Source organism: Akebia trifoliata, chromosome 12, assembly GCF_017979445.1.
Source record: "Akebia trifoliata isolate Shusen 1 chromosome 12, ASM1797944v1, whole genome shotgun sequence".
NCBI classification, from domain to species: domain Eukaryota; kingdom Viridiplantae; phylum Streptophyta; class Magnoliopsida; order Ranunculales; family Lardizabalaceae; genus Akebia; species Akebia trifoliata.
In genome coordinates this window covers 26152055-26221679 of record NC_141386.1, presented here as the reverse complement: position 1 = coordinate 26221679, position 69625 = coordinate 26152055, and the positions used below count along the sequence as shown (strand labels likewise).

At 33.3% G+C, this 69625-nt stretch overlaps 2 protein-coding genes across 2 annotated transcripts; one reads left to right on the top strand and one right to left on the bottom strand.

Moving 5' to 3' along the window:
* Nucleotides 1-22404: 22404 nt before the first annotated feature.
* LOC147389172 (U-box domain-containing protein 45-like) lies at nucleotides 22405-26438 on the top strand. Its single transcript, XM_086419586.1, has 3 exons — nucleotides 22405-23248; nucleotides 23396-24367; nucleotides 25887-26438. The coding sequence occupies exons 1-2, from the start codon at nucleotides 22704-22706 to the stop codon at nucleotides 24318-24320; spliced, it is 1470 nt and encodes a 489-aa protein (XP_086275712.1). The 5' UTR covers nucleotides 22405-22703; the 3' UTR covers nucleotides 24321-24367; nucleotides 25887-26438.
* Nucleotides 26439-31039: 4601 nt separating this feature from the next.
* LOC147389171 (stromal cell-derived factor 2-like protein) lies at nucleotides 31040-38419 on the bottom strand. Its single transcript, XM_086418355.1, has 6 exons — nucleotides 38065-38419; nucleotides 37843-37983; nucleotides 37581-37721; nucleotides 31853-31902; nucleotides 31624-31753; nucleotides 31040-31518 (listed from the first exon to the last, which is right to left on the bottom strand). Exons 1-6 carry the CDS (start codon nucleotides 38167-38169, stop codon nucleotides 31435-31437), a joined length of 651 nt encoding a protein of 216 aa, XP_086274481.1. The 5' UTR covers nucleotides 38170-38419; the 3' UTR covers nucleotides 31040-31434.
* Nucleotides 38420-69625: the final 31206 nt, after the last annotated feature.

The following is a 69625-nucleotide window of genomic DNA, read 5'->3' as shown; positions in this document are numbered from 1 at the left end:
TAAATCAAACACCACTTAATCACAACCACCAATTAATTACCCCCTTTAAACAATCTCATCCTCTCAACCACTCTCATCAATTCCCCTCACCAAACACTCAACCTAAATGGGTTGGGTTGGATCCAACCCATTTGGGTTGTAAACAACCCATTTAACCCCCCCTTCCCTAAATACCCTCCAACCTCCATCAAATTACACCCACCCTTCTCTTAAACCCCATACCATTCTATCACTTCTCAATCTTTCACTCAACTCTACCCCTCAAAATAACCTACAACCTCTATAAAAACCCCATCACTCTCAACTCTCAAGCACTAATGAAAAATCCCACATTCAACCCTCCAAAAGATAAAAAAGAAATCACTCTCTCAACCTTTCCCTCCTAACCCTCAACTACCTCTACTCTTTACTCATCTCAACTCTCAACCTTATCTCAAACAAGTCAAGCAAAGAAAAAGAAGTCAAGGAAGGGTCAAGGTGGGTTGACAAAAGGAACACCCCCTCAACTCCCCTCTTCTACTCTTCCTTTTCCCACACATTTGCACACACCACCATGGGTTAAATCACCAAAGGGCCCCTTCTATATAAGGGTGCCCTTAATGATTGAATCCAACATTGAAAGTCCCTCATATTTGAGGGCACATATCAATTTTCTTTCTTTTTCATTTTCGTTTTCTTTTATTTTCAAAAAACCGAATCCGAGGTTACCACCTATGGTGGATGGAGTAGGGTGCCTAACACCTTCCCTACTCCATAAATGGACCCCCTTACCTTTGAATCAAGGTTAGACCATGCACCTTATCCTACGAGAGTCATCAACAAAAAATGTCAAAATGACATGTTTTTCAAAAATACAAATTCGGGTGACCATTCACACCCATTTCCGAAAATGAATGGTGGCGACTCCAAAACACCCCAAAGTGGAGGGATGTTTTCAAAACATTGAAAATCCCGTGTCCACATATATCAATGTTGAATGAGACCAAGATGACTCGAGCGAGTCATCTTAGTCTCAAACGGGATTTAGAACCATGCTATGGTGAGGAGATCATCCTCATAAAAAATCAACCAAATTTGAAACTTCTAAGTTCTAACCTCATCAAAAGTGATTTTACAAAATAACAATAAAAAATTTAACGGTCTACAATTCTAAACTACTTTTGATAGGGTTAGAAGTTTTAGGTTGAGTTGATTTTTTTTAGGATGGTATCCTCACAAAAAATCAGCCTATTCTGAAACTTCTAACCAATATAAGACAAACATTGTCTGCCATATATATATGGTAGCCGAACGCTACCATATAATAATAATAATAAAACATAATTGTAAGGCCCATTTTGTTATAATTGTATGGGGGATAAATGTTTCATCCGCAACAATTTTGTGTGGGATAAACATCCCATCGAGCTACAAGTTTTGTGAAGTCCACTTTATTATCTTTCTTCATCATTACTTTAACTCTATTATATTTTATGTATTATCTCCTTAACCTCAAAAAAAAAAAAAAAACATTAAACATACCTTTCCAACTTTTTTTTTCAATTTTACTTCCTTAACCCCAAAGAGGATGCTTGTGCTGTATTCATGGGCAAACTCTAGTTTATAATAAAACACAATGGTAGGACCAACACTTGCAACAATTGTGTAGGGGATAAACCTCTCATTTGTTATGATTTTGTATGAGACAAACATCCAACCAACTATAATTTTATGGATCCACTTTATTTTCTTTACTCTTTATTCCCTCTAACTTTACTATATTTTCTTTTTTACCCCTTTATCCCTTTAACCCATATTTTTTTTTATAATAATACCCCTCAATTTTTTTTATACTTTCGCCCCCTTAACCCCAAAGAGATTACATGTGTCGTAAGCAAGTATGAACTCTAGTATATATATATGGTTAGGTGGGTTAGATCGTCAACCAACAAAAAATCTATGTTTTTTGTCCTATATGGATTAAAAGTTTCAAAATGGGTCGATTTTTTGTGAGGATGATCTTCTCACCATAGAGATCCTCCTTACAAAAAATAAACCCAAACTTCTAATCCCATCAAAAGCAATTTATAAAAAAAATAAACTATAAACAATTTTTCCACTTGTAAATTAGGGTTAGAAGTTTCAGAATGGCGAAGAGATCATCCTCACCAACAATTAGTCCATTACGAAATTTCTAACCCATATAGGACAAAATGTATGGGGTTTTTAGTTGTTTATTGATCCTACCTAGGGGTGGATTTACAGTGGGGGCATTTGCCCCCACAAGAATTTTCAAAGTCTATGGATCAATGAGCTATTACGACAAATTTTAATGGAGGATAAAAAATTCTGCCACCATTGCCCCCACAATTTTTTTTCACCTTTAAGTGTTCCCACAAATTTTTTTCTATTGTTGGGTGCCCCCACATGGGCAAAATCCTGGCTCCGCCCCAGATCAAACCCCTATATAAAAGTTTTGGAATGGGCTGATTTTTTGTGAGTATGATTTTTATGGTGAGGGGATCATCCTTAAAAAAAAAATCAACCCATTCTAAAATTCCTATCCCTAGTATAGAAGTTGAAGAATCATGAGCCATGAAAATTTTCCATTAGTTTTTATCCACTTTTCATGGGGTTAGAAGTTTCGGAATAGACTAATTTTTTGTGAGGTTGATCTCCTTGCCATAAAGATCCTTACAAGAAATCAGCCCATTCTGAATTTTTTTTCATGTAGGACAAAATTTGTCTATTGAATGCTGTCCATAAAGTCCACCCATGCCTACGACACATGCATCCTCTCTCGGAAGGGGGTAAAAGTGAACAAAATAAATTTGGAGGGGTATTATCATAAAAATTTGAAATTGAAGGAGTAAAAAAGAAAATATAGTAAAGTTAGGGGATGTGAAGATTAAATGAAATAAAGTTGATCCCAATAAACTATACCTTGATGGAGGGGGTATTATTAAAAAATAAGATTAAAAGGGTAAGAGATGAAAAATAATAAAGTGGATTAAAAGGGTAAAAAAGAAAATATACTAAAGTTAGAGGGGATATCCTCTTTCAGGTTAATGTGGTAAAATTGGAAAGAAATAGAGTTGAGGGATATCATTAAAAAAATTCGGGGCCTGTTTGGATTGACTTCTCTAAGTATTCCTAACTCTTGCGCGGAGTCAAAAGTACTAGACCTTCGTTTAATTATCTAGTGTTTCAAAAATTTACTTTTTTTAAGAGTCATTTGAAGAAACACCAGGTAGTTTTGGAAAATAGTATTGGGGGGAGCACTTGTAGGCCGTCAAAGTAGTGGCTTTGGAACAAGTATGCCCTTTGCCAATTTCAAAATTTACCTCTTATGTTCCCATTAAATTCCATTACTCCTAGATGGGATATCATGGTCGTTATCATCATAGTCAACTAATCTGTTAGATCCTTGTCTACGAAACAAAGATGGACATAGAATGATCAATTGCAGCCCTCATCTTCATCTCATTGTGTTGCATAGAACGATCAATTTCCACTTTGTTACATCATCCGATCGAAGGTGAGTTTTTTTTTAAATGGCTGGACTAATCTCCTTGTATTGCATAGAACAATTAGTTGCAACCATCATTCTCATCTCCTATATCCACACATGCCCTAAGCTTGAGCTTTGAGAGCTTACCCAAGACAACAAGTATGAGATGAAATGTTAGGATAATTTATTCAACTGGAACATTTCATTCATGAATTATAACCACTGGATTTGAGATTTATTTATCAAGATTTTGATAAAGATATCTTTGTCATAATCCTACTTTTGAAGTGAAGAGTTAGAACCTTCTAGAAAGCTTCATGAGGATGTTTTATTTATTAAAATAAGATAAGATTCTTTATTAATTAATCTAGTTCTAATAGCCAATAATTTATACTTATCTCCCACTAATTTCAAGAATTTCAGATTTAAAACTATCAAGACAATCCAAATGGGTATTGATTAATAGATCCAATCATGATCAAGAGATATTTTCATAATTAGTTGACTTTTAATGTTAAAAACAATAATTGGTACATATAAGGGAATTCTGATCATTTTACCAGAATCCAGAACAGTCTTCAAACATATTTTTTTTGTCAAAAGTACTTCTAACATTACTTCTCAAAACTTGCATCTAAATGCACAACACTTGTCCAACTAATTCAGACAATACTCCAAACATTACTTCTAAAAATACTTAGTTCTAAGTACTTTGGACTCCTGTATCCACACAGACCATGGAATACGTGAAAATTTTGAGTTCTATTCGATTTTGGATTGCAAAAATCCAGTTTACAATTCAACCAAAAATTCAATAAATGGAAAATATGCAGCATATGCTTCATGCGTGTATCATCCGTCTCATTTCAAAATTTTGAAAACACAAAATTCAGCTATATGATAGTTATGTTAATAGTGAAGGTGATGATGAAATTGGTGATGTTAATGGTGATGGTGGTGATAATGAGGACATTGAGGTGATTGTTCCATTGATTTTTAAAAGAAGACCAAAATCAAGGGACAAATCATCAATTTGAAAAATTAAGGTGTAATCTCAAATAAATGTAGAGGGTTGTGTCATTGTTTTTTTAAAGATAAAATGGACATTTGCCACATAAAAATGTGGATTCCTCAAAATTTTGAAGTATGGCCGTTTCAAAGTCAATTTGTATTATATGTCACATCTTACAAGTTTACACTTTGCAACATACTACTTGTTATGGTAGCATTTTTTTTTTCCATTGAGTTTTATAAAAATTCGTAAAATCCGTGTTTTAGTATTTTCAAACTTAAAAATTCGTGAATTATTCAAAAAAGTTCAATAATCCAGAGAATAACACTTTCATTGAAAAAAAAAATGTAAAATTCGTAAAATTTTCAAGAATTAAGCAGGAGATTGCTAATCAGGTACATACCTTCCTTTTATTGGTGAATATTTGAGATGTCCCTTAATCCGACTATTCCCATGGACATGTGAGTCACCTCTTTCAATACGTGCCAAGCGTACTAGCCTCTTAAAGCACTAAGGGGATGGTCAACGATGAGTTTTAAATCCAAGACCCTTCCAAGGGGGCACCAAGTGTACTGTCTTCTTAAACCCTTCCAAGTGTTTTGAGTCACCCCTTATCTTCATAATTAAATTAGAGGATTTTTCTTCTTGAAACTAACCAGTTATCTTCAAAATTTTGGGTAAAATATTTTACCCTACTCTTTAATCTTAAGATTTTATCTATTTCAGCCTTTGATTGTCAAGAATAAGATAAAATGTTTGAAACATAATATTTTTACTAGAGAAATCAAGGAATATTATTATTATTATTATTATTATTTTGTTGTTGTAATGAAATGAATTGAAACTAGAGGGAAAGTGATGAATTGAAGATGGGATTCCTTTAACCAAAAATAATTTATAATATAGGTTGAAGATGACTAGTTTCGATTTAAAAAAAAAAGTCTTCTGTTTAAGGTCAATGAATGAGGGTGTTTAGGTTATTTTTTGATAGTTTATTCGAGAAGACTTGGTCCAAGGGGTATGTCATTAGTTTTGAAAACATGGGTATCACAAATATTCAACAAACGGTGAAGGGGTTATGCCTAAATTGGACTAAAAAAAATATACATTTGGAGTTGTAATTTATTTTCTCTTCTACATCGTGATGTGCTTGTGCACGTGCTCCGATCGATACCTCTCACTCTTACCAATCTTCTTTATGTGAAGATGATAACATTTTATATACTTTCTCCCACTTCGAACGTAAATAATTAATAATATAATAATTTGGAGTAGGGTGTTTTACCAAAATGGGAAAGTATTTTGCAAAAATTACTGAATCAGCCATCTTCAATATTTATTAGAAGGTCATGTTATATTCAAGGTTTTAAAAATTGGACCGGTCGTTGATCCAAATGATTGATTGGGTCGGTCCAAACCAGTTTAATCAACGGGTCAAGCTTGATGGACCCAAACTTGAAATATTAACTTAAGCACATATTTTTTATTTCTTGTGGAAATCAACTTCAATTTCGAAAGCGTAAGGTGGCTCTATTTGCACACACCAAATTAGCTAACTGTACCCACTTGCTTGTGACACCCACCTTAACTTTAAACCATCTACTTGCACACACGTAAATGTATTTTAATCTAAAATGCTAATTTCACTCACCTATAGGAACCTAAACAATTTTTTTTTCTTTTTCTTTTTCTTCTTCCTCTCTCTCTTTCCTTCTTCTCCTTCTTCTCCTTCTTCTTTCATCTGGACATGTTTCAATAAAACCCGAAGGGGTTGGCCTAGTGGCAATTTGAGTCTTGATAAGCTCCTCAGGAAGACTAGGTCAAGTGTTTGAAACCCCACGAAATTATTAATTTCTTGGGGTCACCATCCAAGGTCCAATTGACCCTCGACTCAACTTGTTGTATGTATGACTTTTCGAGGGGGTGGTGCGTGTGACCACAGGATTAGTCCTACCTAAAGGAAGAGGATACCCACGATATATATAAAAAAGGTTTCAATAAGCGGTTTCAACTTTGATTTTACTTGTTTTTCTTACTCTAGCACTTCCAACCGAGTCAAAGCCGTTCACATGAGAAAGTTCTGTTAGGCAGGTACCTACTAAATTGATTTTATAATGTGTACCTATTGAATTTGCTAAAATAATTTTGGTCACAACCTCAATAAAATCTGTCAAAAATTTTTCAGGCTCTTCGATTCAAAATAGTTATTTTGATATTTTAAAACTCCATGCATGGTTTCAAAACTCAGTTTGACGTCTCGTCTCATCCATGAGTTGTCTCAGACAAGAAAACTCGTCTCGGATGAGACAAATCATTTAACTCCATTTATAATAATTGATTATATATATATATATATAAATATGATAGATTATAAGATTTTTAGTCATAAAATCATGTTTTATTTATATAATAAATATTTAAGTTTTTTAAAATAAATTAATTATTTTAATAAAAATTTACTAAATCCCAATTGACTTGGCCGAGTTTTATTGACTCTGTCGAGACCTTCAAAATATCGTTCGAAACATCTTGTTTATCTCGCAACATGATATGAATGTTGAGGCACATCGTATATTTGTAACATTGTTGAATGAAACCAAGATAATTTGAGTGAGTCATCTTGATTTCGAAGGAGATTTAAAACCATGCCTCCACATCAACAATGTATGAAACTATGTCAATTTTAATGTCAATCCAGGATGACTTGTTATTATTATTTTTAAATGCCCCCCTCCACCATCTGCACCCCTCTTTTTTTCTACGGGGCATTTATTATCAATTAAACTTGGTATGAAAATCTCCATTTTACTATACTCCACACTACTTCTTGACAAAATTGACCCAAAATAGCAGATCTCACCCACAATCACCAAAGATGTTCAGTTGCATTTCTTATAAAAGCGAATTGAAGATAAATGAATATATAAAAACACTTCATTTGAAGGCAAAACTGCTCAAAATGAATCCGAGGATAACCAAGGGCTAGGTTAAGCTAAACATTCAATGTGCTAATTGGTATGAAAATGGTGTGAAATAAATAATTTAACGGTAAGCTGGGCCGTGGTAAACTCGTTAGGAAGGGTAGGTCAAGTGTTCAATACTCCCACGAAACAATGAATTCTAGGGTCTAGTTGACCATTGACTCAACTAGTTGTATGTTGGACTTTCTGAAGGGATGATGCGTGTGACCATGGGATTAATCTTACCCGAAGGATGAGGATACCGATGATAAGTGAAGGAAAAAAAAAAAATCCAATCTAGAAACAATGTCTTGTAATCTTGTTCCCTTGATCAATATGATTATTACGATTTTGTAGTGATAGTCTGATAGATAACAATTGTTGATACATCATTTTACTACTTATAATGACATTCTCTAGTAGAAAAACAATTTACTTAATAACCGAACATGTGTCATATTGAGATTAACATGATAATAGTGATAAATTAAGAGAATCAAAATCCATTGGTGGAAACCGATGTGGATAATGGTTTCAAGAAGATGTGACAATCATCCAAATTGAAATTTCGATTGGATCCTACCAATCCGCAGGTGGTGAGAAGCCCATTGGGAGGGCATCCCTTGTCCTACATGTGAACATGAACAAATAAAACTTCCTTTAAATAATCTACATAAATCATAAATAAATATGATATTTTCATGATTTGATTTATTACTAGTATTGTTAAATAATTAATATGGTATTATCTTTAAATTAAGCCTCAGATTATCTTTGGTAGTTATCCTATTGATAAGAAGTTCAAGATGTCAGGAAATAAGACTTTGATCAAAATCGCTTATGAGAGAAATCTTGAGATCAACAACGCATTTGTTTAACTAGGAGTTGGGTTGGGGGGCTTGGGGCAGATATTAGCTTTTGATAAAATTTTAGTAGAAATTTTATTTAATTTTTATATGTTTACTATTAAAAATCAAAGTATTATACATTTTATTTCCACTAATTGTATGATTGTACTCGTAACAGTTTTAAGTACTTGATTTTTTTTTTTTATGTAACAGAATAAAACTTACAAACTGAATTAATAAACTTAAGCGAGCCAATAAATGCCTTCTTGTCACAACATGTTATCAAGCCACTAATGTAAAAAGGACTCTTAAGAAACATAAATTGAACGATCATGATACAACATAGTTTTTAAATATATAATATATATTTCTAAGATAAATCTCAACCATTGTATTTTATGTGTATCCAATCAGGATTTCGTAGAATCCGTCATTTCAGGATCATAACCACCCAACCCAAATTTAATCCATTGATTCTAGACAGTATCACCAGTGTCCCCTAGACACTATTCTTTTAATTTTCTATTAAAAATGTTTGAAAATGAAACCAAACATTGGGAGAGACAATATGTTATTGCTGAAATCTAAGAAAGATCTTGAAGGGAATCTAAATAAAATCTTACCATAAATGTTGGGTGTTTTTCTAATGAGAAAGAATGCTCCCTGATCCGTTTTTTCCCCCAAAGTTAAAGATCAATGGCTTCAACTGCACACGTGGCATCGTGTTCCTCAAGTCAACTGCAAAGTTTAAATGGTCCAATTTATCTAATATTTAATTAAATAACCCGATTAATTGACCCTTTTAAATAGAGTATGGTCTACATATCTCATCTTCAACCAAACGTTATATCTCAATCATGATTTTATTAGACAAATATACTACTGACCATGAACAAACATGCATCGTTTCAAAGATGGGAGAAGTGTATCTCAAGATAAGATGGTATATTGTATATGATTCTTCGAAGTCAACCTATCGAGATGATTTATCATCCTATGTGGGATAAAATTTCATTCGTCAATGATATGTCCTCTCGAACAAGACAATGGTTCTCAAACATAATTAATTGATTTTTGAAAATAAATAATCATGACTTCTTACAATTTTGTTGAGTGTTTTGTTATCCGCCTTTGTTCCTGGTGTCACATGCTCACATATCGTGCTCCCTACTTCAGTCTGTGACTCTCTTATATTTATAATTGTGCCTTCCGCATCAGATCGGTCTTTTAGGGTAAATGATTTGTCAACATGGCATCAGAGCATTGAGTTTGTATATGTCATGGGTTCAAGTCTCCTCGAGGAAAATTTTTACCACTATGGGTGAGTGAGAGATTTATGTTATCCACTTCCACTCTCAGGTGTCACATGCTCATGTATCGTGTGCCTCAATTCGACCTATGACCCTCTTATATTCATAATTATGCATTCTCCATAAAATCAACCTTTGGTGTAAATGGTTAGTCAATAAATATTAAGTCAAGAGTAAAGATAGGAAATCATCAAATTAGGATTTAAGGAAGATAATTCTTTAATCACAAAAGGAGAATTATTAGTTAGATCATGTTTGAATGACACAATGTAACTTGAGCAATAATTTAATTTAAGCATCCGATTCTATTTGGTAATGTTGCAAAAGGATATGATTTGACCCAAACTCCAATCTATTATAATCTAGTAATTTTGGGTTTGAGTCGAGGATTTGGACTCAAATAAGGACTTGATTCGATGAGGTATTGATCCGATACTTATCAAATTTATTTTGGTGCAATCTTGTCCTGATCCGATAGGGACTCCAATTCAATGAAATGTAAGAAAACATATAAATTATATTATATATTTGATTTAAAGAGAAATACATACTCTAAAATCTTAAAGAGACTTTAACATCCTCCTCCACATTTATTTTTCATTAGTACCCCTAATCATTTTGTCATTTAGTGAAAAAGACTTAGATAAATTAATCTTTTATATAATAAATATTTTTCTTTTACATAATAAATGTTTAAGAAACATTATAATATTTGAATTTAAATGTTTTGTTTGTAATAAATGCATAACAACCAATGTCAACAAGCATTTATTATGTAAAATACCAACATACCCTTGTTTTGTCATTAAAAGAAAAAATGAATAAGAGTTTTATTGAAAATTAAATGTGACGGAGAACACTAACATCCTTGTGAGGTGTTGATTGTTAGCCTTTCCCTTATTTAAGCAATGAAGTTGTTTATCTATCATATATCAAAATGAGATTTGGATTGATCTATATCTAATTTGATTGTTATTAGATTAAGTTTGGATCCTAATATTTAGATTTGATAAAAGTTAGATCCGACGCATAAATTTTGCATCCAATCCAATAAGAATTGAATTGGATCCAAAATTTGACAACTTTACTTATTGTATGACCACATCGATGATGACGAAGACACCAATCATTGGGCATAAATCAATAATGATCTCGATGTATTTTTGATCACAGGAAAATACTCCATAACGATCACTTGTTTGAGGGAATTCTACTTTGATAATTTTAGAGAGCTATTATCGCCAAATGAACTTTTGTTAATGCCACACCAATTCTTACCTAAATCACCAAAGAATTGCACACAATTTGGTGTGGCATTAACAAAAAGTTAGTGTGACAATAGCAACTCTTTAATTATAATTTATTATGGAATCTTGTCTCATTCTTATCAATATGGTTGATTCAACGGCCAATAGGAGTGGTCCATCCATAAAATCAGATGCTCCACACATATATTCTTACAAAATTATCCTACTTCAATTGCAACAGTGGTATTTATGTAATTAACAAACAAATAGTATCTAGTTATTGAATGCACGATAACTGTTTCTAGGTCAGCCTTTTCGCATAAGATCCTTCCTTAAAGTCAGAGATGCTCAAGGGACACCGTACACACATCACATGTGCATTTCCTGAGAGAATTTCTAGCCATATTTGGTTGCAGTTACCAAATGGAGATATTAAGCTATCAATCACCAACAAACTGCCATGTGTCTTCTTCAGAATGAAAATTGTTTATCAAAAGAAGCGGAAACCGTGAGTATACGGGTGTCATGGTTACCATTTACCCGGAACCGAACCGAACCCAAAACCCCGGTTCCGGTTTCTCTTTTATAGAAATCGATTAAAATCGGGTCTAATATGGAATTGAATCGATAGGAATCAGAATCATTAGGTTCTACGCGATGGGTACCCAGGTGTATCCGGAACCGATTTATTTTATTATTATACATGATTCAAGATAATCCTATATTTTAAAACTAACACAAATGATATAAAATTCTTTAAATTTCATATAAACTAAATATTTGAACTTAAGATCAGTCATTTCTTTTTTAATTTATTATTTGTAAAGAAAATGTATTTTAATATTTGAAAATTAAAGTCATTAAATCATCATTTTAGTAGAACAAATTATTATTAAGTTGACATTTTATAAATAATATGTTAATTTTTAGAAGATTTATTATTATTATTATAATAATTTTGAAGTAATTTTTCTCATTCGATTCTTGAGAACCAGAACTGACGGGTACCTGTGATTTTTGATGATTTCGGTTTCGATTCCATTTATTTTAAAATCGAAATTGGAACCAATAAAATATAAAGGTTGTGGTTCCTATATTCATAGGAACTGACCCATTGACACCCCTAAGTGTGAGAAATCATATTTGGACATGGTTTTAAAACTTGTTTTGACATTTAGTCTCGTCCATGAACCAACGAGATCAAGTCATCTCGGACGAGACACTCGATATATTTGAGTCGTCTCGGATGAAATTAAAAAAAAAAAAGGCCTTAGCATTAAAACAAATCATGTTTTTGAGACGACTTATCAATTTGTCTCGTTGGTGGACAATATCGTGACAATTCAGTTGAGTAGTCTTGGTCTAAGGAGACTTAAAACCGTGTGTGTAGATGAAATTGTTAAGAACATTGATTATTGAATGAAAGCGTAACATTTTACTATTGATTTGATAACCTCTTCAATTTATGATGATTAGGAGAATTCGATTGACTATTGACCTGTTGACCATTGACTCGTTCGTTAATTTTTTTTCAACCCATCAATCAAATCAAATCAAAACTAGACTAGGGCCTAACCATGGCCATTCGAACTCAATAAACTAATATATTTTAAATTCATATAGTATATATATAGGTAGGTGTATTATTTATAGCCAAACATACTCAGAATGTATTACAAATGATAAGTTTACTTTCATTTTTAACCGTTTTTCAATTATGGTAGATATGATAGCGATAAGGTATATATGTAATTATGTATTATAATGTTTATGAGATACACTATATCAATGCTATGGTATATCTCACCACATATCTTGCAAATCTTAGATTTGCATCAATTAAGAATATTATATTTGATTGATTGATTATTTTTCCATATCCATGAATATTTTGAATCAATATAAATATAATGAGATATGTAATCATCATTCAAAAATTCTTAATGAAATCATATTTCTACATAGCATCAGAACTCAAGCTTCATTGAGCTGATCAATCTTGGTGCGTCGTGTTTCGACGATGGTTCCATCGTTGAACCTAAATCATTTTATTCCATTTATTAGTATTTAAAAAAAAATTTCCAATAAAAACTCCACATTTCTCTAAGTTTCTACAAACCTCCCCATCGTATAAGTTAATGTTTTACGATCTCGATTTTTAATTTATTTAAAATATCTTTGATGAGAGTTCTTGTATTTAAACTGCACAATCCTTATTTGTATGCTTATGGGAGAGATCATGAAAGACCTGATCTAATGGGTCATTGATTATAACAGATTAAAAAAATGAGCAGGATACAACAATGATTAACTACACAGACAGGCGGTGACCACCATCAAACATGATCAGATGTTTGCAGTTATCCATCATCAAGTTCTTCATAAGGTTAATGACTAATATTTTATGTAATCCCTTGCATAGTTTTTCTCTAAAGGACCATGTAATTGCGGGAGGGTGATAGAGATAAGGTGTATGCATTATAGGCACATATATTACAAATCTTAAATTTGCATCAATTAGGAATATTATATTAGATTGATTGATTATTTTTTCATATCCATGAATATTTTGAAATTATATAAACCGAACGAGATATGTAATCACCATCCAAGAATTCTCAATAAAATCATATTTTTACAAGATATTGGATAGCTATTTTGATGGAAAATAGTATCATGTGTCTTCCATTGATTTCCAACTTGAAAATCATCTCTTACTTGATCAAGGCCAACTAGGGCCAAGCTAGGGCATAGCCAACTAAGGCTCGATAAGAGTATAAGGTTAGTCTAAGGTAGAACTCACATCTTTAGATAAGGGTGTTAATAGTTTGGTTCCAATCCAGGTGCTAACGCGTCTAGAACTGAAGAACTTATGGCGTAACATGAAAAGAAAACTTGCAAAAAGTAATTTTATTAATTAGAATATGTTATTTGCATTTTAGTTATAGTCCTATTTATAGGAAAGACTTCTATTCTTATTAAAACGTGAAAATAGTGAAAAATAGAAAAAAGTGCTAAAAATAGCTAAAACAAACTAAGCTTTAAAATAGATAGAATTAAACCCTAAAAGTGTGGCGGAATTGACGGTACACAATTTTAACTTCCATAACTAAACCTATTACTAAAACAAAAACTTTCCTAAAAAAAGACAAAATTGTTGAAAAAGTAGTTTAGACAGAAATTTGGCCTAATAATTAAAGTTAAAGGTGAAATCATTGATCTTGAAGGATATTGACGTTTCCATTCAAGAATGGATCTCCTCAAATGCTTCTAGCTCTATGGCCCGTCCTGTTTCGTGGGCTAGGATCTCTACTAGTGCATTCAGGCCTTCCACTTAGACTTTTGGCGAGCCAAGTGTTTTATGAAGGCTTTTGCCACTTGTCCTATACTTTGCAAATATCAATCATTATTATCAATCTCAATTTCTCATGTCTCTTGCATATGTTAAATATTAATTTATCCCAAATCAACTCGGTCGCCTCAACCAAACCTTTGAAAATTTTGGGTAAGATAATGAACCATGAGATGGGAGATTCATAGTGATTGCCTTGCTTAGTCGCCTTTGACAGTGAGATGAATCATTTAAGTTGTATTTATCTTCAAATGAGTTTTAAAACCATATGATATAAAATGCATGGTTTTAATTCTGAATCATTGTCCTAAAGACAATGTTAATCTCTAATTTTCTATTAGACAATGTTGTCAAGCACTATCGATCATCTAGTAAGATTTAATGATCCACTCCACATAATCAACATTGTCGACAAGTATTCTAACTAACTCAGGAGTGGTTATATATTAGAAATATGTGAAAGAAGAAAAAATTAGCATAAGAGAGAGGAAGAGATATTGCATGTTTCCATTGGTTAACACCTATTTAATTTGATAGTAGACATATGGAGACAATAGAAACAACCTTATTAACTTTATAATTGTTGGAAAATTAAAAATTCTTTACATATTCATTTTGTGCTTCTTTTCATTTAAAAAAGCTAATTCCATTGAATGTGGTTCTTTTGAACCTATGAAATGTATACCATTTTATACTTGACGAGGTCGGTTACTTCATACATAATTTTTGAAAATATGACATTTTTTGGTGATCTGGTTGAGTAATTATAAGTTTCCAACAAGCAATCCATGCCTATTTAGTTTGGAAAGTAGCCATGATTAATATATACAATTGTTAATTATTGAAAATACTTCAATGATTTTTGAAAGATTATTTAATGATTTTAAATAATTTCATCAATATATTAGACTACTTTCTATAAAAAAAAAATTGCATGTAAAAATATTTCTCAAATATTAACTAATGGGTAGCGATCCATGGCCAACAGTTTGGCAAACATTTTGGCAAACACATTTTTCAAAACATGGGTTAGAGGTCTTGGAATGGGCTGATTTTTGGTGAGGATGATCTCTACGGTGAGGAGATCATCCTCACCAAAAATCAGCTCATTCCAAAACTTCTAACCTCATCAAAAATGGTTTACAAAAAATGGACGGTTCACGATTTTTCAACTTGTAAAATGGGGCTAGAAGTTTTGGAATGAGCTGATTTTTGGTGAGGATGATCTCCTTACCGTAGAGATCATCCTCACCAAAAATCAGCCCATTCCAAGACCTCTAACCCATGTTTTGAAAAAGTGTTTGCCAAAATGTTTGCCAAACTGTTGGCCACGGATAGGGACCCTTAACTAATTGCTTAGGAGATGTAATGATTTTATAAAAGCTATGGTTTAGATAGTAGGAAAAAACTTTCAATAGCCTATATATATATATATATATATATATATATATATATATATATAATTTTTTTAAGGGAAATGTTCAGCACCCTAAGTTTTACCACACACTTTAACAAACGTTTTTTGTCCTACATGGGTTAGAAGTTTTGGAATGAGCTGATTTTTGGTGAGGATGATCTCTATGATTAGAAGATCATCCTCCCCAAAAATCAGCCCATTCCGAAATGTTTAGCCCCATGTTTACACGTTGAAAAATCGTGGACCGTCCATTTTTTGTAAATCAATTTTGATGGAGTTAGAAGTTTTGGAATGAGCTGATTTTTGGTGAGGATGATCTCCTCACCATAGAGATCATCCTCACCAAAAATCAGCTCATTCCGAAACTTCTAACCCATGTAAGACAAAACGCGTTTGTTAAAGTGTGTGGTAAAACTAAGGGTGGCGAACGGGACCCTTTTTTTAATGCAAGAAAGTGTTTTAACTTATTAAAATGTGTATAGCTAAAGTGAAACTATTATTCTCATTTACATGTAGAATATAGTTCTTTTTATTGTCGGTCTCTAAAATACTTTCCTAATGTAACAAAAAGTTGTTAATCCTTAGTACATTAAAACTAATAAAGCTTATTCGACGAATGAGTGATTCTAGGTGAGACTCCTACGTGTCAATTTCCTTGACTTCAGAATATGACTCAGTTAGAGTGACACATGACAATGTTAGATCACTCAACTAAATACGTCTGAGTGATCCCTATAATTAGGGAAAGATACAAAAGTGATAGGGAATTACGTGTGAATCTTGATAAAAGAATTCTTTGGATGATCGAGATTTTAATTATGATTAAGAAAGAATTATAATTCAACACAGAATTATGACAATAAAGATAGAAATATCCAAATTCTCTAAAGATAAGGATCTATTGCAAGACTTTCAGAATTTTTTTTTACCAAAAGAGAGAAAAATTCTCGATATCTATAGGAAAGAGGGACACTATACAGGTAAAAGAATTTTCGATTTATTATCTAACTCATCCTTTGATTATTCTTACTAACTTGATTATCGAAGGGTCTTGATCTAGAAAATTTTCTTAGATTTAAGACTTTTTGCAAGGATCAGAGGAGTATCATGATTCAAGTTTAAAGGTGAGGTAATATTTTTTTTTTACCTACAATACTTATACTCCACATTGTTGTTTATTGTATACTGATGACTAATGAGTATATTTTAATGAAATTTAAGCATTTATATATTGTTTTGATGGAAGTTTTTGTAATATTTTTATTATTTCATACTATTTTCATCACTTCCAAAAAGAAAATTGTTTCTACTTTGATCAAAATATTTCCATTTTCAGATTGATGAAAATAGAAATCGAAATCAAAATTTTTTAACACCTTGTTTGAAAGCATATTAATAGAGAAGAAGATCATTAGAAAGATGCAAAGTAGTTTATTTCATAAAGTCAATGGTGATAATAACATAAACTTAGGTTCAATTCTCTTCGTCATTGAGTTAATAATCTCATTAAAAACAAGTTTACCCATAAATAAAAAAAAAAAAAAGCGAAGAACATTGTTATTCCTCTTTTGAAGATGTTTTTGATTGTTAGGATCGGCATTGCCTTGTTATCTCCAAAAATTTATTGATCTTCATGATCTCTATTTTCCTTTGAGATGTATTTGGTTGCTCAGTTCACCGTTGCTAGTATCTTTATGGGTTCTTATGTTAGGCAAATATTACATACACCTTATGTTAGACCCATGTAACGTGTGACCTCATTGACCTTGGTCAAATTGACCTCCACAGTTTTATTTTCAAATCGCACAAAGATTCTATGATATTTAGGAATATCAATATTAATAGAAATCCAATATAATTAGAACTTTATATTATTTAAAGATTAGTAGGAGACCTTGATAAATAGAAAATCTATAAAAAAAAAAAAAAAAATGATTCTAGGCCCTCGACCTTCATCTATAAGAGGGGATTGGCTAATTCATATTGAGGATGTTGAACACATAACGATTTGTGGAGAAACAACAAAATCAAGAGAAGTGATATCCATCAATTACTAATCCAGCCGATTGACATAGAGAGAAGGGGGAAGGTGAGTCTAGCAATAAATGATCAAATTCGATTGGGTTTTGAAGGCTACAAAGAACACGGATTGAAGTACGCACTTCCAACGCATTGAATTAAAAATTAAATTGCGATGGCACAAGATAAGTAATCATACCTTGTTTTAATTTAGCATAAATATATATGTTTGAGATATGTGTTGATTAGTTTCTATTGGGAGAGTGAAAGTCATGTTGAATATTTGAATATGTAAATTTTATAACACCCTATTCTCAAAGGTATGCTTGATCATATGGGTCCATTGGTTGTTCTCCCATTTCTTGTGAGCATAATCATTGAAACGACAAGGTCATCATCACTCTCCTTAGAAAAAACATGTTCTTCATGTTTCATTTAAGGTTGGGATCAAGGGTTATTGTCCAATGAATTAATGTAGATGGTGCCATATGAACTACCACGTAGGCCATTGGAGATAGACATGGAGTGAAGGATTTTTGGTCAGCGGGAGTTAAATGCATGCGCCGATCGATCATCTTGATTTCCATCTATGCCTAGGTTGGGCTCATCAATATGAATGATGGTGTTGGTTAATAATCTCCATAATAAAGTTGTTATTAGAAGATAAATTATGTTTAACCTATTCAACGTCATTTTCACTCCAATGTTTTCAATGTATTGTCTTCATGTGACATGTGTTCACTCCAGATTTTAGTGAATTTTTTAGATATCCCACTGTTTACACTTTCTTGACATGCCCCTTGACCTTAGTCTTCACTTATCAACCAAATAAAAAAAATACTTTGAAACCTTTGATTTTTCTTCTCAAAACCAATCATCTGCAACCTCTTTTCGATATGATGAGATGATGATAGTAATGAGATCTGATGATAACAACGATGATAGTGATGAGCATGATTATGGTGATGAGGGCATTGGAGTCATTTTTCATTATTATGTAGGAAAACACCGAAGTCAAGAGGCATGTCATCACTTTGAAGTATAGTGACAAAAATCTGTGATTAAATTACGATTTTAATAGTTAACGATTAATCACCATTTTTTCAAAAAAACATAGTTAAATTGTGATTCAATCGACGATTTTTTGAAAAAAATCACAGATTATTTTTTATTTTTTTAGTATTTTTAAGTATAATATTTATTTTTTAATATATCCTATGTCTTCCTAACTTATTCCAAAGTTTTCTTTGGCCAAATTATTTTCAACCCCGGATTTCGTTATGGTTTGAAGAAAATAAGGAGGTATCTCAAATATTTTAAAAAAAAGTTGTAGGGCATATCGTTATTTTAAAAGTAAAAAAAAACCCCACTTGCACAGAAAGGAGGGTTTCTTCAAAATTTTCAAGTGGACTACTAGCTTCAAAGTGGAACTTCTCCGAGTATTGGAGTTAGGCTAGTCTTACTAACTTTTGAATCTTACTAAGGGTCGTTAAGCTCACCTTGTAGCATCCAAAAACACAATCCTACACCATAGTGATGTATAGGACATAATTTTAAGAACTTAAAAAAAAAAAAAAAAGGTATGGTTATTTTTTGTTGTTGAATTTTAATTTTAAATTTGGGAGTTCAGTTGTCATCTATTTTGAAAATCTTTGATCTATATATATATATATATATATATATATATATATAGGGTCAGGTTCGAGGGACATATGAGAAAACAATGTAACATTTATAAATTGTCAAAATATGGGTTAGAAATTTCAGATTGAGCTGATTTTTTTTGAGGATGATCTCTATGATGGGAAGATCGTCTGAAAAAAAATTAGTCCAATATGAAACTTCTAACCCCATTAAAAGTGATTTAGAATGTGGACCGTCGAATTTTTGCCAATTTTTATCAATAATTTGTAAATAACTTTTGATGGATTTAGAAGTTTCTGATTGAGCTGATTTTTTGTGAGGATGATCTTCTCATCATAGTGACCATCCTGCAAAAAATCAGCTCAATCCAAAACCTTTAACCCATATTTTGGAAAACCATTGTTTTTTCATATGTTTTTACATATGGCCCTTGAGCTGCCCCCCTATATATATATTGTTTTTTATATGAGTTGTTCCATGAATTTTAGAGGGCTTTGTTGTTGAATTGTCAATTTGGTCGTCCATTTGAGCTCAATGACCCTTGGTGAGATAAGTGTTTTCAACTTCCAAATGCATGACCTTCAGCTTGAAAATTTCAAAGGTATCTCTAACATAGATCAAGACTTTGGGGGGTGGGGGGTGGGATACATTATAGCTTCCATTGGTTACATGGCCCTTCCCTTTGAAAAACATAGGGATATCACCAATATTAATCAAAATAGAGGGGTTAAATATTGAATTTTTATTTTAAAAATTCGTAAGGGGCTATATTAATCACTCTTCCTTATGTAGCTTAATTTTAGATATATAAATAATTATTACTTTTATTTTTATTTTTTCATTAGACAAGCAATTAGAGGTCAATAATTAATTAGTAGGTGAGGCATGCAGTTAACCATTGTAATGGAGATCGAGTTGCTGTTTCCAAGTCTTCTCAAGAACTATTGCAAGGAATTGACGGTCCGATGACTAGGGCAAGGACAAAGAGGATGGAAGAGGCATTGCAAGGCTTGATTGTGGAAGTCCAATACAAAGAGGTCATTCTAGAAGATTCTAAGGCTAACTTCGGAGATATCAAAGTTTCATTAAGGATGGTCAACTATATTTTTTATGCAAGAGATCAATTTGGAAGATCAATTTGAATGCAGGGGTTAATTGGAAATTTTTATGTTCTAATTGTCCTTAGTTTTGAATTCTTTATTTCCTAAGGACTAATTAGACTTTCTTTATTTTTCCAAGGACTAATTAGAATTAATCTTGATCTAATTTGTCTATAAAAGGGCACCTCATTTTGTAATTGAGACACAATTTACAATTTACATTTTATGAGCAATTCTTTGAAGTTTATTCAAGAAGTTTCTTAAGCCTTCATGTGTTCTTTATGAGTTTTTGTATGAGTTCTTGCTTGAGTTCTTAAAAAAGTGTATAAATCTTCGACTTATCAAAGGAGTGATCATCCTTTGTGGCGTCTCAAGGTTGGAGTTTTAAGGACATAGCTTCCTTAAGGTTCTAATCCGATCAACATTTTTTGTTCCCAAGTGATCTAACACGTTTTGAAGACATAGAATTCAAGAGATCTTCAAGAGGGTTCATATCATTCAAGAGGGATCTTATCACATTGCCTATTCAAAACCCCAAATCCATAAATTAACCATTATTATTCAAATTCCAAAACCCATTTACTACTTGATGATGGATAAAAAAATAAGCTCTTAAAGAGCAATATAATGCTTTCTATCACTCCCATCTTAGCATAGTCTTACTCTGAAATACCTGGCTGGGTAGAAATGGGAAGGTCTTTTCCAACATTAACCCATATTGTGAGCAAATTATTCTCTTGACCATGGTCTTGGTAAACCAGCTCGCACAATCGAGTTTAAATGAGAGGTGCATCGTCACACCTCTTCCTCAAACTCTAAATGATGTTACAAACCCGACCAGATCTTGAAAACAAATTAAGATTGTTCTCAGCAAAGGAAGATGCTAATCATGTGAGAATTTGAGTAGTCATTTTCTTGCTAGTCAATACATAGATCTTTAGTCTCGAGAAAAAAAAAGGTATTCACTAACTCGTTTTAATGGTAAAGACTTTAGCAATTGAAGGAATGATTTTTCATTCAATTGGTATGGTTTGGTTGAATGTGATTTTCCAAAGTAACTCATTCATTAAGGCTCTGAATCTACTCATGAAGAATGAATCAAGGGAAAAAATACATGATCTCAACCATATAAACACAAAATTCAAGAGTTGATATTTATCCCTCGAGATAAGTATCTTTGGGATGTGTGTCACGAGGATTTATGTAATTCTCAACCATTAGATTTCATGTTTACACTGCAAAGATCATGTATTTTCTCATAAGTCAATAGATCCCAACCCATTTATTAACGCCATTCAAAATCTAGGGAAATCAATGTACTTATCATAGAATATAGAGTAGTGATTTTTTGACTAAAAAATTATCACTCGGTTTGTACACACGACTCACATGGCAAGGGCATAGAATCATAAAACTTTTTTTTTGGGATACACAAGAAAAACGATTAATGATTCTATGCCCTTACCACATCAGCTGAGTACAAATTGAGTGAAAACTTTCTAGTCAAAAATTTATTAGCTTAAAATGTACTCTCATTATTGAGCTTACGGATATTAACATCCAATTTATTAGGAGAAATCTACATTATCTGACTCATCTTTTGGTTTCTTGCAATCTCATCTCTAACTCTAAGCCCTATCTCTGTGCTTTCCAAAAAAAAAAAAATAATAATAATAATAATTGAATAAATACTTGCATACTAGATTCTATTGTCACACCAACTTTTACAGGTCCAAACATATGTGCTAATTCTCGGTTAATATCATTATGAATTGGGATGCTCTTAGTAAAAGTTGGTGTAGCGATAGAATATCTTCTATACTTATTAGGTGCAGTAAATTATTGCCATTCAGCTACCATAATGATAAATTTCCACGTGTATACCCATGTCTGAGATTCACTCGATTATTATTCGATGGTCACGATTGAATAGTTTCTAATATACAAAAATTGTTATAGTGACACTTAAAAGACAGGCATGGGGAATCGAATCTAGAGTTAATTTTATGAGCTGGAGTGCAGAAAGTCGTAACAAAGAGGGACATTAGTACACGAACACCCTCTCAAGGCTCAAGGAGACGGACGTCCTCCTTCGAATGGTATTTTCAAAAGAGAGAGAAAATAATGGCTTCTTCAGGAAGCTTTTTTTCTGCAACTCTCTCTCTCTGATCAATAGCCGTACTTTTTAGAATTTATTGATCTAAAACCCTAATAAACAACGAACCAATCCAAATCTCTCTCTCTCTATACACAATGTGGTTCGTCCGTCATCTCCGATTGCTTTTCGTCTGAAATTTGTCAAAAATGACGAAATATCACCGGAATGACGTCGGATCTCTGGTTCTAGATCGTCACAATGGTGCGAATTTCCGGCTATGGTCTGCATTTTCCGGCGCAGGTTTCCGCCGGAAACTTCTAGACACGATGCTTTGTGGTGTTTCCCGTCATCGCCATGAAGAAGAATCCAATGTTGGATCTCCAGAGCAAAAACCGCAAGAAAGATCAGAATCGAAGAAAAATGGAGGATCAGAGAAGTTATCTGACCTTTTGAACTACTCTGAAGCGTCGGATTTGGGCGCCGACGAAGTGGAGAGCGAAACTAGGAAGAAACTTGAAGTATTTGAAGAGCTTCAAGGAGTGGTAAAGAGATTGCAGTTCGAGGAAGGATCGAAGAAGATCGAAGCTGCATTGGATGTTAGAAGGCTTGCGAAGGAAGATTCAGAGGCGAGAGAGACTCTCGCTTTGCTTGGAGCGATTCCTCCTCTTGTTGGAATGCTTGATTCGATCGATCTTGATTTCCATATCGCTTCTCTCTACGCTCTTCTCAATTTAGGGATCGGAAACGCCATGTAAAGTTTATTTGATTCTATCCATTTTTGTTTTGGTTTTTTTTTTTTTCGGTTCTTAATTTCTTCAAACAGTTTCAAGTTCCATCATTTTAGCGTAAATTTCTACAAAATGTCCGTTTTTTTACCAGATTTTCATCAATTTTGCAGGAACAAAGCTGCCATTGTGAAAGCAGGAGCGATTCACAAGATGTTGAAGCTAATTGAGTCTCCAAATTCTTCGGTTTCCGAAGCAATAATTGCAAATTTCCTTGGCTTAAGTGCTCTAGATGCGAATAAACCGATAATCGGAACCTCTGGTGCGATTCCTTTCTTGGTAAAAACTCTTCAAAACGTAGACAAGAGGAGTAGTAGCCAAGCAAAACAAGACTCTCTAAGAGCGATTTTCAATCTCTCCATATCCCCCTCAAACATTCCCCAAATTCTAGAAACCGATCTCATACCCTACCTTATAAACTCACTTGGTGACATGGAAGTAAGTGAAAGAATCCTTTCGATTCTCAGCAATGTTGTTTCAACTCCAGAAGGGAGGAAATCGATTAGTAAGTCGACCGATTCGTTCCCAATTTTGATCGATGTGTTGAATTGGACCGACTCGCCGAGTTGCCAAGAGAAATCAACCTACATTCTAATGGTAATGGCTCATAAGGCTTATGGAGATAAACAAGCTATGATAGAAGCAGGAATTGTGTCGTCTTTGCTGGAATTAACACTCTTGGGTAGCACATTGGCACAGAAAAGGGCTTCAAGGATCTTGGAAAGCTTTAGAGTGGATAAAGGAAAGCAGGTTTCAGAAAACTATGGTGGAGGAGGTTTGGGTGGAACTGTTTCTGCCCCAATTTGTGGATCTTCGCCGTCTTTAATTGGTCAGAACAGTGATCTAAAACAGGGTTTGGAGGAAGAAGAAGAGATGATGAGTGAAGAGAGGAAGGCAGTGAAACAATTGGTACAACAGAGCTTGCAGAGCAATATGAGAAGGATTGTTAAGAGAGCAAATTTGCCTCAAGATTTTGTTCCATCGGATCATTTCAAGTCACTCACTACCACTTCAACTTCTAAGAGCTTACCATTCTGAGACAATGGAGGAGTTTATGGAGATCTGGAGAATGAAATATATCCAAAGTAAATCTTTCTTCTTCTCTAGCTTCATGTTCTTGATTTTTTATTTTGTTTATTTTTGGCTGATTAATTATTTTAGCAAAATAACTGTTCTTATGCATGTTTTAAAAACTCGTTTTGACGGCTCATCCCATCTGTGAACGAGACTGAGTCGTTTCAGATGAGTCTTCCAATACGTTTGGGGATGTCTCGCTCAACAATAAGAAAAATGAACGTAGGTTTTAAATCTCATCCGATACATTGACTTGTCTATCCGTCTCACTGGTGGACGATACCGAGACATATGGGACGAGTAGTCTTGGTCTCAAATGAGATTTAAAACCATGTTCTTATGTTGTTAATTATTATTGAGTTATTTAGAAGTTGGGTGATTTAGATATATCTCTTCATGTTTTGGTGAATATTTGAGAAACCTCTTATGCTTTCAAATTGATGACATGCTCCTTGACCTGCCTTTTCTCATAGAAGTGTAAAAAATATTTGAATGCCCCCAACTATGACCTTTTACTCAAAAGAACTACCTCAAGCTCTTAAATCTTTATGTTAAATTATATTTAATCTGTTCAACCTCATCTTCAATCCATTCCAACCTCTGAGAACTTGTTTTTAAAAAAGCCCTTGATTTTTTTTCACCCAAAATTTTAATGGCTTGTACTTCACCCAAAATCCTATCTTGCTACGGAGGTTCAACATGGTAAATGAGGAGAGAAAAAACTTATCCAAGAGGTTGAAGGTATACATGAGAGCATTTTGGGTTATTTTATATTAGTCTATTACAGAAGACTGAGATCAAGGGAGGCATGTAATTCATTGGAATATCTCAAATATTCACCAAAAGTGATACATCTAAATGATCACCTTAAACGTTTGTAATTTGGTTTATTATTCCGGTTGTTGTTTACGTGTGCCCTAACACGATAACAAAATCCCATTATTAGTAGAAAAAAAAAAAAAAAATACTGGGTCCATTTCAGGGATTTTGATTCAGTTTGGCTCTCTGTTGGAATTAGAGCTGCAAAAGTTTCAGTCAAGAATAACTGAAAAGAAAACAAAAACTCTTCCAACAAACGCTTAATATTCGCAGGGCATGGTGTGTAAATTTAGAAAATCGTATATAGTTTCTTTTCTCCTGGAATTGCACAACCCAACTTAATGGATGGGTCATTTTCAAATCCACATTCTTGTCCAGCTTACACAGAAAATATAAATTTTTTATGTTGGGATGGGTGTTGGTCATTTTCTTGGGCGTATAGATGGGAACTTCTCATTGCTTTTTCAACTAAGAATCTTTTAGATCGTTGGTTTCCGTTTCAGGGTCTGAGGGTTCCATGTGGAATATTTGGATTTTCCAAGTTGGGTTGAATTAATTTAAGTAAATACATAGAGTGTGATATTGGGCTTTTAACCTTCTTTTTCTTTGATTAGTTTAAAAAATTAGTAATAAATACTTTCTTTTATTAATACTTTGACCTTGATTACTTCTAAACATTTGTATTTTTTTTTTAATCTTTAATTGTTACAGAGAAGGAAGGACAGCTAATCCAAGTGAGAGAAGAGAAACCATGTGCAATCCACCCCCAGGTATATATATAATGTGTGGTGCTTATCAGCGATGATGATCATATCTAGAAATTTAAATGCATAGTGCTTGTTGCATTTATCCCCTTTTGTAAAGTATATAAATATTATGTGGTAAACTTAGTTACTCATGAATGATTTTGTTTAGCTCTAATCCTGTATTATATCTGAAGATGCCAACTTAGCTGATTTGGTTAGGTTTGTCTTGTGTTGTTAATATGACAACCTAGGTTCGAAACCTGCCTTCACCTTCTAATTTCCAATCACTAATCTGCTTGTCTGGCAAAATCTGAAGATGTTTTAGAAGATTTATTTAGAAAATTGTTGTTAGAAATCTCAACTGTATATAAAATCCATCTCACCTGATTTTATCCCATCCGAATATTAAACCAGTCTCATAGATTCTACTTTCTTAAAATTTGATATGGTGTATCTCATTATATTATGGGTATTTTAGACATTTCATCAAAATCTTTTTGAGGACAATATTTTATAAAGTGCATCTCAAACAAATTATATATATCAAGGGACATTTTTTTTTTTAACTGATTAAATAGGTAGTTTGGTAGAAATAAAACTACAGTAATAGTTAATGTCTTTTGGCATCCAGCCAAAACAGAGGAAATTGACCATTGAGGCAGGGATACCAAGAGCGTGACGCTAGTGCTTGACATTAAATGATTGTGCAAAATGCACATAACACCATTGAGAGAGAAATTTTTGCACACATAAAAGTCAAATCTATGATTTCTCATTATCCTGACCTGACATTGTAAGACGCAGAGTGTACCGTGAGCTTTTCCAACGTTGGTATTTTTGTAAATTTGGGATGACCTTAGTACATATATGTGTTGTCCTGCTATTTATCTATACGATTCTTTGAAATTTCGAATTGATTTTTTTTATTTTTTTTAATACAAAAATATTTAATGGTATTCTCTAGTGTTATTAGATTTTTTTTTTTAGACTAATGATAAAAGGACGTGATAAAATGTGCGATTTATGTGGTTGATGTGGCAAGTTCATGAAATCTTAGACCCTTTTCATTGTGTATTCTGAAGAAAAAGATCTATGATTTTGATCACTTGCAACATTAGCCAGGTATGTTTTAGGATGCCCCTTTATCAAGACTTTTTTTATGCCTTGCAAACCCTAATTCTTTGTTGGACCTTTGTCTAACAATTAGCTCAATCAATGGAACGGGATTGACAAACAAGGTAGTTCACATGTGCAAAATCTAGCGAGACAAATGAGATGACTCGGATGAGATTTTTAAAATCTCGGACGAGTTATTAAAATTCTTCTGAGTCAATTGGAATTTTGTATTTTTTAATTAAAATAATATTTCTTTAATTTAAATACTTATTATTTAAATAAAATATGATTAAACATCTTCTAATCTATTTTATTTTATGAAAAATAATAAGTATTTTAATATAAATAAATATATGAATAAATAATTATAAAACGAGTTAAATGATTTATCTCATCTGATATGAGTTGACTTATCTATGACAACTCAGTCTCATCATGAACGAGATGAGATGTCAAACCAAGTTTTAAAACCATGAGTAAACTAGATTAGATCATTTTTTTTCATGATTAGCTCTTAACAAGTGGTTTGATTTTTTTTTTTTTTTACACATTAATCTAAGGGTAAATTACACTTTGACATTCTGTAGTTTGCCATAATTTCATTTTGACTTCATAACATTATGATAGTGCACTTACCTCACCTCCCCTTTTATGAATGATGTTAAAATTCAGTTGTTATTTTACTATTTTATCCTTTTATATTTTATTTAAAATATAGATTTTAAAATAATAATTAAAATGCTTCGGTCTAAGCATTCATTGAACCCATTTTTTCATAGGTATATTTTTGTTTATTAAAAAAAAAAGATTAACAGTTTAGAATAGGTAAAATGGTCTTTATAAAAAGAATTTAACGGTTAGGTTGACAACAATTTGATGGAAGGGAGGTAAATGTAATTATCAAAACATGAGAGGTCAAAATGGAATTATGTTAAATTATTAGGGGTCAAAAGTGTAATTTACCCTTAATCTAATGTCAATACATCGGTGGGGCTGAGAGAGTTGTTCTAATTCCAAGATAAAAGAGTTATCTTCCCATATATCACCTCATTGTAAAATCACACGATAAATGGAGATATTATTATTATTATTAGAGTATGTGATAATATGACTACCCCACGTGGCACACTCGATCGACTCTTCTGACATGACAAGTTTGGGAATACTACATCTGTATGTATTGGGATACACATTTTTATGAGGGAGTGGAATTTTGTATCCTGAGGTGTGCAGATCTACAATTCCCGAACTTGTCACTCTAATTTTGAAAAGACAGAGTGGTAAGTCTAATTTTCTACAAAACCCGGGGGATGCTCCAGATTACTGGAGTGAGGGCCCTTTTACAGTGACGATGCGTTGTTAAGTATTTTCCTCTCCACGAATGACTTACAAAATAAAATAAAAGACCTTTTGTCGTGAGGTCGTTAAGAGCTCCCCCATTACGTTGTTATGGGTAAAGTTCAACACTGCAGGCCCAAGGTACAGCTACAATGTTTGTTCTGTCAACAAGAGCCTCACACTATGTTTTGTCATATGCCATGCCGGTGGTACATATATGTCATTTAGTTTGTCGTCCCAATTATTGGGGTTTATAACATAACACATAGGGTTTGTTGGGGAGCCAATACCTTTGTCCTATACGGGTTAGAAGTTTTTTGAGAGGATGATCTCTTTGGTAAGGAGATCATCCTCACAAAAAATCAGCCAAATCTGAAGTTTCTAATTCCATCAAAAGTGATTTATAGTTATTGATCGTTAATTTTTTACCATTAATTTGTAAACCACTTTTGATGGGGTTAGAAATTTCAGATTGGGCTGAGGAGATCATCCTCATAAAAATTAGTACAATCTGAAAATTTTAAGCTATGCAGGGCAAATTTTGACTCTCTAATGCTACCCTAACATATATGTTTTGAGTCATATAAATAGGACTGGCAACGGGTTGGATAATATCCGCTTACCAACTCATCTGATCTTTAGTTGTTCGGGTACACGCATAGTTATTTTTTTCAAATCTTTTTTGGGGTTCAGATACGGATGACCTTTTTGTTCGTCCGAGTACTAATTTATCTGAGTTTAAAACAATACATTCAAAATGTGGTATATAAACTAAAATTAGGTTCCTTCATGCCACAATGACGTATACATATCCAACTCGATTATCTGTTTGAAATTGGTGTATGAGTCAGATATAGATACAAATATATACTTCACCTGACCTACATCCATGGGTTGACAACCCTACATATAGAGCTGGTGGGGGAAGAGCTGATTGCAAATTAATTTCTATAAAAAAATTTAGGAAGTAATGGTGGATGGAAAATAGGTTAAAAAGATCTACAACGCATGCGCATGTGTTACGATTCCAAAGAGACATAGGCTCAACTTTCAGCACTACTAACATTTAAGTATTTTTGGTGTATATTGGTTGGGTTCTTATCATTTGATATTATAGTTAACACCATGTTTTGAGTTCAAACCTTAGAAGGAATGACTTTGGGAAAAAGCTATTTTGAGTCCCAAAAAAGAAGGGTGTTAGAGTGAAAAGCCATTGCAAAATGAGCATCGGAAAATTAGTGGAAATGGCAACTTGGGAAAGATACTAGAGTTGTTATGAAATTGGAGAATGCTTCTTCAATATGAATAGGAAGAGAATAGCAAAGAAAAAAATCAAAAGAATATCTCTAATCTTCTTTACAATGAGAATCAAAGGAGAACAATACAAGAAAACTCAAGATTTTAATTCCAAACCCAAGTCTTGAAACCCTTTAAACCCAAATCCAACGGTTGAGATAAGAGACAAAATAAATAACAAGAGTGAAAGTCATGGTAGAGTGAATTGGGGCAACCTGGGACTAAAGAGTGGTGATTTATTATAACAACAAAGAGAAATGGGTTGTGTTCATAAGCACATGGACTCACAAACCAGTAAAGTTATTTACTTGTAGTTGTTGGGTGGTTTTGCCTAGTTTCCATCTTCCGATATCCTTGGCTTAGGCCTTAGGAGCCATACAAGGACAAGGGTACTAGATTTTGATAAGAACTGATTTACTATCTGATCTATGGGATTCTTGGAGGTGGGGTAAAAAGAAAATTGGTCCCACATTTACATGAATAAGATATAGTTTTGCTATTAATGAATTCATGGTCAACCATTAATTATTCTCATTTATTCATGGCACTGGCAACATGTTACTGTCTTATATGAGAATTAAATAGGATACCATTCTTACCCAATAGAAAGAAAGATATTAAAAAGAAAGAAATGATTTGTACTTGTATTAGCTAGGGGTTTCAATGGGCTGGGCCTAAAAATGGAAAGATCGACCAATCTTATTAAATTATATGGATGAACCATTGGGAAATTATAAAATTGCATAACCAATTCTGATTGCGATCCACCTCTGGCTCTGACTGCATTTGGGTTCATGTTCTGGAGGCTGATATTTATAGTAAAAAGGAGAACTCAATTACAAAGAGAGCTGCTGTTGGCCGCGCCCCACCCCCCTCAACCAACTTCCACTTATTACACTCCAATTTCTTAAATTATTTCATCCCCTAATTAAAGATTATAACACATTGAAACAACTTCAACAGTTGCTTACAATTGAGATTAGGCACATATAATATCCTAGAAACCTAACTTTTACTTGTTCTCCACCATTAACTTATCTTTTATTTTATTTTAATTGGGTGTAATAAGTAAAAAAGTTGGGGTGCCAATAGCAGCTCTCATAAATTTAGAGCAACACATTGGCCATCTCCTTCCACTCGTATATAGCATCAACAAGAATACAAGATATCTTTCTAAAGATTTCAGAGTTATGCTAATGACATGACCAAAAGGATGTAAATGGTTTGTATTCATTGGCTCTCTTTCAAAGGGTTTCAGAGCTTCAAAATACCCAGCCACTGCAGAATTGAATTGTGCGTTTCTTGTGAGGTATCCTCCCCATCTATCAAGCTTGACAAGAAAAATCACCAACTTGTCATGATAGCTACTTTCTTCTTTTTTTTTTTTTTAAAGAAACGGAAATTTGTATTGAAAATTTAGAAGTAAAAGTCTTTGAGTGGTCACGGCATGATGACCATCCAATACAAATAAAAACTTAACAATCACGGCTCATGATTTCTGAGGGAGAGCTTTCCCGATTATCCGAAAGGAACATTTAGCCCTGCTTAAAGAAGTTCCAGTGACTTTTGGAATCCAAATAATCACCAGACTCCCTTCAAATCCGTTATGTGGTAAAACAAAAAAATTGGAGCAAAAGTTAGTCCCCTTAGAGAGAAAAACTGGGGTTCAATTCAAGGATCCACAAATCATGGGTAAATGACTTCAAGTAAGGATTCTTCTTTTAGCTGTGATCACAAGAATTAGCCACCTGACTCTTTTAATTCTATTTGCTTTCTGTAATTGGTAGGTAGACACCCTCTGCAGCTGACCAGACATTATCAGGCCGTTTGTCTCGGACACCACAAACCTGTACAAACCCACCAACAATCTTCAACACAGAACATGGAAAAGTTGATTCTGATAAAGCTCTATCTCTCTATATGTAACAAATTTCACATTTTCTTTTCATTACCTCTTGGTGACCTCCAGGTAGCCGGGTGTATTTCTTGTCATGACTATGCAAGTAACCACCGGTGTCCACGTGTTGAAGTCTGATCCTTTGGTCTTGCTTCCAGGTTTTTCCATTCCCCTCAATCTCAAGCCTAAGGAAACAGCCACAGCATGGAACATTAGCTATCCAAATAAATAGACCAAGGCAGATATAAGATTTTACTTTTAAGTGAAATGGTTGTAGGCCTCACCTCCAGTAATCACCAGTATCAGACTCACCTTCCATTCCAAAGCAGCTCACCTGCACAAGGCTTACTGTTAAGTTACATAACCAAACAAGCAATATTGTAAAGTCCAACATTCACGCCTTCGCATTTAAAGTATGATAACCAAAAATACCTTCATTCTTAATTTATAACACGTGGCAAGGCATTATCTAGCATGCCCAGGCACTCTATTATTTTCATTATTGACGCCTAATTAAAAAGATTTGGGTTTGTCTATCTATTTATTTTTTATAGGTAAAAAATGAGAAGCAAACCCAGGCATTCAATACCCCCTTGAACCCAACTTCATATGCTAACCACTAATAACCCTATACCTAGCCAGAAGGAAAAAAAAAAAAAAAAAAAGAAGATATCCATGCATGATAACATTTTTTCACATATAATTATATATTTTATGATGTTAAAAAATGTTTAACCATCAACGTATCTTTCGAGCACAACAAGACTTGAAAAAAAACCATAATATCAAGACTATCATCAAATCTCACATATACATCATCTACCAAACAAATTACAAAGAACCATAAGCTTATAAAATTAACTATAGGCTGCTAAAAAAATAGGTAAAAAAAAACCATGTCCAAAACGTGAAATCACATTTTTTGTTGTTTTTTTTTAATTGTTAAGAGTTATAGAACACATTTTAAATGACTTTATCAGAAAAATAGAGTTTCTTGTGACTATGGCTTTGCTCAAATGGATTAGAATTCAGGGAAACACAGCTGAAGTAAAAAGGTAGATAATCACACCTGAGTACACTAGAAACAGAACTCTGACTACCAATAAAGAATAAGTGAAGGGGAGAATGGTCCAATCAGGTGGGTCTATGGGGAAGCCGAACAGAAATGAAGCTTGACCAGGTTCAGCAGCTTTCATTGCATAACGTTCGAAGACTCAGCGAGGATACAGAAGATTTACCAAATCCATTTACAAGTCTGTCAACTTGTCGCCAATCATAAAAGGTACAGTTTGTTAAATCATTAAGATATAGATGCACAACTTAGGGTTAGCATCACCCTAAATATGGTCCTAATGCCCTTCTCTGGGCATCAAAATTGCATTAAGGAGATCCCCAGGGAAGGACCATAATGCCATTGAGCCTATTTGTGACTGGGCCTCTCACCCTGTTCCAAAATGAATTCGGGTTTGAACATCAACCTCATAAAAAGCCACGTAATTGGGGTGGGAGAGGCTAGCAAGATTAGGTCCTTTTCCTTATGTCATACCTCAGGCTTCTTCTTGGGTAAAACGAAGGAAGTGTGGGTTCCGGTGCTCAAAAGGTTCACCAAGTGATTGGTTCATGTCGAAAAGAACATGTTTGTCTAAATATGGAAAACTCTGTTTGGTCAAAAGTACGTTATCTGATTTGCCGGAGTACTTTCAATCCATATTTACTATTTTGATGGCAATAGGAAATGGACTTGAGAAGCTAGTTAGAGATTTTATTTTTTTGATAGGTAAATGCAACTTATATTAATTGTGGTCGAGAAGACTAATGAAAAGAATACTAAAATGAAAAAGCGGACCAACCCAAACGACTAGGACAATCTACATACGCAACTCCTTTAAACTCCGCAAAAATTTTATACTAAGAAAAGAGAAAACCTTTAATAGAAACAAAAATGTCCTCTTAAGGATACTTTTAACCTGTAAAGAATTTGGTGATTTCTTTCTTTCCACACCCCCAGGTAGTAGTGAGAAATCCAATAAATATTATTTGGTGTGGGTGGGGCAAGATTTTCCCTCCTAAAAATAGACGGAATTTGAGTTGTACACAGTTCAAAGATATAAGTTGGGCTGTCCTTGGTAAATGGCTAGAGCGATTTGGGGAGAAAAGATGAGCATTGTGGAGACGGTCAATTGAAGGTAAATATACGACTTTGAACCGAGGTTGGAGTTCCAATCATCCATCAACCTCTCAATGAACAAGAGCATAGCAAGGTATATCCAACAACAAAAGACAGTTCATCGGAGGCCCCATTATTTTTAGGACGACATTTGGTGCCATGATAATGCTGCTTATTGCATAGAATTTCCCTTCATTAATTTGATGAATGAGATATAAAGGCGTTGGTTAGTGAGTGTACAATCTCAGATGGCAGGGGGTGTCATGGGACTTCGGAATTGGAACCAAAAAAATAAAAAATTAAACAATAGGGAAATGGAGTAAATCGCTTCTCTTTTTGAGACATTGGGAAAAGTGAAAGTCAACTCATGGATAAAGGATAGATTTTTTTTTCCTTGGACAAGTTGAAGGATAGAATATTTTGGAAGTGGTCCTCGCTTTAGATAGAGTCAGCCATTGTGGGTCATCTAATCCACAGTCACTTGGAGGTTAATACCTTTCCAACCAATAAAGTTTGGATCTCTGCCATGACATCAACGCTTACCTTTTTTCATTAGAACAACCATGTTAAGCAACATACTTGTATGGACTACTTGAGAAATACAAATAAGAAAATTGCCAATTGGTGCTCTTTTTGTAAAGAAACCATGAAGTCAGTACGTCACTAATTTACTATAACATCTCCAGAAGGGTGCGGGAATATTTCTTTGTTTCCTTTGGCATCTGATGGACCTTAAACAGAATTCTTTTTGGGATATTGATTGGTGGTAATAGAATGCTTCCATCTCTACCAGTCTTTTTTATTATTATTATTTTTGATAGGCAAACAGAAATTTATTAGAAGAAGGAAAGAATTTACGAAAGGAAGGATGAGCTATCCAACCCAAGGAAAGAAAAAAGAAAAAACTGCCCACTCGCAGAAAAACACAACCCTACAGAATTTATCGATGGAGGATGATTCCTAAAACGATTTTCTGGAGTTTCTGGAAGGAGCATGACAGCCACATGTTTTCAAGGAATGGGAGAAATAGGTAATTCTATTATCTTTAAAATGAAGGGCCTTCCTTTTTTGCATGGTCCATTATCAGTAAGGAGATGAGAGGTTACTGGTCCAAAGACTTGGTGTTCAAATGGGAGGAAATAGTTCACAAAGTGTAATCTGTCTCTCTTTTTCTTGGCCGGTCTTCAAGTGATAAGTGAAACCCTCCCTCATTACCTCCTATGCAACATACATACATGTTTTTCTTTCTTTTATTTAATAATATTTGAGTATTACCAACCAAAAAAAGAAAAAGAATGAAACACATCCTACTTTCAACAGTCTTAGAGTCTCCATGCAATAACCATACATTACTGTTGGTATGAAAGTGAAAGCCAGACTACATTCTAATTATGCCAAAAAATTTGTTGGCAGAGTGATCCAGCATGAATTATGAATGCAATCCCACACTAAACAACTTAACAATGACCCAAGGCTTAAAGGAAAACACAAGGAAAAGAAAGACAATGGATAAGATAGGTCAATCGCCGAGCCCATTGCCAAGTGTCATCTTTTCTAGACTGCAAGTTAATTTAATGCAGCTAAAAACCTTATCAATCAAGATCTATTTTCTTCATAAAATTGAAGTACTTAGATGGAATGGACACAGGTTTCCATAAGGATCAAGAATAAAACATTGGAATGGACTCATGTATCACAAACATGTAGCAAGAAATTAACAAAGTGGAAGTCAATTTAATGGATATAATAACTATATCATTCAATAACCTAATTTTGATTCATAAACTCAGTAATGTGAAGTTCTGAAACTTTATTTTAAATGGCACAAGAAAAAGAAAACAAATTGACTTGAGTTATAAAAAAAATACAATTTTTAAAATGGAAATAGTAAACACCATATAATGAAAAGGGAGCCTTTGTGTCGTTTATCATTTAGCCACTTTTTTTTTTCCAGAAATGACCCTATATTATATACTCAAGGATAATACCCTTTTTTTATGAGTAAGCTAGACTTGAACCCACGACCTCAAAGTTTTTTTTACAATGTGTTGACCAACTTGAGCTATGGGTCTAAGCCCTTGCAGAATTCTGATGTGATCCATGTAGGATAACACCTTTATTTGGAGAAGCTAGCAATTTTAAGGATGGCACCTTTGTACTGCCTCTTTTGTTGCTTAAATTAACATAGCCAAGCTAGTTTATTGCAACCGGCCATATCTTCCAACTTGCTACTCCATTCCTTACTCCTAAGAAGCAGAATTTTTTTATTTTTTTTGGAGATATGATAACTTCCAATTGTTATGTTTGTTTACCATAAAATAGTACCAATAGAAAGCTCTCGCTGGGATCTTTACACCGACACTTCTTAAAAACTTTGTTTTATTTACAGCCAACACCGATGTATACAAAAGTAGTAGTAACTATACCTATCCATTCGCCTTTTTAATAAACTTTAGATTTCTTTTTTGAAAAAAGAAACTATTCTTGAGAAATCCTCTCTTAGTAATAAATTAAGCATTCTTGAGCAAGATGTTCATCACACATTCTTCCCCCATGCTCAATTGGCTGAGTAGAGCACAAAAGAGGCAGAAGCCCATTCATGTTATGATGTTTCCTATTTTAGTTTTACTTAGTTAAATAGATTGGTTTGAATTTTAATAAGTCTCGCATTTAGTAGCAACTATGACTCTTTGGTAAATCAAGGGGAAACAACTGAGGAGAAGGAACTAAGGTGGGTGGCTAAAGCAGAGGTTTGCCCTGACATAGTATGCAATCAACACATATTCATGTACAAATTTTACAAGCTAAAATAATAAAGTTGGCTATGATTTATGGAGCAACATGCAAGGAAACGTGTAGTAAACAAAACTATCTTGATATAAATTAGTGGAAAAACAAAAAAAGACAAAATTTGATTTGAAAGCATCCAAGTGAATCTAGGAGTAGCCCCAATAGTTGGAAACATAACAAGTGGATAGTTGAGATGGTGTGGGCATGTATAATGAAGAACAACAACAGTGAGAAGGAGCTTTGATGCAGGTTTAAGGATCTAAGAGGAAAAGAAGCAGATAGAAAAGGATGCGGATTGAGGAAATTAAGAAATATTTTAGAACACTTTAACAAAAGAATTGACCAGTGTCTTAAAGGTCTTTGAGGTTTACAAAATGTTAATTTGTAAAGGCTACATATTTTCAAATGCCTCATTTCATTCTTTCATATGAAATGGATTAATGTTTTCGAAAAATTCTACTAGGTTTTAATTTTTAACCAATGCTATCCTAATCTTTACTTTTATTTTCAACATTCACTTAGAAGGGTTTGCTCAGAAGGCTTATGCCTAATGCTTAAGGCTATGGAAGCACTTCTACTAAAGGAATGTGCACTGCTGGTTGAGAAATAGCATGTGAATTGACCTCAATCTTGGAGTGGAAACATCTGACTATCGATTCTATTTTTCTTTTGTTTTCCAATCGTACTAGTTAGTCATTCGTTAATTAACAGTGTTTTTTCTTTATCAAAGGGTTAAGTAAGTCTTTCTCACACAATGTATATTTATGTGTTTCCCTCTTAATAAAATTCCTTTTTCTATTGGTCAGGAAAAAAAAAAAAAAAAATCTGACACCCATTCTTTTGGTAGGACTTGTTAACGAACAACTGTAAATTATTTCTTTTACTCAAGAATTTATTCATAAAACACCTAAAACAATATAAAGAATTGCACAAGCTACCAATAAAAGACTGCATTTACAACTAACAATAATTATTTAAGGTCAAGAACTAAGTGACTGTAAAATTCATTTATTTCACTTAAAAAAGCTTAATGTTTGAGAACAAATCTCACTAACCTCAAGGTTTCCAGATATCGGGGACGCGTGCAAGTGGCTGTGAAGCCATTTTCTAGTCTTCATGTGTTGCAACCTTACAATCGTGCCACTTTTAATGGTGTCGCCTTGTTTGGCAGATGTATCCGGCTGAGGCCTAACAATCTGTAATCAAGAAAAAAAGAAATCTTATTTTTAAATCCAAAATCAATTTCAAAGCACTCAAAACCCCCCTTCACGAATCAAACACATGAACATTAAAAAAAATGAAAAATCCAATTGTTACCCAATAACTATTCGAATCATCGACTTCGGGGAAACCAGTAATCGATTGTTGTCCGCTTCCGGATCCATACGGCACATCGTGAGAATGAAGTCTGACTTTCGTCTTCTCGTGCATCAACTTAAGGACTGATCCATAAGTAATCTGCCCAAAAACAACAAAATTGAGATTGAGATCTAGAAAGAATTCCATTAATTTCAGTAAATTAGGGTTTCGTTAGCGTACCCCAACTCCTTCAGATGCGGTGGCCGAAACAGGAGACGGAGAGATCTGATCTAGATCTAGGCCTAGGAAGAGAAAGAGAGCGAGAATGAAGAAGGAGATTGCCATGAAGAAGATCAGAACAATGAACCAAATTTGTTTCCAAATGGGGGATTCAGAATTAGAAGATTTCGAGTAGAGGGCTCGAGTGGGTTCTGTAATTATGGTTTTTGGTGATGAAGAAGAAGAAACGAGTTTTCTTCGGGAGAGGGTCTGTGGAACAGAAGAAGCCACGATTCGATCTTTCGAAATCTCCAGAGCGAAGAAGCCCTAGAGAAGATTTCGATTCAGTTGGAGATTGTTTTTTAGCTGTTTTTGTTGGTTCAGTTAGATTAGACATCATCACAGAGAGATGCCACGCTTGACAGACGTTTGGAGCAAATTAAATTATTACACGTGGCATACAGATGACTTGTAGAGTTTTGATTGGCTTGAATTTCCACGTAAACTCAGAGTCTTGGGAGATATTTTTGCCTGGAAAATATTAGTGTTAAACAAGTTATGAGCCATGCCATCAAACGAACGGTTAAGATGGAAAACAGGTCCTAGACATTGAATCTATGTTTTATTTTACTTTTTAGCTTTCCGTATGTTTGACGGAAAGCTACAAATATCGTTTAAGGTTAGAAAATTTTCTCTTTAGGCCACTCTTATTGGCTTATGAAGAGAGCTTCTATTGAAACACCAAATTTTACTAAGGGCACACCACGATGTGTGCAAATTCTTTAGTGGTATTTCATACATGGTTTTAAAACCGTTTTGAGGTATCGTCTTGTCTTGTTGGAGATGAGACCAATTTATCTCAAATGAGTTTTTCAATACGTTTGAGTCGTCTCATTCAACAAGGAGAAAAATGAAGTATGGGTTTTAAATCTCGTTCGATACATTGACTTGTCCGTCCATCTCATTGCTAGGCAAAATCAAGATGATTTAGGTGCTATGTCTCGGTCTCAAACGAGTTTTGAAACCATGATTTCATATGAATTGGTGTGGCAATAAATTGAGGAATTTTTTTGTTTGTTTGTTGAATGAGTCAAATCAAATCCACATCGGTAAATTACCCTTGGCAATAAAATGGTTTTTTTATTTTTATTTTAAAAACATTGATATTGTCTATGTTTTTTCCTTGACGAAAACATTCCTCCATTGACATTTTAAATCTTGAATGTGAGATCTTCAACTTTTCTCTTCTTCATCTTGTCAAAGATGGAAAAATTGGAAGAAGATGATGAGAGGTCGATTAGGAATTGGTTTGGATATACTAAGAGTGTCAATGAGTACCTGATTACCTGATATACCCCAATCCAATTGGTCGGTTTAGGGTCACCATTAAGGACCGGATCATCTTTGGGTCCACTAACATCAACCACATGCAACGAAGTCTAATTTTCTTTTGTTATGTTTCTTTTGCCACTTACAAGCAAAATTATTATTTCTCTCTCCATTTAGAACAAATCTTAAAACAATTAGGGTTTGAAAGGGATAAGAATAAGAGACCTTGAGGTTAGAATGAACAACCTTGAGATCAGATAGAACTTTTGCTAGAAGTTCGTTTTTGGCATCGATGGCACAAACATACAATTTATCTTATATATTCGGGTGATAAATGCTTATCACTCATTCCATTACTTTATGTATCCTTAGAACCATATAAAATAAGACTTGCCTTCCTTGTCGTTTTTTTGATGATTACAATATGTATTTTTTCAAACCTACGTCTTGATTCTTGATAAACTGTTGGATTCTTGTAAGGTACTAACTCATAATAGTATTGATAACATATTGTATTTCTTATAAGATATGTTTTGTGGCCATCAAATGTAATGAAGGGATGCAAGCAACAATTTTGAGTTGAGAACATCAACTTCTTTTGGTGTATTATTTTTTCCTTGATTATATATTCATTATTCTCTAGAATTATAATCTTATATAAATTTACATATTGCACATGTAGTCACGTAGAATTTTCATAAATTTCTATAATACCTCTTTGGTAATTTCAGTTTTTAAGCATTGCAAATAGACTGCTTTTTTACATATCCAAACTTTGGAGATCTATATAGTTTTGATAGATATGTATACCATAATGTCTTAGAACTTTATTGTGATGCCTCCGAAACACTACACAAAGCCCTATGTCAAATCTCGAGGTAGTAGACGACATCTTGAAATTTCGGCATGGTTTCCTCTATTTATGTTACCATTCCAAGGCACTCAAACACATGATATCTTACTTATATATATACAAAAATAAAATAATAACAGAAGCATATATACATTTAACAACATAATGTAGATTAGAGTATAGAGGAGGTAAATAATATACAAGATTCTAATGAAACTCCTAACTTTAACAAAAGTCCTAATGCTCAATCCAAAATTTATTATATCACCTGGACGAACTGACGCTGCTAGGAGGTATATTCTCAATATTTACTATGTAACAAGTTATGGTCATCTATTTGACCAACTAGGTGATCATCATTTGTTAACACTACTCTACACTGGTTTCATCAAGTGCAGAACCTAAAACTAAAAAAATGATAAGAAAATGGTGAGTAACAATAGTTATCCAGTAGGAAAGCAAATAATTTCTGTCAATAACCTCATCTTAAAATGAACGAGTAAGCATTTTGAATAATTTCAATACATGCAACGTTTTACAGAATAAACTACGATAATTACTACATATAATCAGGGATGAGCAACTAAACAGTTAAAAATCCGCATTACATCAATTAACAGTACTTACTATAACATTTCATTTTTTTACTTGAATCTAATTGATAAAATTGAAAAAGTAAACATGTTATTCATTTTATAATCCAAAATAAAACAATAGATACATAATACATAATGGTGGAGTAATGGAATTAGAGAGTTGAGATTCTACGATTGGATTGCTCTTAGTTGGGACATGATGTTCTAATAATAAAGTATCAATTTTTGATTTTTTCACTGGTCAATGCATACCACACTTGCAATACCATTTTTTCGGCTTATGCTAGTTGTTTGATGTGAGTGTAAGCAATGGGTATCTTTTCAATGTGTCAGAACGTTCAATTATTTTAAATTATTAGTGATCACTGACTAATCATCTTCGTCTATGCCTATCAAGTGTGCATGTGATTCCCATTATACAACCCCATTTGTGTATGATCACCTTTACATTATAAGTTTATTGGTAAAAATAGAAAGAAATAAACTCGGATTTCAGTTGTAACTCCACTCTCATACGTGTCTCATACCATGTATGAGCTTGATTGTCCCTACCGTACATCCCAAGATAATATATCGCTTCGGATGATATGATATACTATCTATTCAAGTATTCATAAGTTCTTTAACAGTTTATAAAATAGCTACATATATATATATATATATATATATATATTTTTTTTCTTTGAAAATAAATAAGAAATTAACATTATAGAGTTGAGAATGGATATCTAGTTTCCTACCATGCAATTGTGACTACTCGATCTAAATTAAATAATAATACGTAACGCATAATCGTAAATAAATATGCAAGTTACCTCGTGACAACATAAAATAAATTAACCCTAGATATTCATTCATCAATCCACACATAGCATTACAATATAAAATACATACATCACCATTTGGGTGTGATTATGACATTTTATTGTTTCATCCATTTTTTTTATTTTCATACTTTTTCAATTTTTCAAACATAACATTCATTTTTTGATATTTATTCACTCAATATGAGTTTATTAAATATTAAATTATTTTTCAAACTTTTAAATTTATTTTTACCATTTAAATTGAAAAATTACAAAAATTTAATCAAAATAGGGCCCGAACAGTGTATAGGACTAAACTGATGGAAATAATCCGGTGAAATGTCTCACCTACGTCTAATTTGTTATAAAATACAATTAAGCATATCAAACATGAAGTTCTTCGCATTAATTTGAAATAACGAAAAGAATTCTATGTTTTTGAAATGCATTATAAATTTTCCTTAAAAATCTTAAATGCAATTTTTTAAAATCTATGTTTACCAATAAGTATCATAAGCCCCCTATCACTCTCTGAGCATTAGAATTGAATGACGTGCACGAAAATCAAGGTGATTGGTGTGAAAATCAAGATGGATTTGACATGGAGATAATTGATTTTTGAATTGGACTCGGTGATTTTGAAGATCTCGACGATGACGTTCTCTTTTCCTTTTATGGTGGATGATAGTTTGGGCTCGAAGTAGATGAATTTGAAGTTGAAAAGTCGAAACCCTCGTATCTTATGTGGTTGATTTTCAAAGAAATATGGAGAAAGAAAAGAGAAAAAAAAGGAATGGACGAGGTTTATAGAGTTCGACGTCACCAAACGTTTTTTCTTTCTTTGTTGAATGTCGATAGAGACCCGCTCACTACGTAAATCAAAAATAAAATTGGTAGAAACCAATATTTAAAAAAAAGATTTGAATGACTACTGTTATTTGACTTTATAGAAAGAGTTAGGACGCGTGTAGAATTTTCAATGTTGTTTCGTTTGATGATAACTCGACTTTTCAAACTCCAAAAGTGATGAGTAAATATTCCATTTTTTATAATTTTTTATTTCGAGTCTATTGATATGATCGGATTTTATAAATTCTTGCTCTATCAAAAATTTACTTTTTCAACCTAGTTCAACCCAAAAATCGAAGTTGTTATCGTGTTTGACGATAATTCAACTTTTTGGACTTTAAAATTATTGAGTAAATACTTTATTTTCTATATTTTTCATTACAGATCTAATGCTGTGATCATATTTTGCAAATTTTTACTCTAGAAAAAATTTATTTATTTTTAATCCGATCCTACCCGAAAATTGAGGATTTTGTAATTTTTTCATTTGAACTTGCATTTCAATGTACTTATAGGCTAAAATATGTATAAAACTCCGAGTTTTCAATTCGTATCTCGAAGAAAAATAAATAATGGAATTTTTAAAAAATCTTAAAAGTGGAACTTAGGGGTAAAATTTTAGAATATTTCTGATCATTTTAAATGGAATCTGACCTCACCATTGGATTCAAAATGATTGAAAAATATAGTTTAGCCTGTAAACACGCTCAAGTACGACTTCGAATAGAAAAGTTGTAAAATCTTCGATTATCGAGTCAGACTAGACTAAAATAATGATTTTTTGCTAGAGAAAGAATTATTAAGATTTGATCATACCATTGAATTTATAATGAAAAATTATTGAATATGGACTATTTATTTGTCATTTTTAGAGCACAGAAAGTCGAATTATCATAAAAAATGAAAATGATGTCAATTTTAGGGGTCACCTCAGGCCAAAAATGTAAATTTTTGTTAGAGATAGAATTTGTAGAAATTGACCATACCAATAGATTCAGAATAAAAAATTAGACGAAATAGAGTATTTATTCATCATTTTTGGACTTCAGATGGTCAAGTTATCATCAAACGAAATAATAGGTGAAATACCGATTTCGTCCCAAATTTTATATAAATAAAATTTAAATTTTTTTTTATATACTTCGTCTTCTCCAACCCATCCAACAGCCAATGACATTTTTTTTTTTTTTTAAATTTTTTTTTTTTAAACTTCAACCTCAGATCCATGACAAACGGCTCGCCGTCGTCGATCGATGCAGAAGGGAGAAACGTCCGCAGCCATATTATCTACAAAACCCAAGCAACCTCTTTTCATTTCACTTTCTTTTTCACCATGTATAGTCAAAAATCAGTCGTATATATATATATATATATATGGAAATTTCGAAACTTCGACATCGAATTTCACCTGTTTCGGGGTCAAACCGTCTTCCGTAGCATAAGGGAGAAAGGACGATGGCATTGCGATCTTCAAAACCATCGGGTCAGATTCAAAAATTAGCCACTTTTTCAATGTTATTGATAAAAATAAATTTCATAGTTGAAAAAATGATTTAATATTCAATGAACTCATATTGAGTTGACGAATATCAGAAAATGGATATTTTGTTGAGAGATTGAAAATTGTGAAAACTATAAAAAAAATTGAAAAAAAAGAAAAAAGGCTATGAAACGGTAAAATGTCATAGTCACATCCGAAGGGTGATGTCTACATTTTACATTGTTGTGTTGTGTGTAGGATGGTGAACGGATATCCAGGGATAATGTTACTGGTTGTATGTTTATTTACTTTCTGTTAGGGCGAGGCGCTGTTTACGTTTCCATTCAATTATTTATTTTAGGTCGGCTGGTCACAGTTGCATGGTAGGAAACTGGATATCCATTCTCAACCTTGTATTGTTAATTTCTCTTTTGTTTTCAAATGAAAAAATATATATATGTAGTTATTTGTGAGCTGTTAAAGAGTCTGCGAATGCTTGAAGGGATAGTGCGTCATATCATCCAGAGTGGTGTACTATCTTGATATGTACGGTAGGGACCACCAAGCTTATACGTGGTACGAGACGCGTATGAGAGTGGAGTCAGAATTGAAATCTGGGTTTATTCCTCTCTATTTTTACCAGTGAACTTGTAATGTAAAGGTGTTCGTATATGAATGGTTTGTATATTTGGGAATCACATGCACGCTTAATAGGCATAGACGAAGATGATTAGTCAGTGATCACTAACAATCTATAGTAGTCGAATGTTCTAACATATCGAAAAGAGACCCATTGCTTACGGTCACGTCAAATGGATAGCCTGAGCATGATAAATAGTCAACTAAGCGTGGTAAGTGCAGCGACCGATCACAAAATTAGGAACTAAAAGTCAAAGAAGAATTGTAACATCATGTCCCGATTGGGAGCGATCCAGTTGTGAATCCCAACTCTCTAATTCCAATACTCCAACATAGTGTATTATGCATCTGTTACTTTATTTTGATATATAAAATGAAATGCATGTTTAATGTTTACATTTGATCAATTAGATTTATATAAAAAAAGAATGTTATACTGAGTAATGATGATCAATATAATGTGAGTTTTAAAATGTTTAGTTGCTCATCCCTGACTATATGTACCAATTAATCGTAGTTTCTTTTTTAAAACTTTGCACATTTTAAAATGATTCAGTATGTTTATTCGTTCATGTTAGGAGAGATTATTGGTAGAAATTGTTTTATTCTTTACTGGGTAACCATTGTTACTCACCCTTTCCTTCTCCATTTTTTAATTTTAGATCTGAAGCTTGGCAAGGCAGGTGTAGAAAACGAGTGAGAATCATTTGGTGGGTCAGATAGATAGTCAGAGTCTGTCACTTGGTGAGTATTGTGGTTATAGCCCCTAGTGGTGTCGATTGTCCAAAAGTATTATAGATTTTGTTTTGAGCATTATGACTTTTGTTAGAGTGAGAAATTTTTGTATAATCTCGTGTATAAATTTCTTTTTCCGCACTCTATCATACGTTATTAAAGGCTTCCACTAGCATTTTATTTTATAGGTATATATGCAGAATTGTATGTCGTTTATCAGGTACAGGTAGAATGCCTTGGAATGCTAACATAAACAGAGGAGACCATGCCAAAATTTCTAGGTGCCACCTAGTACCTCAAGATCTGACATGGGAATTTGTATTAGCGTTTGGCGGGGCGCGACAGATGGTATTAGAGTATTGTATTAGATCCGTATGGGATACAGATCTACTATGTTTTGAGGAATAGGCTGATACCACAGACATTGGAGATAATCATAGAGTGTCATTAGGAATCTGATATTCGAGCTCATTAGTAGTTCCGTATTGGAATTATGAGTTCTTCCGTGTCTAGATGTCTATAAAACCTAGTAAGCCTAGGATAAGATTCTAGGTTTATTCTGTTAGTAATGGAAATAAAGTTCATTATTAAGTTCTAGGCTGCGGTAGTAATTCATAGTTGCGTAAGAGCAGTTTTGACCTTATTCTGATAAGTGCTTTGTTACGGATAAACACAAGCGAGAGGAGTAGACGAGACAAAGGCCGAAACGCAATAGAAACGAGATAAGTTCTGGATCAGACTACTGACCCGATAACACAGCTAATGTTATTCATAGAATAGATGGCCAAGTCTCATGTTAAGTTCAGAGAGAAAATATGAATAATACAACCACCACCACCTTGAAGTTAAATGAAAAGAAGACAATTAGTTTTTAATAAGAAACAAATAATTACGAAACTAGCTAGCAAATTTATATGAAAAATAACTATACGTGAAGAGTGAGATGATAGACAAATCAACTCAATGGATAGAAGAATTTTATAAGAAACAACATATACTACTAAATCAGTCGAAAAGAAGAGTTGTGATATATTACGAATGTGGTAAATTAGGATATAAAGGATAACAATGTTCGGGTTAATGTCAATCGATTAAAGATGCGTGGCTCAAAAAGATGCTAGACAAACCAATTCAATGAACAATAAGACCACCAGATTTCAATACAGTTGATAACGTACTCGTGCCACCCCAAACAGACAAGACTAGATATCGAAAGCGAGAAATGATACAAGACTTACCATAATTGCAAGGTGTACCACTAAATCCAAAAAATGAGAGAGCGCTGGACTTCTTCGCAAGAAACAAATACTATTCCACCTTAGGGACTACTTCCACAGGTTGTGCCTTTGAAGAATGAGAGAATTTCCCAGTCCAAATGATAGGTAAATCTAAGGATGTGGTTGTAGAATTTTCAACGATTACGTCTATCGAGATTTTGGAGCTTTTTCGATCTAATTGAGGTCAATGAGTGGGTTTTAAAGACCTGAGGGATTTTGAGTGCCATGTAGTACCCAAGAGATCAGTGGGTGAGAGTGATTACATTCCAGTTGGACGAGGATGCCAATCATTAGTAACGTTTTGAGATGAATGTATTTGGAGATGGATCGTTTGAATGGGTAGACTTCGAGAGGATAGATTTATATCCGAGATCGCTTGAGAAATCAAGCACTAAGAGTTTTTGAGATTAGTGGAGGATAAACTATCAATTATAGAGATTAAGATATGATGTTTAGTAGGTTGTCATGATATGCGCCCGAGCTTATCCTGACAGATCTTTAGAAGGCTGTAGATTCTTTAGAGAACTATAACCCTACCTAAGGGCTAGGAGGTCAATGATTGAGACTACAAATTATAGAGATACGATGAATCGAGCTTAGAGGGTAGAACGATGAGAGATGAAGTTACATACCTCTAAAGGGAAAATTAGTCGACCGTAGACTTCTTTTCCTCCCAAATCAAATCCTGGTAAGAGGCTGATATATTCGAGGCTAATCTCCTCCAGATCAGTGTATCCATAATATAGAACTCTTTCACTACTGAGTTGTAGAGTTTCCCATTACTGAGTTAGAGAGCAATTGGAACTCCAATGATGCCAACAGGGCCAAAGGAACCAACAAGGTAGGTTCAGAGCCTACAAACCCCACTTTACCAACTACCTACTTCACAGAGATCTACAAAGACAAGATCGTTGACATGTTATGCGTGTGATCAGGTAGGACATATCAAGAAAGAATGTCCTCTATCACAGGCGCGAGCAAGGGTTATGACCCAAGAGAAAGTACCTGTCTCCGAAAAAGTTTTGGAAAGTAAGATCTCTAATTATAATGTTAGATATTGGAGTTCTATTTAATACTGGTTCTTCTAGATCATATAATTATGCTGAAAGTTTGCATACTTGCTAGAGCTGTTCTTTCCACTATTCATTATTCTAATATAATATTTGGAGCGAACTAAACAACCAACTTTTCTCCTATCGCTTTCCACTTTCTATGCTATCATCCCATCCTCATCTTTAACCTCACCATTTTTCTAGCGATTTGATATTTATTATAATTTAGAATTGTGAAACTTCTGGAAGTGGGCAGAGTAGAAACAGGGTGAAGGAATGAAATTAATTCGGAACTAGAATGAAAAGGTGCAAGCTTATAAAAAAAAAAAAAAAAAAAAAAGTAAACCATGAACCAACTAGACTGCGTTTTGATAATGATATGTATGTTTTAGGTGTAAGGATGGTTGTAAAGTGTGAGAAAGCGAGTGTGATTTATAAGACTAGTAATGTGACTATATAGCAAGTGAAGGTATGTGTAATAACTAATACTATATATGGTTGAGTTGATGAACTGGTGAAATTTGGAAAAGGTATCGTACAATTTTGAAAGAGCATGTGGTATGTAAAAGAAAAGAGATTTAGTAGAGTATAAGTTAGGAGGTGGGTCGATGTAAAATGTGAGAAAGAATAATCTTGTGATAATGTTGCATTAATGATGACTTAATGGAATTGTGAGAAAATATATGTAAGATTTATCCCTTCGAGTAAGATTTTTAATTATAAAGGTTATGACAAAAATTTTGAGGAAATATCACAATAAGTAGAAAATGTAATATTGAATTGAATATAAGGATAGTGGTATGTTGTGGTAAGACTATGCATTGATGAGTAGTATTTATAACAATTATGAGTAAAACATAATAGACAGTGTAATTGGTAAGAGAAGTAAATATGAAAAATAAAGAAGATGTGAAAGGATTGTGTTGATAGACATTGGTGGGGAAGTGATACAAGGTAAATTGATTGTTATCTTAGGGTTATACAAATAATGAATCAGTTGGAGTATGAGTTTGAATTAGAATGATTAATTAATGAATGTGTTGGGTTGACGGAATATAGGAGACATAAGTCTACGAGTTATAAATGAGATTGGCTTGGAATTAAGAATAGATGATAATCGAAAATAAGTGTTGTTTATTGTAGACACCTCAATTTGAACGGGCCACTACTCGAAAGGGACCAAACTACATATTTTTTAATAAAAATTGCCAACGGGACTCAAAAGCCCAAATCAATCGAAATATGACATTTTGATCGAATCAAGGCCCTTAAGACCCCCTAAGGGTCTAGGGGGTCCACCAAAAGGACTCGGTTTACCTTACGCTTTTCCAATATTCACCGTTCCACTTCCAAAATCGAAAATGCCAAATTTTCGATAAAGTTCACCAACGGGCCTAAAAAGCTCGATTTGCCAACATGTGGCATTTTGATTAATTCAATAATTTCAAAAATCTCAAAAAAATTAATAAATTAAAAAATGTGAGACTTAAGATGCCTACCCCTCCTCTACTACCACCGCTCCGCCTCCGAATCCGTAAATACCCTAGGCCCACAAGCCCTCAACATTTTCCTAAATCAATTTCTCACCTTACCCCTAACCTAAAATCAATCCCACATCACCTAAAATCTAAAACCAACCTATACCCTCAAAACCCATTCCTAAATAACCCCCAACCAATTCCTAAAACCCAAAACCATTTCATAACCCAAGCCCAAAATACTCCAAAGCCCTTAAGCCCAAATCCATATCCAATTCATATCCAACTCACAACCCTAACCCACAAACCACTACGCACATCAACCAATCACCATATTGATAATTAAATATGACACATGTCATCATCGCATCTCACCTCCCTCATCCAACTACTTACCCATTAATTTTCTTTAAACCTCATCTATCTACACATCAACCCATCACATTTTCTCTAAAAAAATCTAATCTACCCATACCCCTAACCTATACCTCCCATAATCTACCCTCATCATTTTCTACAAAACCCACATCTACAACCTAAACCTACACCCATCCTCTCAAGTCAAACACTCAACCTCTCCCATCAACCCATCTCAACCCTTCATTTCCACCCATTTTAACACATTGCATCATCTCCCACACTCTCCCAAAATATCATCAACCACCCTCTTACACAACCTTTCTTTTAATTAAAATCCCATCCCTTCAACTCACTTCACCAATTAATTACTTTCTTACACAATCCCATCCTCTCAACCACTCTCATTTATTTTATTTCATCTAATACTCAACCCAAATGGGTTGAAAGATTCAACCCATTTGGGTTGTAAAACAACCCATTTACCCTTCTTACACAAATACCCTTTAATCATCTCTAATTTACCCCCACCTTTCTCTTAAACCCCACACCATTCTATCACTTTTTTTCATTTCACTCCATTATATCCCTAAACTAACCCCTCAACATCTTAAATACCTTCTTCCTCTTCCAAAAAAAAACCCCAACTCTCACTACTAACAACTATCACCAATTCTCACAAAGTCTACCAATTACCTATTATTAACTTCACACCAAGTCTTACTAAAAAAAAAGAAAATCCCTACTCTCTCTAATCACCTCTCCCTATTCTCATACTCTCATATTCTACTAAGGACTCAAGAAGACTCAAAAAAGGAGAAGGAAGGAAAGAAAATAAAAGAAAACTTTGAAGCTTCAAGGTGGGTTCAAGGCAATCCCCCCATCTCTCTCTCTACTCTCTCCTCCTCCCTCTTCTATTATCCCCTCTCCTCTTCATTTATTTTAAATGGATTTAAGATGAGTGGATCTCAAGGCAAATGATCCATTAGGATCATCTCTTTCAATGAGATGATCCTATGATCGAGCCGAAAGTAAAATCCTATTTATGGTACAAATGCACACACGTGGCACTTTATTTTTCACATTTTTTTAAATCAAATGATCGAGTTGAGTTGAGGTTACCACTATTTAGTGCGGAGAAAAGTGTGCCTAACACCTTCCCTTTTCTCCAACCAAGCCGCTTATCCCAAATCTCAAGATTTGATATCCATCGAGAGTCACTAAACGTCAAAATGACAATTTTCTAAAAAATACACATCGGATGACCATTTACACCCACTTACAAAAATGAAGGTGGCGACTCCTAACCTTAGTAGATGTGGTCATCGTAATGACGAAATCACGTATCTACATTTATTATACATGTCGTGTTAGTGGAATCGCGACAAAGCTCGATAAGGTATGATTTTAATTTCGAAGACGAAATTTTTATTAAGAGGGAAGAATGTAAAACCCCAAGTTTTCAATTCGTATCTCGAGGAAATAAATAGTGAAATTTTTAGAAAATCTTGAAAGTGGGACTTAGGGGTAAAACTTTAGGATATTTCTGATCATTTTTAATGAAATCTGACCTCACCATTGGATTCAAAATGATCAAAAAATATAATTTAATCTGTAAGCACGCTCAATTACGAGTCCGAATAGAAAAGTTACAAAATCCTCGATTATCGAGCTGGACTAGGTTAAAATAGTGACTTTTTTTTAGAGAAAGAATTATTAAGATTTGATCATACCATTGGGTTCGTAACGAAAAATTATTGAATATGGATTATTTATTTATCATTTTTGGAGCATAGAAAGTCGAATTATCGTCAAAAATGAAAATGATGTCAATTTTAGGGGTCACCTCAGGCAAAAAATGTAAATTTTTGTTAGAGATAGAGTTTATAGAAATTGACCATACGATTAGATCTGGAACGAAAAATTAGGTAAAATAGAGTATTCATTCGTCATTTTTAAAGTTCGGATGGTCAAGTTATCATCAAATGAAACAATAGGCGAAACACCGATTTCGTCCCAAATTTTATATAAATAAAATTTTAAATTTTTTTATATACTTCGTCTTCTCCAACCCGTTCAACAGCCAACGAATTTTTTTTTTAAAACTTCAACCTCAAATCCACGACAAACAGTTCATCGTCATCGACCGACGCAGAAGGGAGAAACGTCCGCAGCCGTGTTCTCTACAAAATCCACCTAACCTCTTTTCATTTTACTTTCTTTTTCACCCCGTATTATAAAAAATCAGTCGTATATATATATATATGGAAGTTTTGAAATTGTGACATTGAATTTTGCCTATTTAGGGGTCAAATTGTCTTCCATTGCAGAATGGAGAAAGGACGACGACATCGAGATCTTCAAAACCACTGGATCAGATTAAAAAATCAGCCACTTCGAAATCTGATCCGTCTCTATTTTCGCGTAGATCGCTTCGATTTTCGCACACGCTCTTTGATCATTTCGCACAGAGATAATAATGAACTCTCAATTTCTATTAGTAATCGTAGATTGTGAAAATTGCACTTAGGATTTTATTAAAAATTTGTGGTGAGTTTTCAAAAATATCAAATTCAATTGGTTATTTCAAATTCACGTCAGAACTTGCATGTTTGATATGTTTAACTGTATTTTATAACAAATTATACGTGGGTAGGATATTTCACCCGGTTATTTCCGTCAGGTGGGTCTTGTGCATCGCTCGGACCCCGTTTTGATTTAAGTTTTGTACTTTTTCAATGTTATTGATAAAAATGAACGTGAGACGCTATTTATGTTTCCGTTCCGTTATTTATTTTAGACCGGCTGGTTATAGTTACATGGTAGAAAACTGGATATCCATTCTCAATCTTGTATTGTTAATTTCTCTTTTGTTTTCAAATGATATATATATATATATATATATATATATATATATATATATATATATATATATATATATATATATATATATATAGTTATTTTGTGAGCTGTTAAAGAGTCTGTGAATGCCTAAAGGAATAGTGCGTCATATCATCCGGAGTATTGTACTATCTTGGGATGTACGGTAGGGACCACCAAGCTCATACGTGTTATAAGACGCGTATGAGAGTGGAGTCATAACTGAAATCTGAGTTTATTCCTCTCTATCTTTACCAGTGAACTTGTAATGTAAAGGTGGTCATATACGAATGGTTTGTATATTTGAGAATCACATGTACGCTTGATAGGCATAGACGAAGATGATTAGTCAGTGATCACTAACAATCTATAGTAGTCGAACATTTTGCACATCGAAAAGAGACCCATTGCTTACGGTCACGTCAAACAGTCAGCCTGAGCCGGATAAATGGTCAACTAAGCGTGGTAAGTGCAACGATCGACCACAAAATTAGGAACTAAAAGCCAGAGAAAAATTGTAACATCATGTCCTGACTAGGAGCGGTCCAGTCGTGAATCCCAACTTTCTAATTCCAATACTCCACCATAGTGTATTATGCATCTGTTACTTTATTTTGATATATAAAATGAAATGCATGTTTAATGTTTCTATTTGATCAATTAGATTTGTATAAAAAAGAATGTTATAGTGAGTAATGATGATCGATGCAATGTGAGTTTTAAAATGTTTAGTTGCTCATCCCTGGCTATATGTACTAGTTAATCATAGTTTCTTTTTTAAAATTTTGCATATTTTAAAATGATTCAGTATGTTTATTCGTTCATGTTAGGAGAAGTTATTAGCAGAAATTGTTTTATTCCTTACTGGGTAACCATTATTACTCACCCTTTCCTTCTCCATTTTTTAGTTCAGATCAGAAGCTTGACAAGGCAAGTGTAGAAAACAAGTGAGAATCATTTGGTGGGTCAGATAGACAGTTAGAGTCCGACACTTGGTGAGTATTGGGGTTATAACCCCTAGTGGCGTCGATTGTCCAAAAGTATTATAGATTTTGTTCTGAACGTTAGGACTTTTGTTAGAGTGAGAAATTTTTGTATAATCCCGTGTATAAATTTCTTTTTCCGCACTCTAATGTATCGTACGTTATTAGATATATATAGGTTTCCGCTAGCATTCTATTTTATAGGTATATATACAGGATTTTTTGTCGTTTATCAGGTGCAGGTAGAATGCCTTGGAATGCTAATATAAACAGAGGAGACCATGCCGAAATTTCAAGGTACCACCTAGTACCTCGAGATCTGATATGGGGATTTGTGTTAGCATTTAGCGAGGCGCCACAATATGTTTTTCGACCATTTTGAATTCAATGGTGAGGTTATATTTCATTTAAAATGATAAAAAAAATTCTAAAATTGTACCTTAAGTCTCACTTTAAATTTTTTCTCAAAATTCCACTATTTGTATTTCTCGAGATACAAATCAAAAACTCGGGGTATTACATTTATCCCCATTTGATTAAGTATTTGAGTGATATTCTAGGTGCAATTATGTTATTAATCATGTTTTTTCTTTTTTTAAATCTCAAATATTTGATAGATTCCTTTGTATACCTAAATTGAAAATGGTACCTAACTACCTTAGTCTATAATCCCCATAACTTGACCTAAGTTTCAGTCGAGTTGACTCTTAATTAAATCCCCCCTCCCCCTGAAAAAAAAACCTCGTTATTTTCATTAATTTATTCGGTATTGTTACCTAGTTCATTGTGGAACTAATTAAGTGGATTACACAAACTTTTTGATGTTACTAATTGATTTCAATAAACAGAGAAAATTTCTTGGATCTTTATCGTTATATTCAAAGTTTCAGTAATTTCTCTACATGTATTGAATACTAAAAATGTTAAAAGCGACAAGGAAATTGATATTTTTTAATGATTTGAAAGATATGCATGTCATATTGTTTGATCTTCTTCGCAACCTTAAGCCCCTAGACTCAAGTCTCAATCACTTTCTTTTAACATTTAAATTTAGATCACACCACAAGAGGAATTATGTAAGATAATATCATACTAAAAAAATGGAATGATATCTCGAAAAAATGTGATATTGTAACCAGAAAACAAGTAAGAAAGGTAGTAATTCCTTATTGTTTAGTATTTACCTTAGAGGTGTAGTTACATGACAGTTTTTGGGGAGATGATTCACTAATTCTTTAAATTTACACTGTTATGGAGTTTTTTTTTTAATATAAACTCTTTGTTTAGGTGGTGACCTTACCTAATAGTTTGTAGAAAGCTTAGATTTTTCCATTTATGCCTATTATGGGCGTGTACAGGGACCAACCCAGAGAATTTCGCTTGCAAGGGCTGAATTATTAATATGAAGATGAAATTAGAAAAATTATAAATATTATTGCACAGATAAAATTTTCCAAACATGATCAAATTTTGACAAAATTCTAATTCTGACTCATTATTCATTTTTTAATTCCCAATACATGAAGTGCAAGATAACAAGTTTTTAAAGTGACAATCTCGCAGATTCGCTACTTTTGGCTAGATTGTCACTATATAAATCACGAGATTGTCAATTTGGAAAAAAATATAAAAGAGATTGTCACTTTAAACTTGGGAGATCGTCATTTGAAAAACCTGTAATCTCGTACTTCATGTTTTGGCATTTAAATTGAACAGTTATCAAGAATCAAATTTTCATTTTTATTCAACTCTTGAAATGGTAATTTATCTCAATGCATATACTTTGTTGTAATAGAAATTTTATTATATATTCTTATTGTAAAATAACTAGGGTTAGATTATCTATAGGAACTATAGAGAAAAACCTTACTTGGATAAAGATATACATCATCTACGCCGATTTTAGATGAATCTCCTTTAAATTCTAATCTTTTGGTGAAGAAAATCGATTTACTATAGAAAATAAGATGATTTAGAAGAAAAATATTAAGAAAGGGGAAATGATTGTTTTTTGGAACTCAGACAATCAGAGAGAACAAGTGGAGAATACAAACTGAGTACAAACCCTAACAATCTCATGCTATTTTGACCAAAATATCCTTTATTTTAAAATGAAATCTTTAAAATTGTCAAGTAAATTTAACTTGACATCGTTAAGTTTAAAATTACAACTTGCTGAAGCGTATAACATGTTAATGAAACTGTGAAGGAAAACACTTTCCTTACTACTTTAGTAAGATTTCAAATCTTACTAAGGGTCATTGAGCTTAAAAATTACCAAACACCATAACCCTTAAGATTTCATGAAAAACCCCAGATCCTAAAAAAAATGTTTTTTGAGCTTAATCCAAGGTTTTGAAAATGGACAATTACTGAACTCCCAATTTAAACTTAAAATTTAATGATGAAAAATTATGTTTTATTAAGGGTGTTTTTCGAAAGTCTATAGAATTTGTTCTTTTACATCTTGTGGCATCAGATTATGTTTTTATATTTTAAATATAAAAATTATTGTGGGGGCCTCACATATTATTCACATGTAGCAAACTTTAAAAGAAATTTATTTTCTCGAGATTTAATATACAAATTTTTTTGTGGGGGCCACCAAGCCACCCACCATCCTCTCTACATGTACTTCAACTTGAGTTCTGTATAATAAAAATGCTTTTTGAAAAAAAAAATTGGGGGCCATGCTCCCCTGCCCCCCCTTTGTCTCTATATAATTCCACCCTTGGGTGTGTAATGTCTTCCTTATCTTGGAAGCCGTTGTTTTTACAAAAGTAACTATTGGAAATTTTTATAATTAAGGTATGTAACACCTTTATAATTTGTCAAGATGTGTTCATAGTACCTTCATGAAGTGATTTTTTTTTTTAATGTAGTTGATAGAATATTTTATACTCTATCCAAGGTGTTCCATCTTTGGACTTTTACTCTTAAACTCATTTGAAGTTCCTACCACTTACTAGTACTACCATTTTCATTTGCAATTCACATAGGATAGCTTTACTCATTTATTATTTACAATTTAATTTTGTTAAGGAAACAAATGGCATGTGTGGATTGACTTTTCTAAGTGCTTCCGACTCTTGCGGGGAGTCAGAAGCACTTTAAGGGTGTTTGGATGAATAGCTCTTGAAGATACTACTTTACTTTAGAGTCATTTTATTACTTTTTCACGAAGTACCGATAATGCTACTTCTCTAAACTACTCTTGCACGATGTGACAAAATACTGTCAAAATGACGAGATTGGGACAAGTATGCCCCTCATAGATTTTTAAAATTACAAGCATACCTTCAAAGAGGCAATTGCAATTATATTATATTACTATCCTTTGATGTGGTGGTAGCCTTTTAGTATAGCATTTGGGATAAGTATGCTCCTTGTAAATTTTGAAAAGTACAAGCATACCCTCAAAAATGCAATTGAATAATATTATATTACCATCCATTGATTTAGTGGGAGCTTTTCAATGTAGCATTTGGATTTGGATTTCTAGCTCCCCCAATTGTTCAGTTAATAATGTATTCATGAGGGTTCCAACCATGGTTGAAAGTTTCTTCTTGCAAGATTGATGTGAACAATTATACACAATTTTACCATCCATTGATGTGGTGAAAACTTCATCATATTTTTAGTGATTGTATATATTTGCTCACAATCTTTTCTATTTGTTTATAATTGTTGGGTGTTTATATTAGTTTTTATGGATAAAAACAACAAGTACTTTTATTTCTTTTGGAACATAATTTGTTGAGTTATAATGTTAGACGTAGTAACTGATACTTATAAGGGCATTTTGGTCATTTTAATAAAATTCATAATAGTTCCCAAACACAACTCTATCAGAAATACTTCTGACTGTATTTCTCATAATCTGCATCTAAACACACAACAGTTATCTACATACTCCAGACAATACTTCAAAAAATACTTCTAAGAGTACTTATGTTTTAAGTACTTTTGACTTTTGTATCTACACGGGCCCAAAGATATTATAGAACCAATTAACTTCATGAAAAATTAAGAAGTGAACATTTCAATTTCTTTTTTCTTACTTAGATGATTAATAGAGATGTTTTGAGAAGAATGAGAAAATTGACACATGGTTTAAATTGACTTAGAGATAGCCAATAGAAAAGTAATTCTTTTCTAGACCGAACTTGATCGCTTTTAATAAGGTGATCAACTCCCCCTCTTTTCTTCTATCTAAATTTGAATTAGTTTTAGTTCCAAATTAAGAGACTTCATAAAAAAAAGTTACTTGCAACTGAGTTTTATAATTCATTTTTATTTTTTTCCTCTAGTCCGAGTTAGCTAGAGCTTGTAACAAGACAAAAACAATTCAAGCACACCCCATTGAGGTCATAACAAGACATCAACTCAAAGCTATCCTCAATAAATCTGACCTTTCAGACTGAATGGTGAAATAGGCCATCAAATTCAACGAATTTGATGTAACCTTCATTTCAAAAACTTCAATGAAGGAACAAGCAATCACCTAGTTTCTTTTGGACTTCCCTACAAAATGTTCAATCACTACTGAAGAAGTTGCAACAACAAAATTGCCTTATGTTGAATAAAAAACGCTACAGAACGTTGGACTACCAAGGCATGAAGGAAGTTACTAGTATATGGAGCATCGAACACCGGCTTGGGTGTAGGAATAATACTAATTTTACCATCGAGAATCCCGAGCTAGAGAATGCAGTTTGTTTCAAACTCAAAGCCTCCAACAATGAAGCAGGGTAAGTGGATATCATCTCGATATTGGAAATACTTCCCATCTAAATACAACCAAATTGGTAGTCTTCAACGACTTACAATTGGTTGTCAAGCATATGAACGGGATCTAAAAATTCAAAAACAAATCGAATCCCCAAGCATACTTAGAATGAGCAATATCAACTACAGTTAAGTTAATCTCAAATCAAGTAAAGATAGATAATTCATCTTTACTCTTTTAAGTATACAAAAATTAAGATAACAACTATGGCCCAAGCCACCTAAGGAAAGAAGACTTCTAAAAAATTTGACGAGTCACTCGGGGGTAACCTACCTTGAACAATCGACTTGATGACAAGTCTACGACTTCAAGCTTGAGTTGCTTGGGATTATCTCAACTTGGAGAGTTGGCATAATTGTCAGACCTATTGCTTTAAAACCCAAGTTGCATAGAATTATCCCAACTCGATGAGTGAGCATGAAAATTAATCTTACGACTTCAAATTTTTAGTTGCACGCCATAGCTTTAAAGTTGACGTGACACCAAGTCACTACGATTATAAACTTGAAAAGCCATAACTGTAAAGTCGACGTGGCGTCAAATCCCGTGACTATAAAAATGAAGAGCCATAACTCTAAATTCGACATGGCGCCGAGGCACCGTGACCATAATTAGTACATTTGCGAATAATACATGATTTATATGCAAATAAGCCAAATTATACTTCTATTGGTTGGAACTTCCCCTTGTTTTCAATGATTCAGAATAATTCACGAATATTTGGGTAGCAACATGCAGTCGCGTATTATTTGTTAATTTCTGAATATTTCTCAAATAAAACGTTATTTTAATTTCTCTCCTGCCATTTTGCACAATGGAATTTGAAACTCCCCCTTACCCACGTTTCTCTGTGTTAAGAAGATTAAGAAGAGTTAAAACTTGAGAAGAATAACAAACCTTAACTCAAAAACATCTTCCACGGCCCCACTACTCACATTAGCCACAGCCGAACACTACTTGCCGGTTGTGGGCTGCCTTCTTCGTTGTCCATCTTTGGTTGCAACTTGCAATTGTCCAAGAAAAAATTTAGATTATTTAGGTATTTTACTCTCTATCATTTGAAAAAGTTTGTGTTGAAGTTGAATACCTGCATTGGAGAAAACCTTATAGAATCATCTAATTAATGACATACAATTTGTGAATCACGAGGAAAAAGAAAAATCCTTTCCTCAATTACTAAGTTTAAGAGAAGAATCTTTTAATAGAATCATTTTGATGGCTTCCAAAAACATGATCTGATGCTGCTACAGAGATGAAGATGACAATAATCCAAGAATTTTGGAAAAAAATTGAAAAAATAAGTTAATTTTCACCTGGAATTTTAACTTTAAGGTAGAAAGTTCACTAGTCGTCCATTTTCAACCTTGGATCAGGTAAAAAGATTTTAAAAAAATATTTTTCTAATCTGATTTTTTTAATTAACCAAGAAAATGTTGTGTTGTCGTTGCTGATGTAGACATGTAGCAATTCATGTGGGCCTAATTATTCCCTTTAAGATTTGAAATAAAAATATCTGATGCTTACAAGATGTAACGGACAAAATTCTAAGAATTAGATTCCTCCTGGCCTTAGTAAGTTAGTAATGATTTTACCCTTATTAAGGGTCGTTGGGATCTCATCTTGGCATCCAAAAACATAATCCGATGCTTTGGAGTTGTAGAGGAAAATATTCTATGAATTTTAAAAAAGAAAATTTCAAAAGAAAATATTTTTCATCATTAAATGAAGTTTGATAGCCATCCATTTTCAAAACCTTGGATCTAGTTAAAAATAAATTGTTTTTTGATTTTTTTTTTATATGAATTTTTTGATGGATCTTAGAGGACCGTACGTGGTGTTGAATTTCTTATGTGCTAATCCATTTGAGCAAAATGACCTTTAGTAAGGTTCAAAACTTACTATGTTAGTGAGAAAATGGTTTTAGTTGAAATTATGGAGTTAAAGTAGTGGTTTATCTCCAGCACCTTGAAATTTTATATGCTTATTTAAGATTTTTTTAGATTAAATTTTGATATATAATTATTAGATAGGAATTGTTACAGAAAATTATACTTTATTTATGTTTATTAATATAGGGATGTTAATATAAATATATATATCCAAAATTTTGAAAGTTTTAAATTTATTATTTCCGAATCATAATCGAATTGTTTTTGCATCGTATTTATTGTCATTATGTGTTTTTTGCTGAATTTGTAAATGGGTTGATGAATCATTATTCTGAATTATACTCGATTTATTTTTGTACCAATTTTTTGCCCTATACCAAATTGCTAACTATGACCGTGACTATAAAAACAAAGAGGCTTGACTATCAAAACAAGCTATTACTTCACAAATAAAGAACTTTTGCTCAGAAATAAAAGAGCCTACAATGAAGAAATCCGTGTTCTATAAACAATCACAGATTTGCAAGGAGCCGACTCCTAAGTCGAAGGGTCGGCATAACAATTAGTTTATAATCAGGAATTTGAAATCCATTCTTAACTGAGTTGCATGAAAGGCATCCCCCAACTTGAAGAGTCGACATGACGTGAAGTCTATGACTAAGAGTTGATGCTCTACATTAATCAAGTTGCATTGAGACAACTCCCAACTCAAGGGGTTGACGACAAGTCAATGATCAAGGATTAAAATTTCATCTCAAACAAATTGCGTGGAAGCAACCCTCAACTCAAAAAGGCCAAAAAAAGTATTAAACCTACCGTTTTCTAATCTCAATGAATGAGAGTTATTCTTAGAACATTGGATCTTATCAAGATTCAAGGTCCTAAGAGGGGGCATTGTAGGACCAAAAAATATCTCCTTCTTAGGGATTAGCAAAGTTACTAAATCAAGATAATCAAATATATTCTAATCTGATCCAACCCGATTACAAAATGTAGGTAGATCGACCTCTTTGGTTGACCCCTCTCTATTGTTTATTCTAAGTGGTTTGGCTACCACGACTAACCCCTTTTGTGCCTCCTTAAAGAGGTTTGACTACCTAGGTCGACCCCTCTCCTCTATCTTCTCTGTGTTACATCTAGGGGGTTTGGCAATCATAGTCAACCCCTTGATATTTCATCCAAATGGGGTTCAACCCCTCTAAGGAGTCGATCCCTTGCTACATCCTCCGAATAAGGTCCAGCCCCTCTAAGGAACTAATCCCTTATTATAACTTCCAAACACGATTTGGTCCCCGTAGTTCTATTAGCAATAACAACTATTATTGTTTATTCTCATTCCTACTTTACTTAGTAGCTGATGCTACTACTTCTTCTCCTTTTCTTATTCCAAGATGATGCTACTTCTTCTTCTTGTAATGCTCATACTCAATGACTGATGTTACTACTCTTTTTGCTCCTGCTCAATAATCGATGATGCTATTTGTTATCCATTTCTTGCTCTTGTTTAAAAGTTTATACTACTACTCTTCATCCTACTTTTGAGAATTACTCTAAAGAAATTGATACACTAAGGGAATTGTGTAAAGTTACCTAAATAACAACATATCAAAATACCATAACTAGTCACCATAAGCTACCCAATTAGCAAAGGTCATTACAACATGCTATACAGCCAAGGTAAAACTCATATGGTACCCAAAATAGTTGTAGACATATAACTCGATTGAATCAACTAGAGAAACTAAATAGTCACCAAGTTGAAATGGTTACATATTTAAATCTACTTCTCATGTAGATTACAAGAATAATGAGAAGTGGGATTTCATTATCATCAAAGCATCATGATCTTTTATTACTATAAATGTAGACAATATGGGTAAGTGGTTACAATTGAGTTTACTACCCTCATTAAAGAACTCACTCTATAAATATGGATGCATCTTTCACTCAAACTCAAGTCACAAGTCACTCACAACTCTAGTGCTTATATTTTTTTATTACTCTGTAATTTTTATCAAGTACTAACTTGATGGACAAAGACTTTTTGGCCGGCACCATACTAGTACCTTTTTAAGTAAAAAAAAAAAAAACGAAGAAGATGATCTAGAAAAAAAAAGGGTTCACCAAAGAAGACGATAAAAAATTCAGAGGATCATTGGAAAAGAAGACTGAAAAATCGTTATAATTATAGTACAAAACTCGAGGAGTGGAAGACTCGAAGAATCTCTCATAATAAAAAAGACTGCTTTTAATGCTTTTATATATCACCTTTGGCTTGAGAGATGAAAAAGGATTTTTCAAAATGTATATAGGCCTTGGGAGTCCTTGGAGGGTGACATTATTGTTGATGTGCAGTAGAGATTCAGTAAGGGTACTTAAACGGTCGAAGACAATGGGCACAATGGGGACTTTGTTGCTTCTTGGGGCTTAAATGTGGAGTTCTCCCATAAAATTCCAACTCGTTGTTATTGGATTACACCACCAAAGGGGTGCTTTATGCTAAACACAGATGGGTTTTTAAAGAATCTTAGGGGCAGGGACTGGAGCTATCATTAGGAACAATCAAAGTAATCTAGAGTTTGTGTTTTTTTCATTAGTCGGAAGCTACTAGAAGTGGGTTGATCCTAGTTATTCAGCACGACATTACTCTCATGAAGGTTAAGAGTCAACTCCAACATTCCTGTAGATTGTTTAAATGGAAGCTGTGAGATCCCTTGGAGATTCAGAACTCTTACTAAGAAGATAAAGATCCTATTGATCGAGTTCCAAATCGTTGATATCACTTTTTGTTATAGAGAGGCCAATAAAGTTGTTGACTTCTTTGCCTCCTTGCTGCCCACTCCTGGATGTGTCATAATGGAACCAAATGTATTTCCCAATGATCTTGTGGACATTAGTATATAACCTTTTTGGTAGGCGGTTTGCATCTTTAAAAAAATGGCCCACGCCGTGCATTCCCTTAAGGCAGCCATGAAATAGGATGAGGGTGTCAGGTGTTCACATTTCATCTTCATCTACAACATTGACTCGCCCATTTGAACAAAATTATAATGAGTGTTTTGCAACCATTTTTCCATTGGGATGTGATTTCAATAGTGCATATAACCTATATATTTTCAACATTGGGACTGTTCTGGATTTGAACAAGTAAGTTGCTATTGTTTTGAATGATTTGATCAAGTAAGTTTTAGCATAACTTCTACTATAATTTATTTTATTTATTTGGTTCTGGAGATTACATGTTTCTAGGACGACAACTCATAATCATTCCTAGTGGTCATAAATTCCCTTTCCTATTTGAATGGGGTTATCATGACATTACTGGCACCACTAATACAATATATATTAATTATTGCCGAGGGAGTGATGGAAGAGCCCGAATGTGTGGCTACTTATTTTTAAATGATTAAAATGTTATCTATGCTATCACCCAACTAATCAAATATATTTAAGAAATGCCTATCAACATATTCAATTCAAAGCTTATATTAAGATCTCCTGAAATGGCTACAAATAACATTATTCCAATTCTTGAAGTTATTGGTTGGTCATTAGGTATTTTCTTTTGACTTCTTAAGAGATATTTTCTTCTATAGCAAATAAGAATTTATGTAGAAATAATAAAATATTGGTTGGTCCTTAGAAGGGAGGTGTATATTCGAGTTTGAATAAGATGAGGTGGTTTGATTAAATGTAATGCATGTTTTTATTAATCTTCTTTTTTAATCATTACTTCTAGTAGGCATGCCATCAGGCCTTGGTTAAGTGAAATGTTTAATATATGACCAAGGTTTGTTTGAATTCCTATTAGAATTGAAGAAATTAAAGTCATGATCACAAGGGAAGAGTTTGCTTGAATGCCTTGGGAATTGAAGAAACTAAGTTGTGATTATAACCGAAGAGTATCATGTAATTATTAATGATGGGACTTGCGTGGCTAGGTTATGCTGCTAAATAGGTGATCTTGGATGTATATTCTTTTAGGGATTTTTCTCCATGAAACCCAATCACATTCCCACTATTAATGTCTTAGTATGTTGGCAACTTCAGTTTTATAAGATCTCAATGTCAAATAATAAAAATGAATTTTACAATCAATATTCTTAAAAATATATATATACTTACATGAGCAAATTTTTTTTTAATCAATCCCTCTGGGATAGAGATATGGTTGATCCAAAATCAATTTGTTAGGTTTTTTACTTACTTTTATCGATATGCATCTCCAAATAATAAGGTTTGCTTTAATAACTTATGGGTCAAAAATAGTTATTTCACAAGAGCATCACCTAACTCCTAAAGATAGGGAATTGCTTATGATACTAAATGAAACATCTTTGAGTTCAATTTCAGATAATTTTCCTTCAAATCTAATCACGTTCCAATCATTAATGCCCTGTTTGTGAGTGGGTGAGAGAAACAATATGAAATATATAACTCTTAAATGTTAAAATTTTTTATTTAAATGAATGAATTTTAATTTTATATAAATATAAGCTTGTATATATCACGCTTGCAATTTAATTACTAGAGTTAAATTATAGTTACACAATGTATTTAGCATTTGTTTTAAGTTTTCTAGAAAAATATTTATCAATGGTAGCCTGGGCCTGGGCACTATCAAGCCCTAGTCCATCCCAAATTTGACGGGCTGAATAAATATTGTTGAGCCGGACTCTATCTTTGTAGGCTTAATATGAAGGCCCGAACCCTTATTTTGCCTTAGGAGGCCAATGGGCTCAATTGAGACTCCTACTGGGCTCAATTCCCATCCAAGAAAGATTCATTATTTGTAGAGGTTCTTTCCTTTTTTACCATCTCCTCATCAGCCAATGATTAAGGAAGTTGATCCGATCAAGGATCCAATTCCTCTTTTCCAGGATTCTTTCATTACTATTGTAGAAGTTGCCACTAAAAAATCAGTTAAATTGAGGTTTGGAGGATCATACTTCATCAATGAAACCCACATTTTATTAATTGTTCAGATTGATCAAGGGTATGATTTTAATTTGGATCTGATTTTTTTATTTGATAGTTATTGGCACTCCAACTTTTACTTATTACACACCAATTTCTTAAATTATTTATCACCCCCAATAAAAGATTAAAACACACCATTCAAACTTTAAAAAAGCTTAGTTCAAGTTATTAACTCAACATGACAAAGGATTATCACACATTCAAACAACTTCAACTGTTGTTTACAATTTGGTTAGGCTCATATAAAATTCTAAATCTAACAAATGGAAATCTAAAGAGAGAGAGATTCTATTGGTACTCCAGCTTTTATTTATTCTTAGTCATTGACGTTTTTTTAAGAATAATGTTGAAGTGACCTCAGGTCGGAACCACATATTGCACTTCTTGACGTGAAAGTGTATGGGAACCATAGATGCTTTTGATCAAGATACGAGTGAAAAGCATCTATGGTTCATATCCAATTTCACGTCAAGAAGTGCGATATGAGATTCCAACTTGAGATCACTCCCGCATGACTCTTTTTTTAATTGGGATGTAATAAGTAAAAATGGGGGTTCCAATAGCAGCTCTCTACTTTAAATTTAGAGAACTGCTATTGCCACACCAATTCCTATGTAAATCATCAAAGAATTACACATGCTTGGTGGGGTGTTAGTAAAAGTTGGTGTGGAAATAGTAACTCTCTAAATTTAAAGCATATCAAATTTCCTTTACTAAGGGAATGACAATGGATATGCCACAATTGGATCTGCTCTAGGCTCTTAAAAATAGAACAAATATGAATGCATGTGTTAAATCAAGTGCGATTGATGTGGTAAGAGCACAGAATCATAGATCTTTTTCCTTGTGTATCTCGAAGAAAAAGATCTATGATTCTGTGCCCTTGCCACGTCAACTGCGTACAGACCGCATATATGATTTATCATGTGCATTCATCATGACTCTTCAAAATATGTCATTTGCAAATGTAATCGCCCATTCTTTCTCTTCTTATGCACGTTGATTTCATCATATCATCAGGTTTTGTAGTGGTGAATCGAGGAAGTATTTGTTAAGAATGTAGGAAACATTTGATGTTGTGAGGGAATACCTTCTGTTGCCAGCAAGTAAATTAAACTTTGATCCAACGAATCATTTTTGTCCCACCAAGTCTTTATTCATTACTTTGATTGATGCCATTTATGTTTCTATTAGAAAATAATGTTAGAAATTATTGTAAAAAATTAGTATATATATATATATATATATATATATATTTATATATATATATAGCTTTGTTAGGAATCAGTCAGAAATTTCCCATAAGATTACCAAATTAAGGAACGGCCCAATCACTTAATGGTTGGATTCTATGTGCTACGTCAATTACAGTCAAGGGTAAATTACACTTTGACCCACTGTAATTTGGCTTAATTCCATTTTCAGCACCTAATGTTTTGATAATTGCACCACTTACCTCCCCTTTCACTGACAGATTAAAATTCAAATGTTATTTTATATTAAAAAAAATAAGTTTAAAACAAAAATTAAAATGCCCCTGTTTAAGCATTCATCGAACCCATTTTTTTACATGCATATTTTATGTATAAAAGATCTTTAATTATAAAAGAAACCTAACAGTTAGTTGATGGCAATTTGATGAAAGGGGATAAATGAATCCCTTAGATAATTATAATGGAGCTAAGTATAATTATCAAAAATACTTAGAGTTAAAATGAAATTATGCCAAACTACAAGAGGTCAAAGTGTAATTTACCCTGCAATTAACACAGGCTAAAAGATCAACGCTAGACATGACATACCCAACTCCAAGACACAAGAAAATTAGGACTCCCTTAAAAATAATTTTATTTTACCAAAAATACCCTCGGATGCTTGTTCCCAAGGTAGATTTAATGTACTTCAAGGGCACACGTTACCAATACCCTTCATCTAAAGGTGTGTATGAATGATTGCTAAAATATTTATTTTTCAAGGAAAATTAATTTCATTATAAGTCATCCCTAGAAAAGAAATTGTTGAGAAATGTTTGCCGAAAATGTGAAAACAGGTGTTGCATGGTAATAGTGCGAAAATAAATGTTAGAATTGTTAAAGATGTTTTTTTCATGAAAATATGCAATAAAGGCACGGTGAATTGCATTTTCTTGAGAAAATCTTTTTCCATTCATTTTAGAACCCAAATCACACGTAATCTGAATGCCTCGGGGTCCAATCTGCTTTGTGTGTGTGAGCGCACTCAACAATTGTATATTTTAAGAAGAAAAGAAAAAAAAAAAAAAACTTAGAAACTTAGGAGGCCTTAACTACCCTTTAAAGTAGGGTTGCAACGAGTGAGCGTTGGGTAGTTTAGAGGATAGAGCCAGGCTCAACTCAAGTGGTAGAACTCTTAACCCGAGCATTTAGCCTGAGCTCATTAACTCAAACTCAACCTAAGATTAACTTTCAAACTAGGGTTAAGTAATTTTAGGCGAATTGGACATGCTGAGTAAGTCTAATTTTGTTTTAATTGGCAAATAAATTATATATATATATATATATATATATATATATATATATATATATATGTGGGAAATGTTCAGCAACATACATTTTGGCAAAACATTTTTGGTATGGGCTGATTTTTGGTGAGGATAATCTCTACGGTGAGGAGATCATCATCACCAAAAATCAGCCCGTTCCAAAACTTCTAAACCCATCAAAAATGATTTACAAAAATGGACGGTCCACGATTTTTCAACTTGTAAACTGGGGCTAGAGGTTTTGGAATGTGCTGATTTTTGGTGAGGGTGATCTTCTCACCGTAGAGATCATCCTTACCAAAAATCAGCCCATTCCAAAACTTCTAACTCATGTTTTGAAAAATGTTTTGCCAAAAAATTAGCCATTGAACGCTACCCTATATATATATATAGGGGCGTTCAATGGCCAACTTTTTAGCAAACTTTTTGGCAAAACATTTTTCAAAACATGAGTTAGAGGTTTTGGAATGGGCTGATTTTTGGCAAGGATGATCTCTACGGTGAGGAGATCATCATCACCAAAAATCAGCCCATTCCAAAACTTCTAACCTCATCAAAAACAGTTTACAAAAAATGGACGGTCCACGATTTTTCAGCTGGTAAACATGGTTTAGAAGTTTTGGAATGGGCTGATTTTTGGTGAGGATAATCTACTCACCGTAGAGATCATCCTCACCAAAAATCAGCCCATTCCAAAACCTCTAACCCATGTTTTGAAAAATGTTTTGCCAAAAAGTTTGCTAAAAAGTTTGCCCTTGAACGCTACCCATATATATATATATATGGGTCCCTTTCAGCAACAAACATTTTGGCAAAACATTTTTCAAAACATGGGTTAGAGGTTTTGGAATGGGCTGATTTTTGGTGAGCATGATCTCTATGGTGAGGAGATCATCCTCATCAAAAATCAGCCCATTCCAAAACTTCTAACCCCATATTTACAAGTTGGGAAATCGTGGACCGTCCATTTTTTGTAAGCCATTTTTGATGGGTAAGAGGTTTTGGAATGGGCTGATTTTTGGTGAGGATGATCTCCTCACCGTAGAGATCATCCTCACCAAAAATCAGCCCATTCCAAAACCTCTAACCCATATTTTGAAAAATGTTTTGCCAAAATGTTTGTCAAAATGTTTGTTGCTGAACATTTCCCTATATATATATATATATATATATATATATATATATATATATATATATATATATATATATATATATATATATATATATATATATATATATATATATATGGGTCCCGTTCGGCACGCTAAGTTTTACCACACACTTTAACAAATGCGTTTTGTCCTACATGAGTTAGAAATTTTGGAATGGGCTGATTTTTGGTGAGGATGATGTCTATGGTGAGGAGATCATCCTCACCAAAAATCAGCTCATTCCAAAACTTCTAACCCCATCAAAAATGATTTACAAAAAATGGACGGTCCACGATTTTTCAACCTGTAAACATGGGGCTAAACATTTCGGAATGGGCTGATTTTTGGGGAGGATGATCTTCTAATCATAGAGATCATCCTCACCAAAAATCAGCCCATTCCAAAACTTCTAACCCATGTAGGACAAAAAACGTTTGTTAAAGTGTGTGGTAAAACTTAGGGTGCTGAACATTTCCCTATATATATATATATATATATATATATATATATATATATATATATATATATATATATATGGGTCAGGTTCAAGGGCCATATGAGAAAACATATGAGAAAACTTTCGTTTTTCAAAGTAAGGGTTAGAGGTTTTGGATTGAGCTGATTTTTTGCAAGGATGGTCACTATGATGAGAAGATCATCCTCACAAAAAATCAGCTCAATCAGAAACTTCTAAATCCATCAAAAGTGATTTACAACTTTGTGATAAAAATTGGTAAAAAATCGACGATCCACATTCTAAATCACTTTTAATGGGGTTAGAAGTTTCAGATTGGGCTGATTTTTTTTTTTGGATGATCTTTCCATCATAGAGATCATCCTCACAAAAAATCAGCTCAATCCAAAATTTCTAACCCATATTTTAAAATTTTATTTACCGTCGAAAGTTTTCTCATATGTTTTCTCATATGGCCCTTGAA

Excerpts from the sequence above, each read along its gene's own strand:
- LOC147389172 (XM_086419586.1), top strand. The coding sequence starts at position 22,704 with ATGACGAAATATCACCGGAATGACGTCGGATCTCTGGTTCTAGATCGT. Across the intron at positions 23,249-23,395 it reads TTAGGGATCGGAAACGCCAT|GAACAAAGCTGCCATTGTGA; the intron begins GTAAAGTTTATT and ends TCAATTTTGCAG.
- LOC147389171 (XM_086418355.1), bottom strand. The coding sequence starts at position 38,169 with ATGGCAATCTCCTTCTTCATTCTCGCTCTCTTTCTCTTCCTAGGCCTA. Across the intron at positions 37,722-37,842 it reads ATGATTCGAATAGTTATTGG|ATTGTTAGGCCTCAGCCGGA; the intron begins GTAACAATTGGA and ends TCTTGATTACAG. Across the intron at positions 31,519-31,623 it reads TACCTGGAGGTCACCAAGAG|GTTTGTGGTGTCCGAGACAA; the intron begins GTAATGAAAAGA and ends GGGTTTGTACAG.